At 39.3% G+C, this 72,089-nt stretch overlaps 2 protein-coding genes and 1 long non-coding RNA gene across 11 annotated transcripts; 2 read left to right on the forward strand and 1 right to left on the reverse strand.

The window, feature by feature from the left end:
- The first annotated feature begins 9,292 nt into the window (after positions 1-9,292).
- Positions 9,293-28,163, forward strand: LOC131249211 (uncharacterized). 2 transcript variants are annotated; one of them, XM_058249838.1, is made up of 11 exons: positions 9,331-9,463; positions 13,443-13,657; positions 14,467-14,686; positions 14,784-14,941; positions 15,031-15,176; positions 18,574-18,636; positions 18,770-18,862; positions 24,404-24,565; positions 25,866-25,963; positions 26,048-26,217; positions 27,398-28,163. In XM_058249838.1, exons 4-11 carry the CDS (start codon positions 14,860-14,862, stop codon positions 27,709-27,711), a joined length of 1,128 nt encoding a protein of 375 aa, XP_058105821.1. In that variant the 5' UTR covers positions 9,331-9,463; positions 13,443-13,657; positions 14,467-14,686; positions 14,784-14,859; the 3' UTR covers positions 27,712-28,163. The 2 variants fall into 2 exon arrangements, with proteins under 2 accessions (XP_058105820.1, XP_058105821.1); XM_058249837.1 differs by lacking the exon at positions 13,443-13,657 and having other exon boundaries at positions 9,293-9,463.
- Positions 28,164-40,425: 12,262 nt separating this feature from the next.
- LOC131249212 (BTB/POZ and MATH domain-containing protein 4-like) lies at positions 40,426-66,720 on the forward strand. 8 transcript variants are annotated; one of them, XR_009172731.1, is made up of 6 exons: positions 40,426-41,137; positions 42,958-43,303; positions 43,528-43,801; positions 65,983-66,037; positions 66,172-66,282; positions 66,470-66,583. XR_009172731.1 is itself a non-coding variant. In XM_058249839.1 (5 exons), the coding sequence occupies exons 1-5, from the start codon at positions 40,740-40,742 to the stop codon at positions 66,485-66,487; spliced, it is 1,203 nt and encodes a 400-aa protein (XP_058105822.1). In that variant the 5' UTR covers positions 40,426-40,739; the 3' UTR covers positions 66,488-66,720. The 8 variants fall into 8 exon arrangements, 5 of the variants coding, with proteins under 5 accessions (XP_058105822.1, XP_058105826.1, XP_058105825.1 ...); XR_009172729.1 differs by lacking the exon at positions 65,983-66,037 and having other exon boundaries at positions 66,470-66,720; XR_009172728.1 differs by lacking the exon at positions 66,470-66,583 and having other exon boundaries at positions 65,885-66,037; positions 66,172-66,378.
- Positions 47,736-48,159, reverse strand: LOC131249213 (uncharacterized). Its single transcript, XR_009172732.1, has 2 exons — positions 48,034-48,159; positions 47,736-47,902 (listed from the first exon to the last, which is right to left on the reverse strand). It is a non-coding gene; the product is annotated as an uncharacterized LOC131249213 (long non-coding RNA).
- Positions 66,721-72,089: the final 5,369 nt, after the last annotated feature.

Consider the following 72,089-nt stretch of genomic DNA (forward strand, 5'->3'; position numbering starts at 1 on the left):
GCAAATAGTAGTTTTTGCAATCAACATTATTTTATGATTCATGTTTGGATCGATTTACTGTTCTAAACTGTGGACCCGTATTGGTTCCAGGCGAGAGAATGCCGCATTGTTGCAAGAGACCCGTAATTGAACAATTTAGTCTCTAAACATTATCATAAATAGTGGAATGATGGATAAGCTATTTCGCAATAATAACAATATCTCACGTACATTAGAAGCAAGTTCTTCCTTTATATTAGATGATAATATAATAAATAGTTCTCAAACAAATTATGAAAATATAGATAAAAATTTGACATATTGAAAACTACAAAAACTACCAAAGAAAGAAAGATAGAAGATAGGAATATTTGAATTTATGTCCAATTATGCTATTAAAATTAGAGAACAAATTATATAGTTAAATAATGAATATGAAACAATAAAATTATTTTCTTAATAAGTAATCATAGAACATATAAAAAAAAATATAGTTATCTCTATCTTGGATTAGTACAAGTAGCAGTTAGACCATTAATTAAAGAATGATAAATATTAATACTTTAATATGTTTAAGAGACTGTAGACATTTAAATTTTCATGATTATGTATTAGGAAATATAAAATCTAGTTTATGTAATAGACCAATTTATATCAACTATTTCAACTGTTATTCAAATTTTTCTTTAAGTTTAAGAAATCTTAATATTTTACATGCACTAATACTTAATATTAAAATAAGAGGATATCAATTAATAGATGAAAGTCTACCGTTAGTATTAGTATATTAAATTCACTATAAAGTTATGAATACCAGTATGGTACCAAAAGGTATTAAAGAAAGTCATAAAGGTCAGACTATAGTATTATAAATAGATATAAATAAAGTCAATACAGAAGTCTTAAAAGCAATAACATGGAATCAAATTCAACTACCATGAAGTTGGAATTTAACACAATTACAACATTCTCAACAAGTATACAATAGAAATTTATAACAAATAATCAAACATTCAGATAGATCAACAGAAATTAGATTTAACCCTATTAGATATGTTATATTAAACATACAAAATATTGACAGTAGCAGACAATCATCATTTTCTGAAATAGAAATACCACAAATTCAACTAGAAATCATAACAAGAAGTAGACGATTAGATGATGAAACAAAAACTAATATTACAGAAGGACCTAAAATATAAGAGACTAGAACATAATATAACATCACTCGACCATATTATATAATACAACAGGAAGATCAAGATCTTTATCATCAACACAATAACAAATAGATACAGGAATATTTGTAATGATAAAAAATTTATTATATATAAGCAATTTATAAGTAATGAGTTTAACCAATACTATAATAAACAAATTAGAGAAAAAATTTATAAAATATTCTCACAATAATGTAAATAAGATTATATGAAAGAATTACATTTTAAAAATTATAAATAATATAAAGAAAATATCTTATTCTTCCATTGGTTTAATAATTTGCGTAATAACTCATATTCTACACCATTAAGGTAGAAACAGGTAAATATAACTATAAAAACAACTCATGAATGGAAGATATTAGAAAATAAAACTACTACTTTCATACATCCGCCTCCAAATGCAATTTAATTAAATATAAAAAATATCAAAATTCAAGCTACACTCTTTAGAAGTATACAGAACAGTGAATTAATCAGTCCAACTAACTTTACTATTATGAAAGGAGTAAATAATATAATAAATTAAAATAATTATTCCAATCAATACTTGCAAACAATAGGAAACTAATAAAATCAAAAATGTTACAAATAAGATATAACACCTAACCGAAAAATTATATAATGTTTTATTAGATTATATTACTATACAATTTTCATCTGACATTAATAATCAAGCACATCTATTTAAAGCACATGAATTTCAAAAAAATCATGCAATTTGCTCTTAAAGATTCAACAGAAGAAATGCTAGAAGAATTTACAAAAAAAAAAATTAGCTAATATATCTATTCCTAAATCCATCAATAATACTGATAAACATATATCCCATTTAGAAAGAACTCACTCTGATATAGAATTTAATGAAATTAAATGTACTACCGCTTTCTCTATATAACTATAAATTATTATTTCATACTCACTCCAATTGATGTACAATTGGAAGAATGTAACCAAATAACTCAAAGTCCTTATTCTAGTACATCCATATACGAGTGAAACATTGATGGTATGTCCGAGTATAATATTATTAACTTAGTTCATGAAATGATAATAGTACCTACCGTTTACAAATGAAATAGAGGTGTCGATGATTTTACCGACGCTCAATTATTAATTTTAGGTTTTACTAGCACATGTTTAAAATGCTCAACAAAATCTATATATACATTAATAAAAGAACAAAGAACTTTATTGGACTTTGCAAAACATATACTAGACCCAAATTTAAAACGAATGTACTTACAAAATATATAAGAATATATATCTAAACCAGTAGAAATAAATAATCAATTAAATCCATATAATATAATAGAGATTTTAAACAAATTCTAACAAACCTTACAGAAAACATTAAATTTAAATGATTTATATATAGAAGTAAAAGAAAATAAAAGATAAATACAAGATTTAAAAAGATAAGTTAAATACTTACTAGAAAATCATAATAGTTTAAAAGTATGAGTATATTTCTTAGAATCCAATAAAAAACACCATAAAGAAAGTAATGTCGAAAAAATTGATAATCAACTAGATACATTAAATATAATTAAACATAGAGCTTTAACAGGGCAAAATGTTACACAAACACTATGGTGGTCCCAATACATCAACTAGTTCTATATACAAGTAGTGGTGTGAGCATTTCTAAAGAGAGATAGAGAGAGAGAGAGTGTGTGTGTGTGTCTAAAACAATATTTTGAGAACTACTCTCCACTCAACTATGCTCAGTGATCCCGTCTGGCATGAGTTTCCTAACCAACCCACACAGCATCGTCTCCAAAACACGGATAATTCAATTGTCATAATATTAGATAATTAAATGGACTGAATATATTAAAATAATTGTTTGATTGGTCATCACAATTAAATAAAAGAGTAATTGGCAGTCTGAGCACCTGGATGATGGTCTTTGCTTGTAGAGGTGGCAATGGGTCAGGTCAGCTAATGGGTGAACTTGACCGGGTGCCAGGCCAAATGGTAGTGGGTTAGGCTAGGGCAACATCATCTCCAAAACACAGATGATTCAATTGTCATAATATTAGATAATTAAATGGATTAAACATATTAAAATAATTGTTTGATTGGTCATCACAATTAAATAGAAGAGTACTTGGTAGTCTGAGCACCTGGACGATGGTCCTTGCTTGTAGAGGTGGCAATGGGTCAGGTCAGCTAGTGGGTGAACTTGACCGGGTGCCAGGCTAAATGGTAGTGGGTTAAGCTAGGGCTAACAAAATGTATCTCATTTACTTAAATGGGCTTCACTTATGTTAAACACTTCCCAACCCTACCCCCTTATATAAAATGTTAATGGGCTAGCCCAAATGACCCTGCTTGACTTGAAACTCGAAATACAATCACAAAAGATAAGTGTGGGAAATCCGAAATTCAAAGAGGGTCCGGTCTATAGTTTTGTCTCTCAAATTGGTTCAGACTCAATGTGGAAAATTAACTGCTCCAGAAATCTGCATGATTGGGAGTTGGAGGAATATGCTGCTCTCCTCAACTGCCTCTCCATGGCGCCATCAATCAGGGACGAACCAGATAAGTCTTCTGGAAGGGGGACAAATCCGGCCATTTTTCGGTCAGATCGCTTTACGCTCTGCTCTCCCCCTCCTCTACTACCGTTTCCTCGGCGCACCCTTTCATTTTGAAGTATCCTGCCCCTCCTAAGTTTATATGTTTTACTTGGTTGGCGGTGAGAAAGCGAATCCTTACGGTCGATATCCTGCAAAAGAGAGGCATGCAACTTCCCAACATCTGTGTATGTTGTATGAATGCTGAAGAGTCTGCGGACCATTTGCTGGTTCACTGTGCGCTCATCTCCCCCATCATGTCAGATTTTTTTCAATGCTTCAGTGTCACTGGTTGTCTCCCGGAAACTGCGTCTGCCCTTCTATTTATTAGCACGGGTTCTCTTTCGGGAAGACTAAATTGAGTATCTGAAGAATGATAATTCTAGCCATTTGGTGGGCTGTTTAGACGGAGAGGAATGGCTGCTACTTTAACAATTCTCACTCTTCGATGCAGGTAGTCAGATTTAGGGCCAAAAGTCTTCTCATCGAATGAGCCGCTAATACCCCTTCCCTTAAGGGTTGTAATCTGTTTTTTTTGGGAGTGTAATCTGGGTCTGCTGCCTCAGCAGATCCTTTTGTTTCCTTGTTCTCTTTTTAATAAAATCGTTGCTTTCAAAAAAAAAAAAATCACAAAAGATAAGTACAGAGAGACATACAAATAATGTATATATCCACTAAATAGGCTGGGGATTATTTCATTCTTAAAATGAAGTTGTCGGGATGGGTTCACAAATCTACCATGACACCTCTTTTACGCAACCCGTGAAACACCAATTTCTGTGAGGCCACGACCTTGTGTATGTAAGGACTACTCTATTAGGTTCTATCCTCGATTATAAGCCCCAAAAAAATCAGCCAGATTTGCAATGACCACACCATAGAAAAACGACGGGGACTGAATGCCAGCCATAGGTTTATGTGTGGGGCCATAAGACACATTATCTTTCATCAATTTAATTAGGTGTTAATTAATTAAGATGAAGCGGATATAAGAAGTCATCTTGATCCAAAACTCAATAGTGCACCACATGAAATTATAAATTTTAGGAGCAATTTTACAATGTTATCATGGGTGGATCTTTTGCATGTGTGGTTCCCAATGTTCAAAAACACGGTAACTCAACTCAACCCAATGTTTGGTTGGATCAGGTAAACTTGAAGGCTCGGTTGAGACTTTAATTATATTGATTCGATATTTTAATAATGCACTTAAAATTTATTAATAAAGTATTAGTTAAAAAACTCAAAACAATATGCAACTAATAGATTGATGTAATTGTATAATGCTGTGAGTTTGCATTAAGTGGGCCAATGACTTGGTCAAGTCATGCCGAGTTACCCAAGTTTATAAGGTATAGTTCAATAAGTATTAAGACTCAGTGATTCATGGTAGTCCTCGAGTTTTGATAAGACTCGGCTTGAAATTTTGTTGGAGAAGAGTTTATATGATTGAGTTTTGAGTCCACCAGCTAAGTTTTAGAACTAAAATAGGAGCCTCTTTGGGAGATTATATTTGTAATGCATTGAATTTTAAATCATAAATTAAGGTGATTATAATTTCTTAATTGTGTTTGGCAGCTTGTAATTAACATATGTTTGAATCCAAAAATAGAAATGCATTGAAATTTTATAATATATTTATAAGAATGCAAATTTGATTACTAAATCAATTTTAACATCTCTAATAGTGTATGTATACGATATTTGATAGAATGATTGTAATAAGCCCATTGAAACACATACTTTAATAAAATAACAAAATTAGGTGGACCATGGGTATGGAATTACAAATTAACGACTCGCCAATGTTTTTTAATAGTGAATTTAAATGGCCAATGTTTGAACTGTTTGAATTATTCCATTAATGTAATTTTAGAGATATAACTAATAATTTAATTGTTTTTTAGTATAATCAACATGTCACATTTATATAGATTTGCAAGCTAGCTATACTTTTGTTACGCATGCGACTCTCCTACCTCTTAAATAGAACAGAAATGCTATTGATTACAAACATAGTAAAAGTGAGATATTACAACCATATCTCCAAACGATATATATTTGGATTCTAAATACATTCGTACACACTCAAATCCAATACTGCCAAAATACCCTTAGAATTTTCACCTCGTGCACAGAGTAATATTATATTTACACATCATTTAGCAAACGGGCAGTGCATGGGAACCCTACACGTCCATTTTGCGTGGTGCGCACGCACAAGACCAAGAAAGGAGCAACGACAGTGCTAGGCCCATCATCCGCGTGTAGGAACCCTACACATCCACGCATAGGAACCCTACACATCCACGCAGTTACACGTGCAAATACAGAACAAGAGTGCAATATACAAACTTTTCATAACGTGGTTTGCATGTTTTAGTTCTTACTAATTAAAATGGAGGACATTCCTTATTTGAGGTGGGCCGAAACATATGAAACAAATGGACGGACAAGGAAAATTATTTCAACCCTCAGTTCACTTTGTCAAATATAGCTCACGAGAGGATTTGAAGATCTTATTTTTCATTCATAATATCAAAATTTTGTTTCAAACCGGATGAAAGGATCAGATCTTCCATGAACCTTTAAATTCACACGTGTGACCGCGTGTGAATGTGCAGGGCCCACACGCGTGTTAAGTTAGTTAACCTCGTAAACAATGTAGGAGAAGGAAGCCACTGGGCGAACGCGGATTTCCTGCGAAAGCCTTTTTCAGGAACGCAAGGATGTTGATGGGCCCACCACGATGTTTCTGAAAAATACATGCTGTTCATCCGTTTTAAGGACTTATTTTAGGATGTTCTCCCAAATTGAGGCCGATCCAAAACTCTAAGTGGGCCACACAAGAGCAAATAATGGGAATTTAATGAGCATCGTTGAAACATTTTTATAGCCATGAAATTTTTGTATCAAGCTTCTTCCTTTTTTTTTTTTTTTTTTTGGTTTTTCACTTCATCCCAATGATAATGAACTTATAAACAGTTTGGATGCAATATACAGGTCAAGGTGGATCTCAAGAAGGTTTTAATGATATGAATTTCTTTCACTAATTCTCCCTCTCGTGTTACCCACTTTGGCTTTGGATTCGTATCATTTTATTTATCTTTCCCTAAATTGATCTTGAAAAACGTTTGGACGAGGTAGATTTTTCACAAACATTAGGATGGGCACGACCCAGCATCCTCGTGTGGGACGCGGATTGCATCATTCCAGGGCTCTGTGGGGCCGACAGTTATGTAAGTGTTTTATCGAGCCATTAATCGCTTTTTACATATCATTTTAATATATGAACCAAAAAATTAGGTAACTCCACATCTCCAGTGAACCACACCGGAGAAAGCTGTAGTGATAATAAAACCCACCATTAAAACCTTTATAAGGGCCACCGTGGTTTTTTTTTTTTTACCATCCGAGCTGTTCAAAACGTCATGCAGATGTGGATGAAGTGCAAAAACAAATACCCGCTTGATCCGAAACTTCTTCATCTCCCAAGAAGTTTTTAATGGTGGAAGTTCAATCCCCACTTTGTGGTCCACGGGAGATGTGGACCTATCTCATTTTTGGTTCATATAATAAAATGATCGGTAAAAATTGATTAACGGCGTGGATAAAACACTTACATAAGTATAGGCCCCACATACCGTCCGGGCGGGGATAGGACGCAATCCGCGCCCCCTTGCGAAGGAACTTCCTGCCGAACGGGGGTAGGACGCAATCCACGCCCCCTTGCGTTTGCGTCCCCTTGCGTAGGAACTCCTTCCCCGAAGTGCGAATACGCGCTTTCCTGGCATTCTCCACGCGGGGAACTTCCTGCCCCGATGAGCGAATCCGCGCTTTCCTGGTATTCTCCACGCGGGAGTTATATGATAGTCAGCCAAGGCAAGACAGTTGATACACAGCACCCATAAACTGTCTAGGTGGCATATATGAAAATTAAATTAAACCCACTAATTTGTGGATTTCATTGTCCACAAGTCTCTGATCCAAAATCAGACCGATTCAATAAGCATAACCTCCGATTCATGGGTACTTAATTTTTTTAAACAGGACCGTTAGATATTTTCATTTTCAACCATCTAATAAATGTCACGTATCTGGTAATCAGATAATAAAAATAATTGTGTAAGGTTTGGTTATTAAACCATCTAAAATTTTAAACATGATTTGAACAGTTTAATTTAATGAGAAATGCTTCAATTCTCACCAACCACAGTATATTACATTGCACTTAGTTGCATTTTGGATACTAAGACAATACTGCTAATTTATCTAGAATATATTGGTTAGGTCTAGCAAGGCTGCAGCTTCCTAGGATTTCCATCCCTCACTGTGGGGCCCACCATGATATTTTCCTTACATCAATGCCGTCCACCCGTTTTGAGAGGTCATTTTATGGTACTGTTTAAAAAATGAAGTAGATCAAAATTTCTAGTGGCCAAGGTACACCAAGCAGATGTGATTAAATACCCAATATTAAAAGTTATTCCAGCCATTGAAATGTTTATTTGCCATCCAACCTGTTGATAAGGTCACAAAGAGCTAGATATAGGGACCACACAAATATGGGAATGATCCAAAACTTCTGTGACCCACAAGAATTTTTAAATGATAAATCACTACACTTTTATATGATGTGGTCCACCTGAAATATGGATCTAATTCATTTTTAGAATCATGCCTTAAAATGAGATGTTAAAATGGATGAATGGCATAGATGTAAGTTATACAAATCAAACAAGTCCACCAAAGGTGTTCCATTGGATGGATGCTTGGATGGCACGTGGCAGGATTTGACTAGATAATAAACAAATATTATAATTATAATTTTAAAATATGCTTGACGTGGGATGTTATCTCAAATACCCTTTATCTGTCGAATCAAATTCTACCACATAGGAATGAACAAAGCTTTTTTTTTTATTTTTTATTTTAACACACGCACACACGCCGTGGGATTTTACCACTGGTGGGTACTCGAACCCCTTGACCAGGTGTTGAAACTCCTGGGAGTCTACCACCCGGGTAAAAGTAAGGACCCATGAATGAACAAAGCTTAGTTAAGGTGAAAACCAACACTTTATCCAATGTTAAGAGCAAATACTAGCCATTTGATTAATAATATTTAATATGGATTTACTCATATTAAAGGATATTAATACTAACCATGTCATTAATGGTATTTAACATGGACTTATCATATCCACAAATATTAACCATATGATAAATGGTATTTAATATGGACCGTGAGTTTATTTACACAAAATTAGGACTATTGGGCAATTTGATCCTAGGTCCCATCAGTAATTGGTTTTGCATGGTGCCCATGAAATGTATTATGGATATAGTGGACAGTTCAGATCTATCCATTGGATTGTATAAGGGTCCCAATGAAACTAGGAGGACTATAACTTACAGTGCTCTTGAGAGCACTGAAGCATTTATCTAATTTCACATACTTGTACGCCACGCAATCAAGTTATAATTCCCTACTGCCCACGTATCATCCGCGCTAATCTTCCAGACTATTTAAGTTTCTCTCTTCCCCCGTATTTCCGAGTTTTCCGAAGAAAGAGAGAGAGAAGAAGAAGAAGAAGATGGCCTCTTCCTTTTCTTTTCCTTCTCTCATTCTCTTTCTCTCCCTTCTCTTCTCCTCCTCATCCGCGCAAACGCCATTCAGAGGTATTCCCTCCACATCTCTCTCTCCCTCTCCATATCTCTACTGTCGTTGGATCTTTCAGGGTCAAGGTTCTTGAGTTTTCTCAAAATTTACGGATTTTGTTTTTGAAGATTTTTCGTCATAATTCATGGAATACGAGCTGATTTGGTTAGGGTTAGGGTTTTATTTTCTTTTTCGCTTCCCTTTTTCTTTTCACGAGTTAGTTTGAGTAGATTCGAGTCTTAAGCCATTATGTTCAAGAATCGATCGACAATGCAGGGGTTCCACGTTGTCTTCATAGAATATGAATTGATATTTGCACCCCCTATTTTTGGAATCCACACCACCCTATGCACATGCATCTCAATGGCTGGCGTGCGTTTATCGGGTGAGATTAAGGGTGGTGTTGTAGAAAAGAGGGTGGTATGAGATTCTGTTGGATAGTGATGATCCAAAGAAGAGTGATTATAGTAGTTTGATTAAATGATCAATCGATCCAATGGTGAATCATCCACCAAAAAGATCCAACAGTGAATCAAACTGGAGAGTAAAAATGAATGTTGGCAATGATCAATATCTGTTACGAGAAAGCCCACAACTGACTAGGAATGTCCTGTCCATTGGATTTCTAAGACAGGTGGCAATGGGCCGGCCGGGCCAGGGTTAATGATGAACCACTCGGCCCATTGGTCCGGTCTAATCATCAAGTGGCCCACCATATAAAATAAGAATGGACAGTTTAAAGACACCAGCGAGCAACTCCATTTGCCATATGCACAATGCTTGTTGGATCCAGTCATGTTTTAGTGATCCATCTATTTACTTGATGGTTCTTAGGGATGTCAACCGGTCGGGTTCTATTGTACCCCTACCCTGGCTAACTGGGTTTGGGTCTACCTCTTGAAGACCCAGGACCGGGATTTGATTAGGTTCGGGTACCTGTGGGGTGTTCATTGGGTCTTTGGATCTAGGTTTCAAGTTGGGTCTGGGACAAGTAAGATCCATGGTTGGGCCCACTCGATCCGATAGATAGATTAGATCGCAACGCATGTGCCACTTTGATATGTGCATTGTATAAATATGCTTTTCTACATGTGTGTGGCTTAGGGGTTGTTTGGATGATTGTAAAATCCTTAAATTGTAATCGGATTATGGGTAACCAGGTTACAAGTGTAAAGTGTTTATGACCTGTCTTCTTTGGCTTTAAGCAGTAATCCATTTACAAGTAAACAGATGTCCGTGTTTGGATAACCTATAAATTATTTACAACTTGTAATTGGGTATTCACACATGTTAGAGCTTGGAGCGGTAAATCCTTTAAAAGTCATCAAATGACATGCAAAGTCTTCATTTAAGATGAATCACTGGGATAAACCCAACTCAATAAAGCATATAGTTGGTCCTTATGCTAAACCAATCATTTGGTGGGCCACAGAAGTGTGCCCACTAATTCAAATTCCCTTCTGTGATGAGAAACTATTGAATATAGACAATTAACTATTAATTCACGCGTACATGCAGTGTACTAGCAACGTGTATAGTGTGCTTCACATGTACAGTGGCCCCCACATATGCTGGCCATGTGTACATGGCCATACATACATGAGCAACCCAGATGCACAACGAGCCATACATGATACAAAGAGAGGTACAAAGATGGATTACAAAGCGGGCCATATATCATACATGAGTACGTGTACAACGGTATCATAGATGGATGCTGTGTTCGAAATATTGGTATCGTGTTACGTATCTCATCATTGGGATACAGATATATATTGGTTATCGCACGGGATATATCGTTTGTATCGGGTAATTTATCACACGTTTTGGGGAACATGGGGAAACATTGGGATACATAACCTCTGATTCATGGGTACTTATTTTTTTTTAAAAATAAATTTTAATTAAAAATGATTTTTATTTTTCGAAAATTGACAAGGACTTAACAAATCAGTAGAGTAAACCTCATACATGCTTAAATTCATGTTTGGAGTGCAACGTTGTTGGCAATTTGGGAGAAATTGGAAAATTTTTGAAAATTTCCCAAATCAGACCACCTACACTTAAATTTCAAAATTAGTGCGTATGTGATGATCATTTCATCAAATACTCCTAAATACTTTGAATTAGTCTCAATTGACAGCTAGTTGAAACTTGAAGAAAAATTCCGAAAAAAACATGGAAAGCATGAAGAACCAATGGATATCGAAATCAAATCTCCAACTCCATGATTTTTCATGAAAAACCAATGGATTTATAACCATTTGACGCTGATTTAACATAATTTAAACAAAAAAAGGATAAAAAATGCTCACTGAATCGAACATGTAGGATATATCGGCACTGCCTATGTGTTTCGTATCGCATAGGCAGGATACAAGATATATCACACGTGTATTGTGGGCGTTGTGTACAATCGTCAATGGCCCATAAATGCTCGATGGTCTATATCACTGAATCATGGGTCTGGCCGTTGGAAGAAGGGGTGGGTGGGAATGCCGAAGCCACAATTCTCCCTGCATCGGAAAAGTTCAAAAAATAGATCCATTGCCTGTAATCTGAAACATGCCATTCTATCATGTTTCAAATTACAACTAAAAGCTGTAATCTGATTACAACTTGTAATCCCATTATAGGCTAGTGTACCCATCCAAATGACACACGTAATCTGATTACTACTTAAGGATATTATAGGCATCCAAATGACCCCTTAGGAAACCTCATTTTGTTGCTAGTTGGATATACAATTGTACTGCTAAAATTTTGGACCGAAGATGGATCCGACTAGACTTGACCTGGCACGACTTTAACAGGGTCCATCACACGAACCCAACTAGACTTCTTTCTTTCTTTCTTTCTTTCTTTTTTTCAATGGGCCATAAATGCTCGATGGTTTATATCATTGAATAATGGGTCTAGCCATTGGAAGAAGGGGTGGGTGGGAATGCCGAAGCCACAATTATCCCTGCATCGAAAAAGTTCAAAAAATAGATCCATTGCCTGTAATCTGAAACATGCCATTTTATCATGTTTCAAATTACAACTAAAAGTTGTAATCCGATTACAACCTGTAATCCTATTATAGGCTAGTGTACCCATCCAAATGACCCATGTAATCTGATTACTACTCAAGGATATTATAGGCATCCAAACGACCCCTTAGGAAACCTCATTTTGTTGCTAGTTGGATATATAATTGTACTGCTAAAATTTTGGACCGAAGATGGATCCGACTAGACCTGACCCGGCCGACTTTAACAGGGTCCATCACATGAACCCAACTAGACTTTTTTTTTTTCAAAGGGCCATAAATGCTCAATGCTCTATATCATTGAATCATGGGTCTGACCGTTGGAAGAAGGGGTGGGTGGGAATGCCGAAGCCACAATTATCCCTGCATCGAAAAAGTTCCAAAAAATAGATCCATTGCCTGTAATCTGAAACATGCCATTTTATCATGTTTCAAATTACAACTAAAAGCTGTAATCCGACTTGTAATCCCATTATAGGCTAGTGTACCCATCCAAATGACCCATATAATTTGATTACTACTTAAGGATATTATAGGCATCCAAACAACCCCTTAGGAAACCTCATTTTGTTGCTAGTTGGATATATAATTGTATTGCTAAAATTTTGGACCGAATATGGACTAGACTTGACCCAGCAACTTTAACGGGGTCCATTACACGAACCCAACTACACTTTTACTCCCTCCCTCCCCCTCTCTCTCTCTCTCTCTCTCTCTCTCTCTCTCTCTCTCTCTCCCCTTTTCTTTTCTTTTTTCTAAGCAGGTCCAAAAGAGAGACCTGAACCTGACCCAAACTGGTCTGAAAAATTGGACCTGGACCTGTTAAAATTAGGTCAGGTCTATTGGGTACCTGTGGGTCCAGGTACCCATTAACAGCCCTAATGGTACTCGTCATAGATGGAGAACACTGAAAAAAAAAATCGTGGATTACTTCAACGAGTTGATCATTTAAATCTTTTTCTTTACAGGGCTATGGTTATGGTCGGTACCTTTTCGGCCCGATTACTGCTAGGTACAGGCCTTAGGGAATTAGGGCTGGACTAGGTTGAATACTTGGCCCGATCCATTGTTACCCCCATTTTGGATTCGTGGCCTATCCGTGTGGAGTGGTTGAAAATGCCGGCTTGTAGTAGGAATGGTCATTTGTAATGGTGAATCTTCTTTGTACAGACATTCCACCCGGGTGCTGCTCTTGCTTTGGGTCATGCTTTCAGATTCATGCTCCTGGTTTCGCCACATAGCTGTTTGTACTTGCTAACGTTTTGCAACATGGTTCTAAATATCATCCAAAACTGAGTTGCATTGGTTTCAATGAACAATGAAATGAGTCACCAGACCAAAATGGCACTAAAATGTAGTGAATTGGGTTTAGTCATATCGGTTTCGTTTCCAAGCAAGCCACACTCTGAAACCATCATTTAAATCCATGTTCTAAAACAAAAGCTTGTTCACTCATGTAGGTAGCTAGTTGCCACTTTCCATCATGCTTCGTGCAACCTTATATGGTGAACCCCACCTGAAGCAATGTGTTAACCAGGCCCAAGCCTGTTAAAGTAGGAGGGTTGACTGTTGATGTGAGGTGGGCAACTCATTGAGAAACTTTTGCCAAGCAATCATAACAACTCCTTTCATTAGTAAAATGGGATCTGTATAGCCAATCTCAAGTAGCTGGGGCAAGGCTATGATGACGACAACGACAACGATTTAAGTTATGGAGATGTTACCAGTCATGAATCTTCTGGGAAACAGACCTATGATGTGCTGATCGTTGTTTGTTTTCACTTTCTGCTAATGTGTCTTCGTTTTTTTACTAGTAGCTCTATTGGCATTTCCTTATTTCTGTCCTTTCTCATTGAATTATGCATGGGCAGAGAAAAATGACTATGCACATTTGCAAATGGAAGAAGCATCAAATTTTCTTTTACTTGGTTTTATTGCTGTTTTGTGAACTCTTGAGCTCCATCTAACATCTTAAATATTATGAAATTGCAGTTATTAAAGTGGGCAATCCTGTACTACACTTCCTTCCACCCCCCCTTGTTGGACATTCATCTCAAGGTTCTAAAGATATTGTATCATGTGAGCGTGTGCATGTTGTTGGTTTCTCAAGGTTTAATATTATTAGCTATGCCAATTCATTTCGGGTTACTTTGAAGCCTTCGGATGGAATACCGGAAATACTTCGTAGCAAAATTGAGGTTTGCTTTCACCGGTAAGCAAAATATCTTATATTCCATATGCATAGATGCAACAGTGCCCTTCAATTGTCTTTCTTATTTTCCGTTTTTGATCGACAAAGCTCTTTGCAGGAATGCTTCTTTAGGATTATGTCAATGTGCAAAGGATGATTGGAAGAATATACAAAAGGGGCCATGGAGCAGTGTCATGTCACCTTATGAGGATGGATATGTTGATGTTAAGTTTAAGGATGGACTATCTGGTTCTGTTACCATTCTTCTTGAAGAAGGTTGGAACCCAAATGCCAGTTTCCTATTTCTTTTCGCTCCAATTAGTTTTCTTTTATGCTCTAACTTTGGGTGTTAACTATGCGTGCAGAGTTTCAACAATGGCGCCTCTTTTGCCTTGGTTTTGGGTTTGCTTTGCTGCTACTTGCACCACATGTCAGCAGTTGGGTTCCATTTTATTATAGCAGTTCCATGGCTCTTGGAGTGTTGCTCGTTGTCTTGATCATTTTGTTTCAGGTATTGTTTCTATGATAGGTGGACGACCTCTATAACACATTTGGAGTGTTTGGGAATGCATTGATAAGCTACTTATTTGACTGACAACAGCAAAACATTAGCTTATGTGACAAAAGTTAGTTTAGTAAAATGCCTATAAAAGTTGTTAAGATGACTTATCGCCTCAAACAAAAAATCCTTTTTTTTTTTTGTTTGGAGAGAGAGAGAGAGAGAGAGAGAGAGAGAGAGAGAGAGAGAGAGAAGGTGGGCTCCACACGCTGGACAACCAACGTCGTGGATGTCCATGTCAATGGTGGCCTTGCATGATGGATGGTTCACATCAAATATGGGCTGCACATGATGGTGGTGGACATTGAAGGTGGGCCCCACATTATGGATGACCCGCATCAAGGTGGGCCCCACATAATGAATGGTCCACATCGAAGGTTGGCCCTAATGATGGATGGCCCACTTCCAAGGCGGGCCCCACATGATGGATGGTCCACATTAAAGGTGGGCTCCGCATGATGGCGATCCAACATCCAATGTTTCACATTATGGAAGACCCACATTCAAGGTGGGCCCCTCATGAGGGATGACCCGCATTGGAGGTGGGCCTTGTAAGTTGGATGGCCCACATTGAAGGTAGGCCCTCCACGATGGATGGTTCACATTGAAGACAGGCCCTCCACAATGAATGGTTCACATTGAAGATAGGGCCAAGATGGGTCCTACTCAGTGAACGAGCGGTCCACATCAAAGGTTAACCCCGCATGATGTATGGTGGATATTAAAGGTGGAACCCGCATGATGGATGTCCCCACACCAAAGGTGGATGTGGATGATGGATGGTCTGCATCAAAACTCAAAAGTGATGTTGCAAAAGTACTGATGTTGTAATTTATGGATTCTTTTCAGGATTATGTATGCTGTTTACTAAACATACTTATTCGTTGAATTAGGAGAACCGAGATCAACAACTTAAGGCATAAGTAGCAAAATGACTTATCCAAACACGGCCTTATGCCTATACATAACTCTTGCAATTTGTAACATATGCTTACACTCTTTAACTTTTACAAGTTTTAATATAAGCTTCTTGTATTCAGGACATAATCTGTTTTTGATTTAGACCTTTCATGTAACACGCTATATCATTTGCAACATAGACAATTTGAATGTTCCATTCTCATTAATAAGAACGGTATAATAATGATCACAATAATTAATAGTTAATAGCGGTTATAATAGCAATGAACATGGGAGTAAATTCTAGATCTTTGTTTTTTGATGACCTTTATATATCATTCATTTTAGTATGTTCGATACTTACAGAAGGCTTTGTGGATGTTTTGGATGAGCGAAATGAATTCAGGGTAGTTTGTTAATGGAGGAAGAATAGTGTTGTTATTATTATTATTATTAAAATCTTAAGAAAGAAAAGAGAATCAAGTTTAGGGAGAAAAAGTTTTTTTAAGGGAATTCATTGTTGATAGTATTAAGCACTCCGTTGCCACTCATATGGTAGATGATATCATCGATTCATCATCACCTTCATCTTAGCCCTCTCCCAGCAATCAGAGTTTAGGTTTCAAAAGGTAAGTTGGTAGAAGATCTACGATATGCCGCCATTGGATATCAACCTTCTTCTTTTACCTGTTCTTGCACTGACAACACACATGCCAACATGCTCCCACCCAGCAATCGGAATATGATCTGCTGCCATTGGACACCAACCTTCTTCCTTTACCTGTGCTCGCACTGACAACACTCACATGCCAACATGGTCCCACACTGTACTAACCCTAACCCAACTGTTATACGCTCACCCTAAAGGACAAGCAAACAAAGTTGGATCATGGAGGAGAATACCTCTGCAAACATGCCACACACACATGGAGGGTTATGCTCTGCACAAAGTAGCAAGGAAACCACCAATCTGTGTTTATCGAATACCACTCGCATGCGTACATGGTCAAACCCCGTGCATCAGGTCCAATGGAATTTGCAAATGGTTAGGGTCTTGATCATGCAGTCATCTACATTAGGGAAGGTTGTTGGGCACTGTGGCACACGGTTGTACCATTACCTCGCCCCCCATTGGACCAAAATTGAAAGGGCATGTTTGGGTGGTTAACCACAAAGGAGACATGTTCACATCTCTATCTTCTTATCCTCGACACCCTGATGGAATCTCAGGGACCAGACCACCTTCCCTGCGACTGTTAAAAAAATAGAAGCAACTAAGCACTCTTTATCCAACGGTAAGGTCATATAAAGGAGCAAACGTAACGAGAGAGCAATATCTATGCACCATTTATCTTCCCAAAACCGCATTTCATCCCCACATGTGGCTTTGAATCTGGAGAATTCTGAAAAAATTGGGTATACAGCTGAGATACCACTCTATATTACAGTCCTCTTGGAGAATTTAATAAAGGAAGTCAACCATTAATGGCTCATGACTTTACCTCTCTGTATCAGTCCTCGAGAAGAGTATGCTTCATCCCTGCGGCTCGTCATAACAGCTTCTTGCCCCTTTCCATTTCCCTCGGGTACCCTGTCAAAGAAAGTCTTCTCCCGTTCTCTCGATTTCCATGATTGGCTCCAGTAGACCTCCTTCGATGGCCCCTTCCACTGCCCCAACGTTGATTCAATGACCTCCCTCTCCACGCTCTGCCTTATAGTTGATGATCCATCGTGACCCATAGCCCGAATTTCAGCTGAAAGAGGCACTTTGCAAGGATCAATTGCCTCCATGACTAAATTTGCAATCATCCATGGGCAGAGGCCTGATTTAAACCATATAAATGCATTTTCTGGAGTCCCTTTCTACAATAACAGGCCGAGATTATGATCAACAGCCAATCTGATGCCCTGGAGAATAGGAGATGCTTCTGCAGAATTGGAGTTGCACACTCCCAATGTACCGGAGAACTCTAACAGAGCATCGCTCCAATGGTTTCTTACGATTCCTCCAATTCCAGCTGGGCCTCAAATCAGGGATCTTTTTCAAGTTGTGTAGACATCCAACTCGAGGATGAACTTTGATGTATTCCTTTGGAGAGTATTTTGAAAATGTGTGGTGTGTTTTCAGTTTGATGGACTACTGTTGGATGTTCATTGGGCCATGTGGTGTGCCTGGTTCCAATGATATGGAGGCCCTACTCTTCATGAGGGCTTGCGAATTTTTGCTAATTCATTTTCTGGGGCCTTAGTGATAAAGGAGACTCTAGACTTGTTATTCTATGGGCTCTGTCATCAGCTGTGGCATGGAAATTAGTGTTTGTTATCTCTGGAATTTGAGTTCTTCCCTCTCAATGTTAATGTTTGCTTTCCTTTGTTTGTTTTTTTAGTCCATACCTCTTACTTTAATATTATTGTTTCCAACCTCGTATTTTTCTATGTTGTGATGCAGGGAATGAAGTTATTACCGACTGGCAGGAAGAATGTCTTTTACCTTACTATATATGGATCAGTGGTAAGTTCTATGCTCCATTATTATGTAGAATGTTAATCTTTCGAAAAAAAAAATATTATGTAGAATGTTGTACTTTTGTTTTACTTGTCTCCTGAAGTTGACACTGACCCTAACATGCCCCTAATTCTTTCAGATTGGGGTTGGGTCTTTTCTTGTACACTACTTCTCAGTGCTGGTCAATTCGATTCTTACAAATTTTGGGATCAGTGAAGATATGCATAACGCTGTAAGTCCTGTTTCCTCTATCTTTATTTACCATAAAAAAAATTTCATGGAACCTTTTTAGCTCTTATATGTAGCTTCCTACATGTTAATTGCATACTAAGCCCTTTTAGTAAGTATTTTTAGATCCAAATTTTCATCACTTTAGAGTTTAGTTCCTCTTCAGATCGAGGCAGATGCATGGTAAGAACACGGAACACCTGATGAATGGCCTGGCTTTTGCAAAAAAAAAAAGTACTATACATTCTGTTTTTCTTTTCTCCCAGTCTCTCTGTGTTTTTTGTTTTTTGTTTTTTTGTTTTTTTATTTTTTTTATTTTTTTTATTTTTTTTTATTTTTTTAAATTCTCCTCCTTTTCTTTGTTGGAACTCAAACATGAAATGCTTGAACATTGTGGCTTCATGCTTCTCACATGTTCCTGCAAGTATAGATAAAGGATCTATGTTTTGTATAACCTGAAATGTAGGAGAATGAAGGTATTGGCAATTTGAGTTTTACATGATCGTTGTGTACCACTCAAATTGAGAGGGAAATTTTATAAGATATAGGACCAAACCATGCTTTATGGAAGAGAATGTTGGGCAGTTAAGGAATAACATGTTCATTGGATGACTGTAGCTGAAACAAGGATGTTGAGATGGATGGGTGGCAAGAATCGTGCTTTTTAGGAGTGAAAGTAGACTTGGATGGTTTGGTCATGTGCAACGGAGACCAAGAATCGTGCTTTTTAGGAGTGAGTTGGTACAAGTTGAAGGCTCTAAAAGGGCAAGGGGAAGGCCCAAAAGGATGCAGATGGAGGTAGTAAGAAAAGATGATGACCTATGGTCTAATGTAAATTTTGGCCCTTGATAGAGCAAAATGGCGGAACAAGGTTCATGTAGCCGGCCCCAATTAATTGAGATAAGGCTTAGAAGATGATGATGAAACTTTGATTTACACCTCCATAGGGATATGTGATGCATAGTTAAGTGCTTGTCATACTTCTTAGTCATTGCTGATTCTAAGAGTTTATTCATGCAGATCGTTATGAAATCACCTTTCAGTTGCACAGTTTAGTTAACAGTGGCAGGACCTGTGGTTTTGCACTCTTAAGCTTTCAACACAATTAATGTTTCTTTTGTAATTAATTTAGGTTGAGCATGGCCTAGTTATGTTCTCATGTGTAATCAGCTTGTTCTTATGGCATGTTGGCCCATGTTAATATTCCGAGAGTAGAAGGACGTGGTTTCCTAGGAGGGTCAAGCCAAGGGTCCAAAAGACAAACTCCCATAAAAATGGGGATCTTCAATCTGATGCAGGTTTAGCCTGAAAACAAGTGAACCAATATCTATTCACAACATTTAGAAGAACATGAACAATGAAACTCATGCTTTCTTAGTAGAAGTCTTTTATACCGATTTTGATATTCAAAATATCAGTATGAAAGCATGTAGCAGCTGGCCCAAAGCTGATATGTATTGGCCAATTCGCACCACAAATCGGCCGTATCATCTGTGTGAATTTTGACATGTTTAATGCTGTATTGCCAATAAAAGGCATCAGAAGTGTTTTTTTTTCTAAAATACTGATATGTTTTGGCTGATATTTTGAACCTCAAGCCTTATGGCCCACATGGTGTTTGCTTCTAGGAAGTGTAGAATTGATTTACAGTAACTAATTGTGTGGAGTTGTTGATGGAGAACTGCTTATGCTAAGAGGACCTGTTTGGTAAACATTTATGACAAAAGAATTTCTTTTTTGTTGGAAAACATCTTTATAGTTTCTTGAAATGATTTCTTAGTTTAAGCCATCCAGTTGTTTCTAACATCATGGCCTATCAGATGAGTGCATCAGCCTGATTTTTTGGGTGAGAACATCTTGACAGCTGGACCAACCTGATGGATGGCTTTGATATTTGCATTATCTGCCATGGTGGCACATGTGATGCCATTAGAAGGTATGCCTTGTACATGGGCTTAGCAAACCTCTAACAGACCTTATTTCATCGTACATGAAATTGGATTTGGAAAATCCAATGATGAATGTCTGCTAGAATACATCCAGATGCATTGCAATACGATATGTTGGGACTTTAACTTTTTTCTTTGTTTTTGAAAGATAATAATTTTATTCAAGGCCAAAAACCAAAAAGAGAAAAAAACAAAGAAAGAAAAGAAAGACAGTAGAAGCAAACAGAGATACAATACAACAGCCCTTAAGGCAACTAAACTCTCAAACAGCCATCAAGGAGCCAATCCCTCAAACACAAGTTCACCCTACAAGCAACCCCAGAGGTCAAGCTGCTCTTATTTTAAGCAACAATCATTTCTTTCTGCCCACACACGCCAAAGAACAGCCACCAGCAAGAGGCACCACTTGGATCTCAACTTGCCCTTCCATCCTTCTGCAAATCAGGATTGAAAATGCCATCGATTGAAGCCGGCATCACCCAGGGAGTGCTGAAGGAGTAGAGCACGCTGCCCCAAATTTCCCTGGTAAAAAGGCAGTGGATGAAAAGGTGGTCCACCGACTCTACGTCCTTGTAAGAAAGCAGGTGGACATTGGGGAGGACCATAGACCTCTTGCAAAGGTTGTCAATAGTCACGATGCAGTTTCTACCAGCTAACCAGGCGAAGGCGGCCACTTTGGGAGGAGCGCCGATGGACCAAAGTGGAAGAGTATGACAAACGGACGACTAGTTAGGAGAGTGAGAGATTTGGGAGTGCAGAGATTTCACCAAGAAATTCCCCGTGGGATGATGCTTACAAAACACAGAATCAGCTCAGTCCGAAACGGGCCTGAACCCCTTCAGGCAGGAAAGGAGGGAAACCAAATCCTCAATGGATTTTAGCATTTTTATCACGGGTTAAAACTGGACTTTACCTTTTCATCGAGGGGCATCTTTCAATGATCCAAACTGTTCATATGGTGGGCCATACCTTGGATGTGGGATAGGTAGAAATAAATACTCCCTAGATTAGAATATTTTTCAACCCTTTGGTCATTAACTCTTCTCATTTGAATATGGATGGCCTCCTTTACCTTTGAATAATCAAAGGCTCGAACTATTTCAATAAGAGAGTTTTTGGGGTATAACCCATGTGAGACCCATCACTGAAAAGGATCCAACCCAGTGGCTAAAGTCCTAGCAGATTTGATTGCAATATGTTGGGATGCATTCTAGCACATCTCCCTGCAAAACAAGCAACGTGAGTTCTAAGGGTCCATGAGTCAATAAGCACACCTTGTGTGAGTGGCTGAAACGAAAGACATGTCAGAGATTCACAAAGATACACTGTGAACAAGCCATAAACCAAAAATAATGTTGGATTGCTTATCAGGCAGGTATAATTTCTTGCATGAGAAAAATGTGCAGTCAGACAAAAATCCAACAGTCTAGACAAAAAAATACGTGTGGCTCACTCAATGAGTGTGCTACCATGCGTTTTGGTATATGGCATGTTCTCAGTGTGTCTACCTGATGAGTGGCCTAGATCTCTTATGCATGTTCTGTTCAAACAGAGATCTGGCATGTGTTCTACCCCCTCAAATTCAATCCATGTACAGTGATCTGACATGTGTCCTACCCTTCTGAAATGAGGGTCCATCCATGTACAGCGATCTGACATGTGTTCTACCGCCTCAAATGAGAGTCTGCCCATTTAGCGGGAAAATACATCTCTCAAACGTCTCCAAGTCACCTAGCGGCTAGTGGAAAGGCACTCGTTTCATTTATTGTTTTTTGATAAGCAATTAATGAAAGCCCCTAACGAGACATTTTTATTGTTTAATTAAATGCTTTTGGAAATTGCAGTAGCTCATAAGCAATGCCAAACAGGCCCGTATTCTCTAAATTCTAGTGTCAATGAGTGGCTGCTGTAGAGGTTGTGGTCTGTACTTCTATAGAGTGTGGATGTTTTCTTTTTTCCATGTTTCTGTTGTGGGAGTGAGCTCTATGAATCATGTATTACTATAGATTCAACTTTTAAGGCAACAAGGAGGAAAGATAAAAACAAATCAAGCTGCTAGCCCCCAATATTACCTAGCCATTAGCCCCCAGCATATCTGGATGGTGTGATCCAGTTTGTTGGTTTATATTAGATTGCTGATTTAGTGCCAAACTTATGGTTCTCTACATGTTTTTTGTTGATTAAGTTGTAGTTTGAACTTTGATTTATATGTAGAAATTTATACTTCAGTTAATGCAGCAGTAGGCATTATATAATACTGTGCATGTATTATTTATTATAAATGATATTCATCACTCCATGTAGGGATTACAACATAGATTTTGACATGTAAACATATTCCGTCTGCTGAATAACTTTATTGGAGTGATCTGAAGGGAGCCTACCCCCAATGTACAATGTGTTGGAGGTACTTCATGCGTTCACATACTATGCAGTGGAGCAACCTGTATTTAAGGGAACCTCTGGTAACCTCACCACACCCCCATGTCACCACTAGAACACAGCACATTTATGGCAAATAAAAAAATTGTAAACTTATAACCAAATTTAGAAACTATAGTTATACAATAACAAGGAGCATATCCTTTTTTAAAATCAAAGCGATGAGATTACTGCAACAATCTGAAACAAACTTAGCTAACTCCATCATAGTCAGTTCATTCCACTAGTAGCAATGATGAAATCATACCAGTGAACCCGGCAAATATTCGGAGGAAAGGAGCAATTATATGATGGTAACTCAGGCCTCAGAGATTCAAGGTTCCACAAGTGCTCTTTATCTATGCATTCATCAATGTATCTATCTATCTAATGGTGAAGGTTCTGATTATAAAGCTGATGAAGAGCAGAAGAACAAAACATGTGGGGATTGATCTATTGGACTGCTTGTATCTTAGGCCAAAAGTTTAACTAGTTGCACTGGATGCATGAACACTCAAATCGTTGTTCTGGACTGTTCAGTCCTTGGCCCACTTTGTGGTGGCCACCGAGCAGAAGAACACATCAATCAGTGATCCAGACCAACTGAAGATTAGTAGTTTACGTTATAGCTGTCCTTCCTAACCATGTTCATATTTTTGGCGTCATCTGGTCAAGTGATTCTTCAGAATCCTAGAAAATCCTAGATTGGGCCCTCTAAGTGGATGATTAAGTTGATGATTGGACCTATTTTTCTTTGAATGACCGTAACTATCTATTTGCATGCTATTGATTGGATTGTTTGGATTCTCTGATCAATGTGGTCTCTGCAATGGGTAGCCTGCCAACTGTGATTGGAATGAATGAACAGTCTATATATTTGATTGGACTGTCCATGTGTCCAACACAACTAGATGTACCATAGGCCTCAGGTACAATTAGTTTTACATAATCTCTCATCAACTTATCTTTGTTGTTTTATTTCTGACCAGTGAACAATCATTTGTAAGTATGTTGTGTGTGTGTGTGTACATATTCTTCTTTTTTCATGCCATTTAATGAATATGCATATATGTATGAAGTTACTATCTTTTTTTTAAAAAAAATTCATTTAGCCAACTTTGTGTGTTTACTAGATTACTAATTGCGATATTTTTTTACTGTGCCGTCGGGCACAGGTTTCTGTATTTGTTATATTAGGTATTTTTCTTGCAGGAGCAGCACTAGGGTACTGGATTGTGCGGAAATTTGTCCTTTTAGAAGATGGTAGTGTGGATGCGGGTACAGCGCAATTTGTGAAGTGGTCACTGCGTGTTGTTGCTGCTGTTTCAATTTCTCAGGTAAACTCTTGGTTTTCAGTTTTGTATTGGTAAAAGTTAGACACGTGTATTTACTCTATTTTTCTTGTTTTATCTAGTATGCCCGTCCTTGCAATGTCTTCTGTAGCTTATGTATTATTTGCCCGGAACATTGCTAAGCGGCTAAGGCCCCAGTACATGCAGCCATGCTTTTCAACATTATATGTGTGTGGGTTGTCTGAGGCATGCAAGCGGCTAAATAATGCCACTCACACCCGTGCATGTGGCCAAGTGTGCCAAACTTATACGTGTGTGGCTGGTCTGAGGCATGCATCAGGCGGGTGCTATCTTGTAGATGACCCGTCTAAGAATCAGCTCAGTCAACTCATCAATTGGGCTTTGCTTCAAAATAAAAATAAAAATCATCAGTTGGGCTGTACTATGAAAGAGATGGACATCTTAGAAGAATTTGCCAAATGTCCATATTCAACTTTCTTGTGTGGCCCGCCTCTGCCTGATCTGGCCTAAATTTTGGTCTACCTCATCTGTGCAGGGGTCCACCTGATGCATGGCTCAGATGTCCCTCACATGTGCCAGTTTGTCATTGGTCTCTGCATGTAGAGGTTGCTGTTACTGGGCATACTCTTTTTTCCCGATGTATATCTTAAATTCAAAACACAAAGGATTTTTTTTTTTTTATGAACTTGGTTATGTTAAATTTGCTTCATGTATACTTTGCTGTTCATGTTTTTGTGTCAAAAGAAGTTCTTTTTAGTTCATTTTATAAGAGAAGTTGCTCCTAGGGTAGATTGAGGCAGTGAATTCAGCTGAGAGATCCAATGTAAGAAAATTTGCTCTAGAGCTTGAGAGATCCTAAGACATTGGAGTAGCCTACCTTTAAAACAACTTCCTTATTTCATCTTTTTAAGTTTCCTATCATTTACTCTTTATTCCTATTTGCCTTAGCTAGACTTCGGTGTGCATTTGCTGCAAATTGCTAGTGCGTGTGGCATACCCATCCTTGAGGAGTCTTTGGATGCATGAAACTCTCTACTAGGAACTTGGGTTCATGAAACTTGGGCAATGTTCTATCCACAATTGGACTGTCTAGCACTCACAGCGGATGAGTTGCCAAATTTTAGTATATCATGGTCGTGACATATCCACACTGAAGTCTTACTTTGCTTAAATAAAGTTTTTCTTAATTATGGAAATGGATAGTTAATGTTGTTCCTTTATGCTCCACTTCAAAAAGTAAAAGTAAAAAAGAAAAGATAAATGACCAAGTTTATAGAAGAGCATGGTACTAATTCATTGCTTTCTGATTTGCATTCTCTACCAGAGCACCCTTGATCCTCTTTTGGGCATGGCTGCATTGTGTACTTGTTGGGGTAACTCCTTTCTTCTCACTTCCAAGAAGTGGCGAGGCCAAACGTCGAAGTAAGTCTACACAGATCCGAAGTTACCAATTCTTTCCCTTTTTCTTCATCTCTGTCAAGTTACACAAGCATTTGGTTCTTGCAGGCAGCTGGCACATCCTGTGGAAGGAAATATGTGGCAATGGAAGGCTAATCAGGCACATGTGAATAATATCCGTGCTGAATTCCTGAGCAGATCACCTAAGATGGGCAACGGGAGGACTGCTTGGGACAACCCAAAAAGTCCATATGCTTGGTCTGATTCTCCCACCAAAGGCATGCACTTTACTTTTATCCATCTGACTTTCTAGGCATGACCCTTAGGGAGCTAAGGACATGTGTCCATATGCGGATCATTCTCTTGCTATAACTGACTCAAGCCCAAGCTGGCCCTGAAGTGTTATAATGTTGGGCTCGATGGGCCTTCCTCTTTGGCCTTTTTGGGGAGCATGGTCATTCCTGGCAAAGAATAATACCTTAGCTCAATTTGTTGTTAGGCCTGGATACTCAGGAACATTCCAGATTGTGTGCCTCTAGGCTCCAGCCCATACCCAGCCCAGCACAGACTGGCCTTGCACATTCCGGCCCGTTTGCTTTCCTAGTCTGCGGTGTAGCTTGCATGGTAGATCACTTCATCTTTATCATGTGGCTTGACAAACTCTGCTTTTCATGAATATTTCAAACCTTTTCAATTCAATCAGAGTTTTGCTTAATCCACATGTACATGTGGTAAAGAGGTGCCATGCATGGGGCACCCCTAGATTGGTTCACAGTCTGTTGGACACACAACCAACAATGGAGGCCTTATCTACTGGGTTGACTCTTATGTTTGTGCACAGTGCGCTTTTTCCATGTGCATATTTGAACGACATTGCTCCCTTTCCACGGACTGTCAAATGACTCAAAATTAGCTCTATCCCTTTAGTTGCATGAACCTTCTGCCCAAGGTGTCTCTCCTACTCCCTTTTTGTAATCTAATCCTTCACAAAATTTTGAGAACCACCTCTTCCCTGCCCATGCTCAGGCTTCCTATGCAACTAAGGTTCTAAACAATGACATTTACTTCAGGGCTTTCAAATATCTAGGTCCTTTGAAACACAGACCTTGAAATCCATGGAGTTGGGATTTCTTTGGATGTAGAAAGAAGGTGATTCCTTTCCCCAAAATTGTTTGGTTAGCTAGTGGAAATCTCGCATTCATGAGCCAATGGTCACCTCATGTGTCAGAAATTTTGACTATAGAAAACGTAATAATTGCAATGTGGAGCTAACCAAATATAGTGAAACGTCCCATAATGAGAGAAGTGCTTCATTTTCTTTCTTTTCCTTTCTTTTCTCGATTATCAAACAGGCCCCAGAAGTCTGTTAGTTATCCGTATTCTCGTAATATCCACCGATCTAAACACAAGCTCTGTAAAATTGTAATTATTTGGGTTAATATTGTTTATTTATTGCAGGGTTGATCACATCATCGCCCAGTAAGGTTAAGATAGATCAGCAGGACTTCTACTCGACCTTCCATAAGACACCCACACGAAAGCAGTTCTCAAAGAAAGAGTGGGAGGACTTCACTCACGAATCAACGAGGCAAGCTATGGCCCAATGGGCCTCCAGTCCAGAGTTTGCTGAATGGATGATCGAGCATGCAGGCCGTATCAAAGTCCTTCCCGATGAAAGCTCGGACGATAGCATGGCAAGTGGGTCAGATTCATCAGAAGAGACCGTTGCGGAGGAGACGGTTAGTGGGCTTAGCTTCTTCAAGTGGTCCTAGACAATGTTGTTGTGGGCACACCCTTGTGGAAAGATTATAACATGAAAGGAAATGAGCATTAGTGTAGTTTGGTCTTTATCTTTTTTCATATTGAAGAGCATATTCTTAAAGTGCCGTAGAATTCGGCAATTTTGTTAAATCTAGTTTCTAATACTGGTCTTTTAGGCTCTGTTTGTGTAGGGATTCTGCAAATTTGTAATTAGCGGCCTTTAAAAAAAAAAAAAACTTTCAAAATTGCATTTATGCGGAGGAAAGTGCCGTTTTAGTGTGGCAGATCTGACGTTGACGGCATGGGGCCTGCCACAATCAGGATTAAGCTTAACCCAGATTTCTTAGGATGCCAAGAGGATTTTACTTTTCAGTGGAAGTTTGAAAGGTTGTTTGTGTACTATATCTGTTGTGAAAGAATACTGGAAACTTTTCAGTGGAAGTTTGAAATGTTGTTTATGTAATGTATCTGTTATTGAGTGAGCTGAGAGAAGAAATATGTGATTTTTATCACAGAATGTGGTGTCCATCTTCATGTCATCCGTACTGTTGATCTGATGGGCCCCATTGACATCTGCATATTCTAAAACACTCCTAGATTGAAAGATCCTGCGTAACCATTTTCCGGCATTCACATTGTTATATGTTGTTCTCTAGACCAAAGCGGATTAGGCGTGGCCCTTACCATGGGACTGCCTTGATGTATTTATTTTATATCTGTTTCTCCGGATCATTTCAGATATGAGCCCAAAAAATGAAGCAGATCCCGTTCTCAGGTGGACAATAGAAAAGGTGATGATTGACCATTAATGGGCCGCAAAAGTTTCCACAATTCATGGAGGTTTATTTGACCTTATTAACAGGTTGGATGGCAAATAAACGTTAAAATGGGCCCTAGGAAGTTTTTAATGGTAGGGTGTTCAATCGCCACTGTTTCCAATGATATGGTCCACCTGAGATTTGGATCTTCATTTTCTGGACTCATGCTATAAAATGATATGGAAAAACAGATGGACGGTGCAGATATAAAATATATACATTAAGGTGGGCCCCACTGTCTTGGGTGAGGCCTGGCCGCGCCTAATTGGCTTGGCCTGAGTTTTTATTTTATTTATTTCTGATGTGGTCCTTATATCGTTGGTCCGTTGGACTAACGGTTCTGTTGTTATCGTGGGACCCACTTGTAAGTGCTCAGGGCCAGGGATGCTACACATGCCCTGGTTGAGGATCATACCCGACTTGGGAAGGTCTAATGTAAATTCTGGCCCTTGATATAGCAAAATGGCGGAACAAGATTCATGTAGCCGGCCCCAATTAATTGACAAAAGGCTTAGAAGATGATGATGAAACTTTGATTTACACCTCCATAGGGATGTGTGATGCATAGTTTAGTTAACAGTGGCAGGACCTGTGGTTTTGCACTCTAAGCTTTCAGCACAATTAATGTTTCTTTTGTAATTAATTTAGGAGCATGGCCTAGTTATGTTCTCAAGTGTAATCAGCTTATTCTCATGGCATGTTGGCCCATGTTAATATTCCGAGAGTAGAAGTACATGGTTTCCTAGGAGGGTCAAGCCAAGTGTCCAAAAGAGAAACTCCCATAAAAATGAGGATCTTCAATCTGATGCAGGTTTAGCCTGAAAACAAGTGAACCAATATCTATTCACAACATTTAGAACATGAACAATGAAACTCATGCTTTCTTAGTATAAGTCTTTTATACTTATTTTGATATTCAAAATATCAATATGAGAGCATGTAGCAGCTGGCCCAAAGCTGATATGTATTGACCAATTCGCACCACAAATCGGCTGTATCATCTGTGTGAATTTTGACATGTTTAATGCTGTATTGCCAATAAAAGGCATCAGAAGTGTTTTTTGCAAAATACTGATATGTATTGGCTAATATTTTGAACCTCATGGCTTATGGCCCACATGGTGTTTGCTTCTAGGAAGTGTAGAATTGATTTACAATAACTAATTGTGTGGAGTTGTTGATTGAGAATTGCTTATGCTAAGAGGACCTGTTTGATAAACATTTGAGACAAAAGAATTTCTTTTTCGTTGGAAAACATCTTTATAGTTTCTTGAAATGTTTTCTTAGTTTAAGCCATCCAGTTGTTTCTAACATCATGGCCTATCAGATGAGCGCATCAGCCTGATTTTTTGGGTGAGAACATCTTGACAGCTGGACCAACCTAATGGATGGCTTTGATATTGCATTGTCAGCCATGGTGGCACATGTGATGCCATTAGAAGGTATGCCTTGTACATGGGCATAGCAAACCTCTAACAGACCTTATTTCATCGTACATGAGATTGGATTTGGAAAATCCAATGATGAATGTTTGCTAGAATACATCCAGATGCATTGCAATACGATACGTTGGGACTTAACTTTTTTCTTTGTTTTTGAAAGATATAATTTCATTCAAAGCCAAAAACCAAAAAGAGAAAAAAAACAAAGAAAGAAAAGAAAGACAGTAGAAGAACACATCAATCAGGATTGAAAATGCCATGGATTGAAGCCGGCATCACCCAGGGAGTGCCGAAGGAGTAGAGCACGCTGCCCCACTTTGTCGGTGGTCACCGAGCAGAAGAACACATCAATCAGTGATCCAGACCAACTGAAGATTAGTAGTTTATGTTATAGCTGTCCATTTCCTAACCATGATCATATTTTTAGCATCATCTGGTCAAGTGATTCTTCAGAATCCTTGAAAATCCTAGATTGGGCCCTCTAAGTGGATGATTAAGTTGATGATTGAACCTATTTTTCTTTGAATGACCATAACTATCCATTTGCATGCTATTGATTGGATTGTTTGAATTCTCTGATCAGTGTGGTCTCTGCAATGGGTAGCCTGCCAATTGGAATGAATGAACAGTATATATTTGATTGGACTGTCCATGTGTCCAACACAACTAGATGTACCATAGGCCTCAGGTACAATTAGTTTTACATAATCTCTCATCAACTTATCTTTGTTGTTTTATTTCTGACCAGTGAACAATCATTTGTAAGTATATTGTGTGTGTGTGTACATATTCTTTCTTTTTTCATGCCATTTAATGAATATGCATATATGTATGAAGTAACTTTTTTTTTAAAGAAAAAAATTCATTTAGCCAACTTTCTGTGTTTACTAGATTACTAATTGCGATATTTTTTTCTGTGCCGTCGGGCACAGGTTTCTGTATTTGTTATATTAGGTATTTTTCTTGCTGGAGAAGCAATAGGGTACTGGATTGTGCGGAAATTTGTCCTTTCAGAAGATGGTAGTGTGGATGCGGGTATAACGCAATCAGCCATGCTTTTCAACATCATATGTGTGTGGGTTGTCTGAGGCAAAGGCCACTCACACCCGTGCATGTGGCCAAGTGTGCCAACCTTATACGTGTGTGGCTGGACTGAGGCATGCATCAGGCGTGCCCTATCTTGTAGATGACCCATCTAAGAATCAGCTCAGTCAACTCATCAATTGGACTTTGCTTCAAAAAAAAAAAAAAAAAAAAAAACATCAGTTGGGCTGTACTATGAAAGAGATGGACATCTTAGAAGAATTTGCCAAATGTCCATATTCAACTTTCTTGTGTGGCCCGCCTCTGCCTGATCTGGCCTAAATTTTGGTCCACCTTATCTGTGCAGGGGTCCACCTGACGCATGGGTTAGATGTCCCTCACATGTGCCAGTTTGTCATTGGTCTCTGCATGTAGAGGTTGCTATCACTGGGCATACTCTTTTTTTTTTTTTTTTTAATGTATATCTTAAATTCAAAATACAAAGGAATTTTTTTTATTAAATTGGTTATGTTAAATTTGCTTAATGTATACTTTGCTGTTCATGTTTTCATTGTCAAAAGTTCTTCTTTTTAGTTCATTTTATAAGAGAAGTTGCTCCTAGAGTAGATTGAGGCCGTGATTTCAGCTGAGAGATCCAATGTAAGAAAATTTGCTCTAGAGCTTGAGAGTTCCTAAGACATTGGAGTAGCCTACAAAGTTTCCTATCATTTACTCTTTATTCCTATTTACCTTAGCCAGACTTCAGTGTGCATTTGCTGCAAATTGCTAGTGCGTGTGGCATACCCATCCTTAAGGAGACTTTGGATGCATGAAACTCTCTACTAGGAACTTTGGGTTCATGAAACTTGGGCAATGTTCTATCCACAATTGGACTTTTTTTTTTGTTAGCTTGTTAGTACACCCCACTGTTAGTTCACACTTCACTGTTAGCCACCCCCACTAGGGAATCGATACCAAGACCTCAGCATTGAAATGAGGTATCTTTCACTCAGTCTACCACTTGAGCTATGGATCAAGGTGTTATACACAATTGGACTGTCTAATTAGCATACATGTATGTTGTGCTCATAGTGGATGAGTTGCCAAATTTTAGTATATCACGGTCGTGACATATCCACACTGAAGTCTTACTTTGCTTAAATAAAGTTTTTCTTAATTATGGAAATGGATAGTTAATGTTGTTCCTTTATGCTCCACTTCAAAAAGTAAAAGTAAAAAAGAAAAGATAAATAACCAAGTTCATAGAAGAGCGTGGTACTAATTCATTGCTTTCTGATTATGCATTCTCTACCAGAGCACCCTTAATCCTCTTTTGGGCATGGCTGCATTGTGTACTTGTTGAGGTATCTCCTTTCTTCTCGCTTCCAAGAAGCGAACGTAGAAGTAGGTCTACATAGATCATGGTGGATCTTCGGAAGGTTTCAATCGGTGGGCGTCACTCTCTTCACTATTTTCTGTGGTGGGTCCACTGGAGATTTGGATCTGAATCATTCTTTGGATCATGCCTTAAAATGATCTCTCCAAATGGATAGATGGTGTGGATACAGAACATATATACATCATGGTGGGGCCCACATAACTTGGTGATGTCACTTCAGTAGCGAGTCTGGCTGCTCAACCTGTCCGTAGCTAATCCGCGTCCCTACAATGGACGTAGTGTTGCAGTAAGCTCTTGTCAACCGTCATTTTGTCCACGTGATGATGTCCCCAACTGCTTGATTTTAAAGTCTATTTACCTATGCGGATTGCCAATGAAATTAGGTGGGGGCATGTTGTGATATATGTGAGAAATCCACATTCATCTAATTTGTCGGCTAATGTTAGCTTATGAGCCTAGAAAAACTTAAGGGCATATTTCGTTTCAGTGTATTAGGTGGTATTAGATGTGATTGAATTAAAAATATTACTAAACTGCTCCTGTATATCCGTTTGTTTTTTGCATTAGCTATAAGCCTGGTATGCTTTGGAAAACGAGCTATACATATCCAACGAGTGTTTTGACGTCCGTAAGATCTATGAGTCCTACCATGATGTATGGGCTATATTCATACCATCCATTCATTATTCAATATCATTTTAAGGCATCGTTCGAAAATCCAGGCAAATCCGAAGCTAAAATGGATCACACCACGAAAAGAAGTGGGGATTGAATGCCTATAATTGAAAATTTCCTAGGGGCCATGGAACTTTTTGATCAAGTTGATATTTGTGTTTCCTTTCATCTGGGTCCGTCTGACCTTTTGAATAGGTTTGATGTAAAATAGACATCAGGGTGGGCCCTAGGAAGGTTTCAATGGTGGGTGTTATGTGGTGTGGTCCACGTAAGCTCTGGATCTATTTCATTTTTGGGCCCATCTTATAAAATGATGTCACAAAATGTATGAATGGTGCGGATATAACACATACCTTGAAGGTTGTGGCATTTCTAAACACACTACCGAGGGTTGGATGAATCACCACAGCTTCCACAATTTAATCCAAATACATTTTAAGGGCATGTTTGATTTTCTAAACCTTTGGTAAATACACTGTAACAGGGTAATAATTATTTCACCCAGTAATTATGGCATGGAAGCTTAATTTGACGTTTTTTTAAACTCTAAAACTGAGGATATTGCCAAATATACATGGGGCCCACTGTGGTATTTGTGGCTTATCCACACCGTCCATCCTTTATGCCAACTGCATTTAGGACTTAGATTAGAAAAATGAGGTTGATACAAAGCTCAAGTGGATCACACCACATGATTTAGGGATTGAATATTTACCATTAAAATATATCGGTGCCCTGTTTCATTTGGTGTGGGCCACTTGAGTGTTGGATAATACTCATTTTTCAGCTTATGCCCCAAAATGTTACGCTAAAATGGATGGATGGCACATATATATCATATATATCATGGTAGGGTTCACAAATTCAAACCTGCCATTTTAACCTGGTTTTCAAAATAGAAATACTGTGCATTTTCAAACAGGGTGGATGAGTAATAATTAGGCTTGTTTGGTTTTTCAAATTCATTGTAAATGCCTTGTAAATACTAACTTATTACAATTTCACCCTGTTTGGAAATAAGCAGGTACTTTTGCTTGGGAAAACGGTCCAAAATGATTAACTTAAATTTGTGGGCCCCACCATGATGTATATGACATATCCGCATTGTCCATCTGCTTTACCATGACATTTTGAGGCATAGGCCGAAAAATAAGGGAGATCCAACATTGAAATGACCCACACCAAGGTAAACAATGACCTCGAGAAGTTTTTAATGGTGGGTGTTCAATTCCTTTTTTCTTGTGGTGTGTTACACTTGAAATTTAAATCTGGTTCATTTTTCGGGTTATGCCCTAATTTCAGTTGGCATAATGGATGGACGATGTGGATAATCCACATACATCACAGTGGGCCCCACAAATATTTGGTAGCACTCTCAATTTTGGCGTTGAAAAAAGTAAAAGTAAGAGTCAAATCAAGTAAGAGACAAATCAATCCTCGAAAACAATGCGCCAATTACCTATGGACCCTTAATAATTCATAATACATTTAAATGGAATTTAGAAAATCAAACAAGCCCTAAGATTAAAATAGGAATCTACATTTTCATGGCTTCTCTTCCAAACATGAAATAGGATAGTCTTCAAGATAGGGTTTCCACAACAAAAACCTAACACATCGCAAATTCCATCCCACCTAACCCCATCTAATCACATTACCAAACACACCTTACCATTAAAGACTTCTTAGGGTGTATCTTAATGTTTGCGTGGTGTTTATTTATCAACTAATCCATCGATAAGATCACATAAGCCTAAAAGAAGGGATAAAATTTATGAGTTTTTTTTCTCGCCCCACACACTCATGCGTAGTGGAATTTCACCACCTATGGGTACTCAAACGCTTGATCTGGTGTTGAAACTCCTAAGAGTCTACATCGAAATTATCAACTTGATTCAAAACTTTTGTATCTTATTAGTATTCAGTTAACACTATTTCCTATGGTATGGTCCTACATTTTTTTTGGGATAATACCATAAAATAATATTAAAAAAAAAACCAATAGCGTAGATACATAATACATAATACATACATCAAGGTGGGCCCCATAATACATAGTACATACATCAATGTGGGCCCCATGGTAACCCCACCGCAAGGACCGCACCCTCTTGCACCAGGTCGGGGTCATGTGTTGCGGGCCTGACTACCTAATTCACGTCCGTCTGTGTCCTCTCTGCACATGATTGGTGTGGCCCACCTTATGTTGCATGCACCTGCAAAAAACGTGATGAGTAAAAATTCGGATAGTTAGCGTTCGCAGACGCCCTTTGTACGGCCAAGATAACGTAATAGGTCACCCAAGGACTCACGTCATGCGCCGTGCGTGTTGCATTACAGCCAAACAAAGGTTGAAAAAAGTAAAAGTAAGAGTCAAATCAATCCTCAAAAATAATACGGTAATTACCTATGGACCCTAAATAATTCATAATACATTTACATGGAATTTGGAAAATCAAACAAGCCCTAAGATTAAAATAGGAATCTACATTTTCATGGCTTCTCTTCCCGGCATGAAATAGGATGGTCTTCAGGATAGGGTTTCCAAAAAAAAAACCTAACACATCGTCATTACATTGTGCAAATTCCATTCCACCTAACCCCATCTAATCACATTACCAAACACACCCTAGGTACCATTAAAGACTTCTTAGGGTGTATCTTATTGTTTGCGTGGTATTCATTTATCATCTAATCCATCGATAAGATCACATAAGCCTAGATGAAGGGATAAAATTTATCAGTTTTATTTTTATTTTACCCCCACACACTCAAGGGTAGTGGAATTTCACCACCTATGGGTACTCAAACACTTGATCTGGTGTTGAAACTCCTAAGAGTCTACATCGAAATTATCACCTTGATTCAAAACTTTTGTATTTTATTAGTGGTCAGTTAACACTATTTCCTATGGTATGGTCCTACCATTTTTTTTGAGATAATACCGTAAAATGATAAAAAAAAAAAAACCAATAGCGTAGATACATAATGCATGATACATCAAGGTGGGCCCCATAATACATAATACATACATCAATGTGGGCCCCATGGTAACCCCACACCCTCTTGCAACAGGCCAGGGTCATGTGTTGCGGGCCCGACTACCTAATTCACGTCCGTCCGTGTCCTCTCTGCACATGATTGGTGTGCCCCACCTTATGTTGCATGGGACGTGGATTACCTGCGAAAGCCTTTCGCAGGAAGTTCCTGCGCAAGGATTCTGCATGGGGCCCACTGTGATGTTTGTTAGAAATCCAACCTGTCCATCCGTTTTTTGAGATCATTTTAGGACATGAGACCTAAAATGATTAGGATCCAAAACACAAGTGGGCCATACCAGATGAAACAGTGGGGAAAGGAATTCCTACCGCTGAAACCTTCCCAGGATCTATCTTGATGTTTATATTTCATCCAAACCGTTTACAAGGTCATTTTCACTGAGATGAAGTGAAAAATCTAAGAAATTAAACCAATACAAAACTTTTGTAGCCATGTAAATGTTTCAACGGTGGTCACTAAATCCCCACTACTTCCTCTCGTGTGGCTCACATAAGTTTTTGATCATCCCCAGTTTTGGTCACATGTCCTGAAATGAACTCGAAAAACGGATGGACGGAGTGGCTTTCTCACAAACATCGTAGTGGGCCCCACACAGAATCTTGCGCAGGAACTTCCTGCGAAAGCCCGCGTCCCAAGATTACGTAATAGGTCACCCAAGGACTCACGTCAGGCACCGTGCGTGTTGCACTGCAACCAAACAGAGGTCCTTTACTTTTCAGATAAAAAGTTTAGTACTCTAGCAGAGTGAGAAGCTTCATACGCATGAATTCTGTAATTGTACACGTGGACAAAACATTAACCAAAATAAACCGTAGAAATTGTGAATCCTATTTCAGATAAGTCAATTGCAAAATAATAATACCAAATGACATCTTGACTGTCCGATTGTTTGGCCTGTAATGGGCGGACAAGATTAAAAATATTCCATGGTCCTATTTCGGAAAATAAAAGCTGGTTAGTCAGAGTTTAGGATGATGCAGCAGATATGGTTTTGGGCTTATTACCTGTAGACACAGGATCCCATGATTTGGATGGTTCGATTTGAGTTTCGTGCCACGTGTACGATTTTGAGCTCCCGTCCATGAACCGTCACGCTCAGCTAGAGTATCAAATAGCATTTGTTTTGTTTTTTCTTTGGTTGGTGAGCGTTGAGGAATCGAAATTTCGGGCTTGTTCACAACGGAAACGGATTCGCTACTCCCCCTGACACCAGCCCCGGAGCTGAGGGTCGGTGCTATATGGGCCCCACCATGATGTTTGTGTTTCATCCATTCCGTTCATCTATTTTTAAATATCATTTTACATCTTTGTTCCAAAAATGAGAGGGATATAAATCTCAAGTGGATCACACCACAGGAACAAATAGTGATTGGATATCCATCATTTAAATCCTCGTAAGGCCTCATGTACTGTTTATTTGACATCCAATCCGTTGATAGGTCATAAAGACCCAGATTAAGGGAGAAAACAAAGATCAACTTGATCCAATACTTTTATGGCCCCCAAAAAGTTTTTAACAGTCGAAGTTCATTCAACACTGTTTCCTTGTAATGTGGTCCACAGATTGGGATATACCTCATGTTTTGTGTATCACCATAAATTGATCTAGAAAAGTAGATGGACGGAATGGATGAAACACATACATCATGATGGGCCCACAGAGCATCGACCACGAGCTCCGGGGCTGGTGTAAGGGGGGAGTAGCCAATCTGCTTCGTTCACATCGGGATGGATGTCAATAAGATACATCGGGATTATAGCAGTTGGATTTCGGTTTTTTAATTCAACGATCCAACCGTTTGATTCTCTAAATGTATTGTGACCGTTTATGTTCAAAGCAAAAGAGCTAAATTAATTATTGAATTGTTGAAACAAGCTCATTAAGAACTTTTATTTATTGAATTTCCCTATGATAAGATAGATTCGTCATATAAACGGTTTGGATCATTGAAATATGGTCCAGATTCAAAGGTTAGATCCTCGACGTATCGTGCTTAGTACGTTGGGATGTATTCAAATTCGACGTCTCCTCCCTTCGTTTGGGACGCGAGTTGCCTATGTCCCCAACAGGAAGTTCCGGTACGCGTAACCTATGTGGGGCCAACCTTGATTATCCTTATCCAATCGAATCCGTCCATGTGATTTTTTATATCTAAATGAAATATAATATAAAAAATGAAGAATATCCAAAACTTAAGTGGGCCACACGACAGGAAACAGTGAGAATGGACACTTTGAACTTTGAAACCTTCCTAGAGCCCATCACGATGTTTATATGTCATCCAAACCATTAATAAGATTATTTTCACGGATATTAACCGTAAAAAAATATTACCCAGATCCAAAACTTTTGTAGCCACGTAAAAGTTTCAACGGTAAGTGTTTCCATCATCAGTTTTCTCTTTGTGGTCCACATGAATTTTAGATATGGCTAATTTTCTATATAATATACTATTTTTATCTTTAGGATATGACGTACGGATTTGATTTCTCACGGACATCACGGTGGGCCCCATATGGGAGGCGGGGGCACAGGCAATTCGTGTCCCCTCGGTTGTTACTTGTTACCACGCGGATCCTAATCTCCATGCATGTGCCAATGTCGCACGTGTGAGAGCTATACACGTTTTTGATAGAGTTGAGCCCCTACATATGCCATGGCCCAAAATCAGGCCGATCTGGTCAATGGACTGACGTGCACGTTTATCCAAACATGGTTGGTTATTTCAAAAAAATCATACGGTCCAACTTAGTGATGTGGCCCACCTGACAGCGATGGCACAAAATAAGAGACGGGCCACGTGATGAGTGGCCCAGATCTCTCATACACATTCAACATTGAAACGTACGGTGAGATCAGCCATAGATCGAAATATCTACTTGCGCGAGTAGCAGTAACACTGCTCTCCGGGAATCGCCGCGTCACCGACTGGTGAACGTACACCTAGGCAACGCGACCGCCCTTGCGCATTTTAGCACTAGTATGTTCGTCACATAACAGTGGATCCGCGCATGCGCATCTGGACTCCACGAGGGAACTCCCCCGATCTTGCCAACGTAGCACTCACTTGAGATCCTGTACGTCCATTAAGTGGGCCCAGATTTCTATATACAATGGCCTAAAACTATCAGGTAGACCCAATTTATCTGTCCAAATAAGAGTTGTCTGAGCATTTTCCGTTTCATCATATGCATTTTGTCTATTTAATAAGTTAAAATCTATTTTTAAAGGATAAGTATTGTATTAAAGTTGGGCTTGATTCGATGATCGGATTGGATGGTTTACACGTATAAAAATTAGGCACGTGCAAGCAAGGTATGTAGCAAACCTATACAAAAGCTCAAGCTCTGTTCGCGTTTCTCTATAAAATGATTGGTGTTCGGCCAGACCGGACCAGAGCGTCCTGTACAGTCTAGTTGTAGACAGCGTGTAAAACACCCAAGCTCTGTGGGCCCACCATATTTTTCTGTATGACATCTAATCCGTCCATCCGGTGTGTTAATTAATCCAAGTTATCAATATACAAAATCATCTAGATATACAGCTCATCTGAGTCACACCATGGGAATTGAAGCTAACCGTAGGTTTCATTTTTGGCCCACCATGGTTATTATCTTACGTCAAAACCGTTCATCATGTGTGAATCATCATTATGAAATTAATTTACTAAAATATATCTGATCCAAAACTCATATGGGCCACATCGTTCGAACTTATAGATTTTAAGTGAAAATTTACTTTATTCACATTGATTTTCCAGATAAGATATTTTATTGGTCTGATATTTTGAATATACGGTGAATGTGAACTTTATTACCTGATTAACGGACTGGATTTTACATATACAATATAGTGGGCCCCCAGAGTTTGAGTGTTAGACATTGTATACGATTTAGGCCTAACCAGATCGTTACTTTCCTGTCTCTCCGTCGTACATGATATGAAAGGGAATTAATCGGAACCGTTAATCCTGCATAAATCACCATGAATGGTCCATGATAAAAAAAATATAGATTAATCAAAGTATCATGTGACTCACACCTAAAACATCAAAAGAAGCGTTGAAAATGAAAAGTCCGACAGTTTATGTTCAACGTGAAGAAAAATCCTTAAAAAATATATATCATTTATAGATCGTATTATTTATACCATATAGAGAAATTTACTAACCTGATGAACGGTTAAGATCGCTAAGGTGAGCCCTATATATAGTGACAGCACCGAGGATGACAGTTTGAAAGTGGTCCCGCGGACTACTGAAATGTACCGCCTTCTCTATATTAGAGTAGTATAAAACCTGGATTAATCTCATTGCCTTGTTCATTCGTTTTGAAGAACGAAAACCCTTTCCCTTTTCCATCTCTTGTTTGAAAATCAGAGAGGGGGAGAGACCTAATTCTTATTTCAGTTCAATTTCTGTTGAAATCTTGGGCAAAATCATTAATCGGACGGTCTTTCTGCCTCAATTTCCTGCAATCGGTGGGCCTGAACTCATTGCGCCGTCCATTCGTGGGCACCGCCGCGCTCCGATTGATTCTTGGCCGTCGATTTCCCTTTCCTAGGGTTCCGCCTCAGATGCTCGTCGACCTTCCATGAAATTTACGGATCGGCAGCCAAAAATATGCCGGAGATCACGGAAGCGCCGGAAAAGAACCTCTCCATCTCCCCGACGAGCTCCCGGTCGGTGACGGAGACGGTGAATGGGTCCCACAAGTTCGTCATCCAGGGCTACTCCCTGGCCAAAGGGATGGGGATTGGCAAGCACATCGCGAGCGAAAACTTCACCGTTGGAGGCTACCAGTGGGCCATTTATTTCTACCCTGACGGCAAAAACCCCGAGGACAACTCGACCTACGTTTCAGTGTTCATCGCGCTGGCTAGCGAGGGAACGGATGTGCGGGCTCTGTTTGAGCTGACGCTTGTCGATCAGAGTGGGAAAGAGAAGCATAAGGTCCACAGCCATTTCGATCGGTCGTTGGAGAGCGGGCCGTACACGCTGAAGTATCGAGGGAGCATGTGGTAAGACTTCACAATTTCGTTATTTTTCTGCCAAAGAATGGAATTTTGTTTCATAATATTAGGGTTCTTAGGCTTTTTGACTGTGCAATGGAAAAATTGGAAGTGGAATGTATTTTCTTGGGTGCAATTATATGTGGGTTGAACGTGCATTCTTCCTTCCGTAAAGTTGAAGTCTTTCTTTGTGTCTGTCAAATGAATTGCATGAATTAAAGATTGAAAAAAAAAGAAGAAAAAAGAAATCTTTTTGCCCGGTTAGCATGGGAGTGTGGATAGAATCAGGTAAATCGGCAAATAGCAAGTTCCATATGGTATTGCATGTGATATTTCTGAATGAGGAGTGTTAAGCAGAGTTACAGAACCAGGGAAACATCACCAGTTGTGAGATAGTGGTCAGACGCCTGGTCATGTTCCTGCACGGCCCCGGCACATGGGTCCTCAACAGATAATCATTTTAACCAATTGATGTTTACTAGCTATGAGACTTGGTTTTGGATTGCACTCTCTGAAACCTAAACTAATTTGAGGATGGAACTTTGTCATTACATGTGAGGGATATTAGCATGTGTGGTTCCAATGAGAAATCAAGTGCCTTCATTCTTCACTAGGACAGTCTGAAAGTCTTGTCTCACAATCAGTTGCATGAAGTGGGAAATAGGTTTTTAGGAACCAAGAAAAAAAAGGAAAGAAAAAAGATAAAAGAAAGAAAAAGGAACCGGGATGATGCAACCAAATGGCCACACAAGCCGATTGATCAAGATTTAAAGAAAAGGCCCACATTTCATGCATGCACACTCTGCACGTGTGCACAAGAAAAATGGCACACTTTCCATTTTTAAGCAAATCTCTACATTAGGAAGTATCCTTAGTTTCTATTTCTTTTAAATCTCTACATTAGGTAGTTTTCTTTGATATCTTTATATTAGGCAAGAAGTAAAATTAGATTCTTCTTATTTAAGTGGTTTCTTATTTAGGTAGTTTCCTATTTTCTCAGATCTTAGCTAGTTAGGAATTCTAATTTTAGATTCCATAGCTTTTATTATAGATTGTAAGGACTGATTATAAATAAGGCCTATGGCCTATGGAATAAGATAAGTGGTGCAGCCAGCTGATGGGAAGGATCCACTTAAGTTTATGGAATAAGATATGGCCTATGGCCATTTTCACGGAGCTTCCTTTTGTTGAACTCAGCCTCTATGGAATTTAAGTGGGAGAATTCATCACATCTAAACAACTTTTGAGATTAAAGAAGAGCCTGACAATTGTTTAAAAATTATCGTCATGGCTGTGATGGAGCTAGTATGCATTGGTCTTACCAGCTGTGCCAGTGTGATTTTTTCAGCAGACCAGTGGTACCCTTGTACAGTATCCACCTTGGAAAAAAAGTACATATCAGCATATATTTGGTAACCTGGTTTCAGTTCAATTCAAGTTCTGTTTGATATGGGCAACATTGCTAATATTCCATCTTTAGCAATTCGCATCTCGACCAAGCACCTAAGCTACAAGATTTGTGTAGCTGAAGCCCGTTGTTTGGTATAAAGATTAGATGATGATGATCTTGACCAGGCATCTAAGTTGTCCAGGGACTTGGGATCAACTTACCTTTTTTAGGGTGCAATAGCAATAAGGGATCTGCAACTCTTTGTCATATGTAGTCCAAATTATTTTGGTCATATCTTTTCACCTGGATTGACTATTATGATTTTGGAAGTGTTTGTGAGAAGCAGATGCCTGCTTATGCACTTTATATCTTATTCTGAGTCAACATTTTTATAATGTAAATTTGGGTTTATAGTTTACTCATTTCTCTTGCTTTATAGGGGCTACAAGCGTTTTTTCAGACGAGCTATGCTTGAAACATCAGATTACCTCAAAGATGATTGCTTGAGGATCAATTGCACAGTTGGCGTTGTGGTTTCAGCTATGGATTGCTCCAGATTACACTCTATACATGTTCCTGATTCTGATATAGGAACGCACTTTGGTATGCTGCTGGAGAATCAGGAAGGTTCTGATGTTGTCTTTGAAGTGTGTGGAGAAAAGTTTCATGCTCATAAATTGGTATTGGCTGCTCGATCCCCCGTCTTTCGTGCTGAATTTTTTGATGGGTTGGAGGGAGACAACCATGAGATTGTTATTACAGATTTGGAACCCAAGGTTTTTAAGGTGTGTTTTTTTTTTTTTTTTTCCTGATTTCTTGTCCATTATTTGGATTTCATTACAAGTGAAATTATATCATGCTGCTTTATGTGATACAATACGACAGCAGCATGCTTCACGGTTTCTGTTCTCTCTCTCTCTCTCTCTCTCTCTCTCTCTCTTCCCCCTTTTTAATGGTTACAGTTCCTTGTTTTCTTTCTCTGAACTATTTCTTTTTATGTCCTGAGCAGGCCATGCTGCATTTCATATACAGAGACACTCTTATAGAAGATGAGGAACTGAGTGTGTCAGGTTCATCATCGTCTATATCTGACACATTGGTTGCAAAATTGTTAGCTGTGGCAGACAAGTATGGTTTGGACAGACTCAGGTTGATGTGTGAGTCTTATCTGTGTAAGGATATATCCGTGAACTCAGTTGCTTACACTCTTGCCTTGGCTGATGCGTATCATGCCACGGAACTGAAAGCCGTTTGCCTCAAATTTGCTGCTGAAAATCTTGCAGGTATATATATGTATTTTTAATCTTTAATCTACAGTTTCCTTTACCTCTGCAAGAAATTGAGAACTGTGGATTGGCGGTTGCTTATTCTTCTGTGAAAACTCCTAATTTGTATCTCGCTTTCTCAGATTCCCCCCCCCCCGAATCTTTTGGTTTATTTCTTAATATTCAGTTGAGGTTTCCAATGCTATAAGGAAATGGTGGTAATAAAAACATGGATTGTGCATTTTGATCAGCATCACATGATCCACACCCAATCATCTTAGTCTTATTCTTTTGCAGTTAGTCTCTGTGGGTGCAAGATATAGTTTTCCAAATTGACATGATCTTATATTTATTCATAGGGATGGCATCCTAAATTATGTCATTTGATTTCCTCACATTTCATGTAAGTAGTAATTTTTGTATTTGGTTTTGGTTTTAACTCATTCATTGATAGTGGTCTGAACTAGACGACTTGGACAAGGAAACATGTCCATGTCAGACATTGATATGAGGTGGCGGCGTGGTGGCTTTTGAAAGTTGGATTTGCTGAATGTCTATATGGACATATTAAATACTAAATAATACAATTTGATGGCATTTTTTTTTTTTTTTGAACGAGCATAATTTAATACTATAATATATGTTATTTGTTTTTCCAAAAATACTAGAAATAAGAAAAGTAGTTTTCCTAAAAATTAGTTAATAAAATGTAAAAAAGTATCCAAAAAGCAAAACATAATGAGTTCTAAAACTAAAATATTACTTGTTAATGTGAGTTGTGTCAAAGAGTGTTTTTGATGTGAACATAGACACATCTAAGTGGCATAATTCAAAATAGTGCACTGTTTAGAAAAAAGGGAAAGGATAAATAAAGTGGTGAGTCACCCCATAACCAACTTCATTGAAGGGAAGGGCTCCCCAATAAAAGGCAACAAATGCAACATTTTATTAGGTGCTATAGAAATTGCCCTAAGATCATTTCAATACAATGAAAGCATGTGTACTCAAAGCCATATCAACAAGCTCATTGTAAAGAATGGTAGTCTTTGTGCTTATGTTTTTTGTTTCCGATGTTTACAAACTAGGACTTGGCTGTGCCTCAATATATCACTTGGTCCGGTCGACTAGGTGGATCAAGAAAACATTTTTAGTTTCTAATTATAAAATATGAAATTATTACAAGGCATTTTCTAATTATAAAATATGAAGTTATTATAAGACATTCTTTATTCTACTATGCTTTCGTTGCTCCTTTTCCACTGAGAGCTGAAAGTATGAATTCATCTAACATGATGGGTATTTATTCTAGGGTTCTTTCTTGTGTATTCTTTAAGGAATATTGCTATAAAGGATCCTTTCTAATCTACATGGAAGACTGGGTGGATGCTTTAGAAGAAATAAAACATTGGTCATCGTGGTGGATTGGGTGACTCACCTGGCCTGGAGACTGTAACTTGTCTTTAGACCAAGCTTGGACCTATTAGCCTAGCCTGTGGGTGGGCATGACCAAGTCTGCCTTGCTCAATCAATTTTTAGGGCAGTCTTGGGCTCAAGTCATTTTAGCTTTACTTCAAGGGCATTTAGCTAATTTCAATGTGTATTTTAACACTAAGTTCCTAACCCTAGCTTCAAACCCATCCCTTGCTCATATGCCACTCCAACCCTTGTCATGTTCTTCTCCCTCATTGGTGAATTCATCGCTGCCAATACTCTGGTGCTGGCTTTTACTCTCGTTGACATTGCCCCATTTGCTTTTCGCCATCCACCCCTCTCATACGCCTCTTCATTGTTTTTTTTGGATTGCATTGATTAGCTCAGCCATGCTGAACTGGGGCCCAACCAATTTTTTGGGCTCGGGCTTGCATGTGTTACTCTAGTCCCATCCTAAGCTTGAGTTTTGAGTCCAAAGTGTTGGCTAGGCTCGTCCTACCAAGGCCTGACCCAAACGCTACCCATTGCCGCCCTAAGAAATCATACCGGCCCCGCATGCATTGTAAAATTGAATGATTCGTAGCATATGTGACAAATTCCAAGTAAAGAAAGGTCATGCGTGAATCACTATCCTTTAGACGTCTCTGCTTGTTCCAGTCATGCGATGGGTGGATATTTCCATGGACGTTATTCTAGGTCTTCCTAGGATTCAGAGGGGAGTAGATTTGACTTTTTTGTGGTAGGATTGCCTCACAAAATTGGCCCATTTCATTCCAAGCAAAGGCGATGGATGTCGCACATTGCTAACATATTCTTTAAGGAAATTATCTGATTTGATAGGCTACCAAAAGCAATAGCTTCGGACCGCAATGTGAGGTTTGTGGAGCACTCACACTTTATGAAAGCATTTGGGTATTTAACTTCAGTGTCTAGTGAACATCACCCTCAAACAAACAACCAAAGGTGGTTAATATGAGTCATGGTAATCTCTTGAGGAGTGTTGTAGGCAACAACATGTCTTCGTGAGACTTGGCTTTACCCTAAGGGGGTGTTTGGCTGGTGGGAATAGATGAGAGTAGGTGGGAATGGCTTTGTGGAACCCATGGATTTTAGCTTGGGCCTGTTTGGGATTGACGTTGGAAGTGGGTTTGCAGGGTCTTCTTGGAAGCAGCGCCGGCCTACTTTGGGTTTCTCTGTGGCTAGTGGTCAGTGCTAGGTGGACCCCACCATAATGTGTTTTATCTACGCTGTCCATCCATTTTGAAATATAATTTTAGGGCTTGATCCAAAAAATGAGGTAGATACAAATCTTAGGTGGACCACACTATGGGAAAACAGTAGTGATTGAATTACACCATCAAAAACCTCCTAAGGCCAATTGTGTGGTCCACTTGAGATTTGGATCAAACTCATTTTTGGGCTCATACCATAAAATGACATGGAAGAATGGGTGGACGGCATGGATGAAACACATACATCATGGTGGGGCCCACAAAGCACCAACTGAGAGTTGTTGAAACCCTTCCATCGCATGCCATCCAAACATCATGGCACAAGATCCCATAGACTTACAAAACCCATGACATTGTAAGACAATTCCCTGACAAAACCCATCATTACATTTTTTAAAACCCATCCCACCTAATGCCATCTATTCCCACCGTCCAAACACCCCCTAATATGAGTTTGCCTATAACAACTCAATGAATTGTACCAAGGGAAAATATCTTTTGAGATCGTAGTCAAGAAAAGTTCACACCTTGTGCATGACTTGGTACCATAACCGGTATAAGATTAAGTGAACAACTATGTTGTTGCTTTCGTAGAATGCAACTAAGACTCATGAGCGTAGATGATGAAGAAGATTGAGGAGAGCAACGCTAAGTACTGAGAAGCTGGGATTGAATGTTGCTAGGGGAAAATATATAAAATAAGTAACTTAGTTATGGTTTATCTCTTCAAGAAGGATTTTCGAGGGGAACTTAAAATAAGCTCAAGTTTATAAAGATTAAACCATGTTGGATTGAGAGGAAGTTGGCTGATGACTCTATGATATGCTGAATTGCCCGATGACTTGGATATCTCTCCGTCTTTCAATGTGATCAACTTGTTTGATACCTTGGCGAAGTACTTGATGCAAGACAAATTATTGCTGATATGCGCAAACAACTCCCAATTGAAAACAAGTTGAGATGAACTTATTGCTAACTTGGAAGATGGGTTGTTGATTTTGAAGATTCTCTAAAGATTTTCTAGATTTACTTTTAATATTTCATTGTAAATAAGCTAAATCTTTGTAGGTGGAGTTGTTGCTATCTTAGATAGATTATATGGATTTGAAATTATTCTAGTAATTGGGAAATCTTGATTAAAGATTCATAAGGATTTTGGGGTGTGTTTTAGGGTTAGGAATTGGGGCTTGACATTTTTTTGGGTTGTTGGAGGTTTTATTTAAGTATTTGTAAGAAGCAAAGAAGTTTCGACTTCAATAAATTTGTTTTTTTTTTTTAAACAAAAAAAATTCTTCTCTCTATTCCATTTTTTTCCCTCCTTGCAATTTGGATGTCGAGATTCATGAATTCAATAATCGAATTAGATCAATCAAAGTGGGTTTCCCCGCTTTGCTTTTTGGAAAGGGAGCTCCTATTGGTTGTATCGATGTCTTCCTGCCATATAAGCAGTAGGGATCTCTACGATTCTCAACATCTTATGATTGGAAGCCTAGGGCACCATTGTGTCCCTTTTTCATTGGAGTTTGCGAGACATGCAATTGCGGTTTGGTGTGTCGTTATAGGGTGTCATAGTCATGTTGTTGTGACTAGTTGTTCTACTTCTTGTTTGTCAAATATCATGGAACGGGGTGTAAGGATGGATTGTGGCACATGTGGGGAGTTTATTATGGATGGTGGAACATTGCCACATGTTGGGTACTTGAAGATTGATGGTGGCATATGCACACATGCGGGGTGCTTGAACTTGAATGGTCACACACTTGACACATTTGGAACATGTGATGCATGTGTATGGAAGAAGTGTTGCCATGCATCAAACTAGGGACAAGTAGTTTCACCATAAAATTCTTGCTTAAGTATCATATGTTGGGACTAGTTGTCCGTTTGCCGAGGGTCCTTGCATAAATTGGGTTGATAAACCATGTGCAAGTACTTTGTGTCAGGACAACTTGTCTCAACACAACTTTGATTGAATTGACATGGCCCTTTAGAGAGGAATTTCAATATTTACTTCAATAATGATGATTTTATTAGTGAAAAGTAAAAAAAGAAATTACAAGAGAGGAGTGGAGTCTCCAACAGAAAGTCATTGGAGATAGAACCCTTCTTAGCCACTTTTTTGCTATACATCATTACTACCCCTATTTACATGAGTTAAGGATACTAGGATGGTCCCTTTCGCACCTCGTATTCTTCCATCCAGCAAGAAAACTGCCAAGGGTAATTGGTCAAAGCCAAAGTCCGTCAAGTAACGTTAATTGGATCTTCTTTGATGATTGAAGGAGCTTGCAAATGAATAAGCTTACATAATCCCCTTGCCAGAAGTCCCAGACTTTTGCCTCATTGGAATTTGACCTGTGATAAGATAACAAAATCACTTCGGGTTTGTTAGGATTCAAGAAAAGTTGTGTCAATAAAAGTTATCTTGACATAAAGTACTTGTCTATGGTTTGTCAACTGTATTTATAAATGAGAATATAGGCAAATGAAGACAATTAGTCTCGACATATGACCATTAAGCAATGATTTGTTGTCTTTGCTAAAATGATGGAACTACTTAGTTCACTGCTCATGTGGAAGACTTTTTTCCATGTATACGTGTTACATGTTTCAAATGTGCTATGTGTGCTACGATCCACGTTCAAGCACCCCACATGAGCATATGCCACCATCTATCTTCAAGTACCCCGCATGTGTCAATGTATCGTAATTCAGATTAAGCTTCTCGCATGTGCCACCATTCATCCTTATTCCCTATTCTGGGATGTTTGGCAAACAAGTAACGGAACAACTATCCATGATAGCATGACTTGGATAGGCTATGCTGACACAGCTGGGCCTTACTAGACGCGACACAACTTTGTTTGAATCCTAATGACCCCATTGGTTATCTATAATGACATCACCATGTTTAAGCAAACCTAGTTGCCTGTAGAACTTCCATCAAATTCACATACCAATTGGTGGCAGACACCAAGAACTACAAGTAACAGACTTGTTACTTTTATCATGAATAACCTCCAAGTTCCAACTAACCCCTTCTCAGGCCGTCCCTAGATATACCTTTGACTTTGTTAAAATCACAGCCCATGAGGTGGTCCTCTCGCTGATGTTGGTAACTATCTGAGGAATACTATGAATTTAATCCTTGAGGCCTGATTTTTGTTCTCTCCAAATAGACCATTGAACTATTGGATGAGACAAAAGTCATAAGATTCTTCCTCTTCATTCCTAAGACCAAAATTCCACACTTTTGGTTACTTTTTCAACTTATTCTGGCACTAGCTAGAATATCTAAAAGACTTAAAAATAGAATTCCATACGCCTTGAGCCAAAGGGCAATGGATCAAGAGATGATTCACAGATTCTCCAGCTTGTTTACACACGAAGCAACTGTTGACAATGGTGGGGGTTCTTATTTTGTGGATGATCAAGTGTGCTGATTTTATAAACACCTGTCAACCAACAAAAACCCACACTGTCAAGGGCATTTAAAATTACCGAATCAAACCAATAGGAACTTTAACAATAGCTAGTCGAGACCATTGTTTTAAATATTGACGATATCAGCCGATATATCCCACGATATTTCTTGTATCCCACCTGTGCGATACGAAACGCATTAGTAGTGGGATATATCCCACAGGTTCGATCCGGTGAGCATTTTTTTATTTTCGATCCTTTTTTCTGTAAATCATGTTAAATCAGTGTCGAATTGTTACAAATCCATGTTTTTTCATGTTTTTGTATGAAAAATCATGGATTGGGAGCTTCGATTTGGAGATTTGGAGGAGAAGGGCCAAGTTGCGGAAAATTGAAAAAGTAAAATAAAATTTTCTCAATTTCTCACAATCGATTGTAATCTTTGTGTCCAAACATAAAATCAAACATGTATGTAACCTGATTTAGTGATTCTTCTTTTGCTTTTGAATGTATTGCTTGTGTTTCCACACTCTTTTTATATTTATAAATTATATGAATAAACTTTGAATATACTTGCATCAATTTAGTTAGACAACGCACAGTTAGGACCCCATACAAAGAAAACTTATTATGTGCACTTGTTTTTTGTAATGTTTTGATTCGTAAGTGTGTATTGATGTCTTTTTTAACAATCACTGAAATTTCATTGAAAAATTCGACTGATTTCCAAAGTTTCGCATGTTTCCAACAACAACGATACATTACGCGATACAACCGATATATCCCATGCGATAATCGATATGTATCTATATCCCAAGGGCGCAATATGTAACGTGATACCGATATTTTGAACACTGGTCAAGACAAAACATCATCACATGAGTGAATTTTAAACGAACCTAGATGATTCAGTTTCAGATTCTTGTATCACTTCCATTAGCCAATATAAATGTGTCTTCTGAACAGAAGTGTGCTGAATGAAGCAATACCCTCACTAGTGAGCTTCCTTTTGGAATGCATATTCCATACCACATACCCTCCTTACCTTGAATAACGCTAGTCTAGCATAATTCCCTTGTTAATTTTCACGTTATAGAGGCTCCGTTGATGGACAAAAAAAGGCTGGTTCACACCCCAAATTTCTTCCTAGAAGCAAATTCTAGCACTGCTATCAATACAAGATCCTATACATCTTCAAACAAGGGCATCACTTTTTGTACTGCCTTTAAATGCACTGGACACTCTGCTAGGAGGCTTGTGTTGAGGATTCCAGCCTTGTTCACACTCCACATTTTTGCTTTAGTGACCTTCTTACAAAGAGGCTGTTTTCCTCTAGATCGTAACTCTTGAGGCACTTACCAAACAAAGCCTGATTGCAATCCACGTTGTTTTAATATGCAAACCCTCTTTATCTTTTGGTTTACAAACTTCCCATTTTACGAAATGATACTTTTATCTTTTTTTCTCTCTACCTAGTACCTAGCCAAAGGAAATCCCTCAGAAATTTCTCCAATCTTACCTTCATACTCGTCAAGCGCTGAAATAGGGATATGCGATTCTGCATCCAAAAGATAGACATTTACTTGTCCCATATAGATAACTCCCCCCCTACAATAAAGAGAAAAAAGGGCCAAGGCCAAAAAGGAAAAAAAAACTATACAACGAGGGGAAAGAAAAACAAGTAAAGACGCGGGAAAAAATACATAGCCCCAAACCCAAACACTAGGAAATCAATGAGTTCACTAGTCCAAAGACTCCAAAACCATATTGATGACCCCTCCTGGAGAGTTGTGGAGATTTTGAAAACACGGTTGGTCCTCTCCAACCACATAGACCAAAGTAAAGCCAACAACGCTAGCCTCCATTTCTAAGAAGGGAAACTACCATCCGAATTGCCATGCCAATACCAAAAAAGGGAGTCGATCGAAGTAGGCATAACCCAGGAGCCTCCTGCAGATCAAAGAATGCCTAAACAAAACAATCCTAGAGAAGGAACAATGAATAAAAAATGATCCACTAATTCCTCCGCTTCGAGACAAAGAATACATGCATTAGGAAGCACCATGCCTCTCTTTTGAAGATTGTCAACCGTAAGAATCCTCTTTCTCCCCACTAACCAAGCACATACGACAACTTTCGGGTGAGCGCCAAGGGACTAGACAAGAGGCGTAATAACTCTCTCCCAACATCTGAAGAAGAAGGACTAGGTAGAGTGAATGGACAGAGAACCTCCCTGTCTTCCTAAGCTTCCAAACTAGTGAATCCTTAGCACCTTGCAGGATAGAGAAACCCTGCAAACGAGTCAGAAGGATAAGCAAAGCTATTGAATTCAGAGTTGAGGAGATTCCCATGACAAGAAGGAGCCCATACACCAGAGCCTTTCTCTGTAGAGAAGCATTGAACAATGGATATATTTGCTGAGGGAGAGGGCTACCAGGTTTGGGAAAACTAAACGGAGAGGGGAATCCCTGCAACAAATGTCCTCCTAGAACCTGACCTTAGAACCATCCCCAATAACAAACCTGGCCCCATTAAACACCTTAGGGGCAATTCAATAAATTGCTTTCCAAACAAAAGAAGGGTGGCAGATAGAAATCTTTAATCCACCATCTCATTGGGAACAACGCATATTTTGCAACAATAACGTTACACCACAGACTACTCCTCAGTACCAAATCTCCAAACTTGTTTACCCAAAAGGGCAAAATTAACAAGGTCATGCCTTTCAAGTTTCAACCCAACACCCCTTAACTTTTACGGGCGACAAATATCTTTTCAACTTAGGAGGTGGAATTTACCATTTTGGGCTCCACGTTGCCAAAGGAAATCTCTCCTGAGTCTATTAATGTGCTCAAGCATAGCCTTGGGGTATCTAGAAAGGGACATAAAATAGAGGGTCATACTTGAAGGCCAAGATTTGCTAAGGGTGAGCCTGCCCTTAAAGAGAGAAGTTTACTCTTCTAGGGCTAAGCTTATGCCCCATTCTCTTGACAACTTTTTCCCAAAGATGACCCACAAGTTTGCCCAAACACAAAGGAAGACCAAGATAAGATGAAGGGAAGGCCCCTGGTGAACAACCAAAGATTTCAACAAGAGAGGGGAGATCTTCTTGAGAAGTGTGAATGCTGAGGAATTCAGACTTGGATAAGTTGACTTTCAGCCCAAAAATCAACTCAAACCAACAGATTGAGACTCTCAGGTTTGCCACCATAGAGGCACCAGCCTTGCAAAATAGAATCATATCATTTGCAATTGCAAATGAGAGAGCTGATTCAAGAAGTTGGCCATAGTGAAGCCTTTGAAAAGATCCACAGATTGCTTTCTAGAAAGCAACTTGCTAAGTGCTTTGGATACAATCACAAAAAGAAAGGGGGAGAGGGGATCCCCTTGATGTATTCTACGGGAAGATTCAAAGAAACCAAAGGGACACCCATTGATAAGCATTGAAATGAGGTTGAGGAAATGCAACAACAGATCCACTGTCTCCATTTGGGTCCAAAACCCATCCTTCTTAACACGTAGTTAAGAAAATCCCAGCTAACATGGTCATAAGCCTTTTTCCATATCGAATCAGACCACACCTTAGTTCCCAATTTATGGCCAGAGTCTAAACACTCATGAGCAATTAAGGCATTGTCAAGAATCTGCCAACCCGGGATAAAAGCACTATGGATAGAGTTGGGCATGTCTGACCCGATCCGGTGGATCCTACCCGTTCCGAATTGAACCGACGACCTGGATCGGTGCGGATCGAGTGGGGCCATCTAGATCCAATGGTTTTTCGGGTCAGGTTCGGATAGTGGTCTATCCAGACCGAACCGATTCGAAAACCTGATCCGAATGGATCCGGACCGATCTGACCCAATCCGGAGTGGATAAACCACATGCATTCACGGTGGGCCCCAACAAAGTTTACTCAGTACCACACACCAGCTATATTGGCAATTTTGAATTTTTCTTATCTCAATATTAACGAAATTTGAAGTCTCCTTCATATCCGAGATTTGTCACCACGTGTACAGCCCCTTCGGATCTGCCATTCCTCAACATGTCAATAAATAAATAAATAAGAGGTTGTTTCCTGGTACAACCTTTGTCAAATAAGCTTATCCTACATCGTTGTGTGTGGGGCCCAACATGAGATAGGTCCTAAATCCACTCCGTTCATAAGGTGCATCCTTCAAGTTTAGCCCATACCCAAAAGTCAAATCGATACGAAACACACAGGTGAGTCACACATCAGGGAACAGATAGGATGGATAGGTCTACCAATAAAATCTTTCAAATTGCGTGTGAGGCCTGTAAATTTTCTATTTTCCATCCAATCTAACCAGAAGATGCAACACACCAATATCAATGGACAGACTAAAAAACTAGTCCATTTAAAAATCGGGTGGGACACACGACGACATGTTTTATCCATGATGTTGTGTGAAGATGAGTATTGACGCTCCTCGAGCTCCGAGTTGTACTTGTACGAATGGTTCAAAGGAGATCAAAGTTATATGGGCCCCACTGTGATGTATTTATTACATCTACACCGTTCTTATATTTTAGAGATCATTATAGAGCATTATCCAAAAAATGAATAATATCCAAAGATCATCTGGACCACACCACAAATAGCAGCAGAGATAATGATTTTCACCATTAAACAATTCGTGTGGTCCACTTGATAGTTAGATCTGTCTTATTTTTCGTCTCAAGCCTTAAGACGAGCTCGCAAAATGGATGGACGGTTTGGATATAACACATACCTCATGATCAGACCCACGGAACTTGCTAACGTCAATACAACAATGCAAACTCAACACAACTGCCTTTCGTGCACAGCACGTCAACACAGCTACGTGCCTTGAGCTCCGAGTTGTACGAATGACTCAAATGAGATCAAAATTACATGGGCCCCACAATGATGTATTTATTATATCCATACAGTTGAATCATATCTAAAGCTCAAATGGACCACACAGATAATGATTTTCACCATTAAAAAATTCGATCCGAATCGTACCCAACCCGATCCGAGTCGGTTTCCCTGACCGAGTCGGACTCGGTTCGGGTCAGCCCAACCGTGCATCGGATCGGTTCGAGTTAGATGTCCTGGACTCGGTCCCGGATCGGATTGAGTTCGGGTCAGCCTGTATAGATTTCGGATTAGATCGAGTTGGACCCAATCCGATCCAACTTGGTCCGATGCTCAGCTCTAACTATGGAAAACCAAAATCACCTTAAGGCAAGACGAACTTGATCCTTTGACTTAAGATTTTGGAAACAATCATATAAGGACCCCACCCAATCAAGCTAATAGACCTAAAATTCTTTAAACTATCAATAGCACTAGAGTATTTGGCAATTAAGACGAGAAATGTGCAACCTAACTCAGCAGAAAGCCGGTTCGAATCTAAAAATTTAACCACAAAATTGAATAATTCTTTATGAATCAAGGCACAAAAGGATTGGAAAAAAGCTAGGGGAAACCTATCTAGACCCAGGGGTTAAATAACGCCCTAATTCCCAAACGACCTCTTTGATTTCCTCTAAACAAACATGAGTTTCAAGGATATAAGCCTCCTTAGGGGATAACGAATCAAAATCTAGGTTGTTGATAGAAGGCCTAACCTTTCCTTCATCGGAAGACAAATTAAAATAAAAATAAACTATGGCTTTGTAAATGGAATCTTTATCGGAAACTCTCTTGTCATTGATAACAAGAGAAGAGATGCAATTGGCCTTCGCTCAAGCACTAGCTATACGATGGAAATATTTGGTATTCCTGTTACCTTCCTTTAGCCAAAGTGCTCTCTTGCGTTGGTGCCATTTGGTCTCTTCCTCTCCATTCTCTCCATGATAGGGTCCCAAAGAGGCTTATGTGGCTTACCAATACAAAGAGGATGACCAAATTAGTTGGGAATGATCCCATGGTACATACCAAGATCAACACTACATAGCCCATGATACATCCCAAGAGCAACACCATATAGCTAAGTCCCTCTCTTCCATTCTTATGCCAAACAATATTTACCAGTGCCAATAAAACCACCTTAAAATAATTTTCAGCCCCTTGACCTCCTTTAAAGCATCACATAACAAAAGCTTCACCTTTGAATTGAAGATGAGATATTATTATTATTTTTTATTTTTGAAAATTGAAGGTGAGAATTTTTAGAACTTGGATTTTCCCATCTTGAACCCTTCAATGATTCCTTCCTTGGTACCTTTAGCTAGCATTCTGTGTAGAGACTGCCACTACCAAGATTTGTAAGGGTGATAGAGGATTCCCTTGTCTTAATCCTCTAGAACTATGGAAAAAAAATGTTCAGGAGCATTTATCAGAATTGAAAATGATGCTGAAGCAATACATTCGTTAATGCACCCTCTTCGTCATAAACTGAAACGGTGTCTTCTTGTATATTCAAGAAAAGCCCAATCAACACGGTCAAAAGCCTTTCTAGATCTAGGTTGTAAATGATTCCCTCTCTCCTTGATTTGTGCTGAAGGTTGAATGGTTGATGCAATCTTGGGTCATCAATGCATTGTCTAGAATCTATCTTCACCCATGAAGGCCCCTTGAAAAGAGATTGCCTCCAGAGGCACACTTTGAAGCAAGAACTTTATCTAGGATCTTACACGGACCAACAACAAGATTTATCGGGTGAAAATGCTTGATTGCCTTTGCCCTCCTCCTTTTGGAATAATAGCAATGAAGAAAGAAAAATCTCATAAGATGCCGAGCCTGTTTGGATTTGTGGAAAAGAAAAGTGGAAATGGTGATTTCCTGGAAATATCATTTCTCCAGGAAATGATATTTTTGCTGTTTGTTTTGATAGAAAAATTTTCATGGAAATTGGTCTTAAATGGGTTGATTGATGGAGATGGGAGGAACGGTAGTTGCAGAGTATGGGAGATGGGGGCCTGTCTCCTTTCCTCCAAAATTTTGACACCACGTTTCACGAGTATGAGTAGGAAATGAAGTAGGCACATTTTGGAGGAAATTTGGGAGTATGGAAATGTCGTTTCCAGGAAATTGACAAAAACAAACAACAGAAACAGTATTCCCCAATATTTGCTTCAGCAAATTCAAACAACCCCTAAACTGAGGAGAACCATCTGGACCAAACACGGTATCTTGTACTAAAGTGCCGCTTTAAAGATCATTCTAATGAATCCACTTCAGTGTCTGAAATCTGATCAGTCGGATGATTCCAATCTTCACAGCCTTGTAGAATTCCTTATAAAACTCCATGTTTGCTGCACAAATTTCCTCGACCATCTGATGTCCCTCCACCAAAATAATCGGAATTTGGTTTTACCTTCTTCTAGCTGATGCTTCCCATTTGTTGCCTCCCAGCCATTGTTCTTTAAATTGATGTTTCCATGTATTTCTTCTAAAGTCCAAATGTTGAGCCTTTCCCCTCCCAAAAACTCTTGCATCTACTCAGTAACATGAAACTTTGGATATCTTCAAATACCCAAAGCCTTTGCAACGTCAGCATTTCCAATTGATTTTTCCTCCATTCTTTGATTTTTCAACAGTTCCAATTTTTAAGTGTCATTTACTTGCATTGCCTGCGTGAGTAAAGGAGCAGCAGCAGCACCACCATTCCTTAACTCTTCCCTTGAACTTTTTTCCCTCCATCTACATAAGCTCAAATAAAAAAGGCTTATGATCGACAACGTTTCCACATTCGAGTCAAGAATAAGAGGCCAGGGATTAAAATCAGTGTGTGGAGCTGCACTTTGGAAACCTCATGAAAATCGGATATTCATTCGCACAACACAAGGAAACGATTGATTGTAGACATGAAGGGGTTAACATGATGATTGGACTAGGTAAAATGTGCTCCTCCCTATGGCAACTCCTTCATCTTATTCCTCACCACCCAATCTGAGAATCTCGACATAGCGCTAGTAATTGTACTCTCCTGAATTTACCAGCTGGGAGCCTAACTGATAGATCCGGGGCAAGAGTAGCTTATGTTCTCCATTTGGGCTTAGAGACGAAAGTTAGTGCTTTCATCATAAACAGCTCATGGCAACTGCTTCAGCCCACTTCTTTTGCCCTCCAAAAATATTCTGAGAGATCCAAAATATCCAACTCTTGAATGCCAATGATGAAGTTGTGTGGATGCCTGATCCACAAGGAAATTTCTCTCTAGCCTCAGCTTGTGAAGCAGCCAAACCTCACTTCCTGGTAGTGCTGTTGGCTGACCTGATTTGGTTTAAAGGATGTGTCCCTAAGCATTCCTAAACAGCATGGATGGCATTGCTTGGGAACCTTGAGACTGAGGATGTGCTGAAAGATAAGCATATTAAGATGATCTATACTCGCTTTGTAATTCGGGCATTGAATCAGCGCTCCTTGTCTTTGACTGCCTGGTGACAAAGCAGCTGAGTCGCATTCTTGCAAAATTTAGGATCAGAAGCACCTTTAATGAAAATGCCATTTCTATAGTCTGTAGTTTAGTTGAAACTGTCATCTTCGGAGGCCGGTAATCTGCTGAGTAAATTACGTTTCCAGCTTTGGTTTGGCACATCTAGAGAGAGAGAGCTTAGCTTCTTCCAAAGGAGAATCTTGCATGCTGTTACTGAATTGGTAAGAGCCAAAGCCATCTAGTGTCCCTGTGCACATTATGCAGCCCTACCCTGCTTTTGGTTGATTGGAATCTGCCTACCATCTACTCTAAACGCTGTGTGTCTTGGGTTCTTCCGCTGGCTGTGAATGTACCTCTCTGGCGTTTAGCTATCTGTTCAGTTGGTAACTCAAGGTTTGTTATCCTTGTTATCCTCTGCTGCTGGTCATGGGATCAGATCATGAAGCAGGCTGCTTTGTTTGCTCATTGTCAAGGAATTGGTGACCACCGCCAAGTGGGCTGCTGCTTCTCCCCCAACCTCGATATGTTTGGTCCTCTCATGAAAGACTGAATCAGATGCAATGTGGATAGCCACTTAGTTGTCACAATAGAGAGGAATAGCCAAAGTGATAGAGAAACCAAGCTCCACCATATTGGATCTCAACCGCATAAGTTCACATGCCCTATGGGCCATAGCTCGATACTTTGCCTTTGCACTGGATCGAGATACTATGGATTGTTTTATACTTCTTTGTGTCACCAAGTTGCCTCCAACAAAGGTGCAATAACCAGATGTAGACTTTCTGTTCATTGAGCATCTTGCCCAGTCAGCATCAGAATATCCGACAATATGAACATGTCCATGATTTGCATAAAGGATACCACTTCCTGGGCATGACTTTAGATATCTCAGTATACGATACACAACATCTGGAAGGGATATCATGGCGAGTGCATAAACTGGCTTATAATGCTAACAACTTGAGTAATGTTTGGTCTCGTAATCATCAAATAGATTAGCTTTCCAACCAATCTTTGGTACATACTTGGGTTTGTCAGACAATCACCTTCAGACGCACGTAATGAGTGCTTTTGATCCATAGGAGATAAAGCAATGCGAGCACCAAGTTTACCAACTTCATTCAATAGGTCAAGGGTGTATTTTCTCTGGGATATGAAGATGCCTTTAAACGAACGAACAACTTCAATCCTCAAGAAGTATCGTAGAGAGCCAAGTTCTTTAATGTCAAACTCCTTGCTCATCATGTGTTTGACATGGTCAACAAACTCCAAATCATCCCCAGTCATAACAGTATCATCCACATACAAGTATAATGGTTCGACCCTCTTGTCGAGTATGGATGAAGACTATATGTTCTGCCTGGCACCACCTGAATCCAAAGGAAAGAGTAGCATCACTGAACCTGGCAAACCAAGCTCTCGGAGATTGTTTAAGGCCATAAAAAGCCCTTTTCAGCTTGTAAACTTTCCCGGTCTCCCCCTTAAGCTGAAATCTAGGAGGAAGATCCACATAGACTTCTTCTGCCAGATCCCCGTGAAGAAACACATTCTTAACATCCAAATGAAACAGAGGCCAATCAAGATTGGCTGCTAGTGAAATAATCAGACGTATAGAGTTTAATTTCGCCACAGGAGAGAACGTTTCATTATAATCAACCCCATAATGTTGTGTGTAGCCTTTAGCCACCAGACAGGCTTTGTATTGTTTAATGGAACAATCAACCCTATATTTAATAGAGAACACCCATTTGCACCCAACAGTACTCTTACCAGCAGGTAAGGAAACAAGGTCCCATCTGTCATTTTTATCAAGGGCCACCATTTTTGCCTCCATTGCTTGCTTCCATTCAAGAACTACAAGGGCCTCAAGAATTGATTTAGGAATAGATGAAGAGGAAATTGCAGCCAAGAACGCACACGATATGAAGGTGAGACGAACTCATAGGAAAGAAAATTAGTAATAGGATTTAAGGTTGGATGATGACTATGACTGCGAGAAGCAACGGGTGAAGATGGACTAGTAGTGGAAGTAGGGTGGGAAGATGTACTTGTTACAGGAAGAGGAGCCATGGATGTGGAAGCCACTGGAGGTCCTGGTGGTCTCATCCGTCTGCTAACATAAGTGATGAGTTGCTTGGGTGCCGTAGAGGAAGAAGTGGAAATAGGATTAATGGTTGGCATGGGCAAAGAGTGATGCATATCATCATTGATCGATGGATCAGACGAAGAGGAGAAAAATGGTCTATCTTCAAAGAACGACATAGCCATGGATATCAATTTATTTTATTTTATTTTATTTTTTTTGCAGATGGGTCATAACACTTATAGCCCTTGTGCTGAAGAGAATATCCAATGAATATACGCTTAACCGACCGATGATCAAATTTGCCCCTCAAGGTACTTAGTGAACAAAACAAGTGCATTCGAACACCTTAGGGGGAACAACAAACAAGGGATAGTCATGTTTAAGGGTATGAATCAGAATTTTGCCATTTAGAACACGTGTAGGCATACAGTTAATTAAGTAACAAGGCGTCAACAAAGTTGCAGACTAGTATGATTTAGGAACCTTCATTCCGATCAAGAGTGAGCGAGCAACTTCTAGGAGATGATGATTCTTCCGTTCCGCCACTCCATTTTGTTGTGGAGTGCAGGCACAAGAAAGTCGGTGATGGATGCCATTCTCCTGGAGATAAGATTTGAAGATTTTTGAGATATACTCACCAACATTATCGAAACGAATGGTCAAATGTTACATTCATATTGGGTTTGGATCATTTCATGGAATGATCGAAACAAGTGAAATAATTCATCACTCATTTTCATCAAATACACCCAAGTAACATGAGAAAAATCATCAATGAGAGTAACAAACTAATAAAATCCATCAAGAGACTTAACAAGACTAGTGACAAACTAATAAAATCCATCAAGAGACTTAATAGGACTAGGACCCCATACATCAGAATGTCTTAAAGAAAATCTTTTAGTAGCACGATGGTCAACAACAAGAAATGAGTATCTAACATGCTTACTAAATTGACACGTTTCACATCTGAAAACAAGTTGTCCAACTTATTAAAATGAGGAACAAAAAACTGTAAAGTTCTGGTAGACACATGACCCAGTAATGCATGCCAGTGGGCAACAAATCCTTTATTAGACTCTAAATTGATCCCTGTAGAAACAAAGGATCGAGATGGAGCGGAAGTACCATCAACAGAGAGCTCCCCTGATGGAGAAAGTAGAGACCACCATGCTCATAGCCCACACCAATAGTCTTCTTTGTACTCGAGTCCTGAAAGACACAGTGAGAAGGAAAGAAAATCACATAACAATTTAATGCTATTGTACGACAACTAACAGAGATCAAATTGACATTAATCTTAGGAATGTACAAGACGTTAGATAAGGCGAGGGAAGGAGAAAAAGATACAGAACCAATACATTCTACTGGAGTGGAAGTCCCATCAGCAAGACAAACTAAACGACTATAAGTAGAGGTGGAGGAAAGAAGACAATTGTGCGTACCAATCATATGGTTAGAGGCCCCTGAATCTGTAATCCTAGTTGCAGGAGTGGAGGAAGCATGGAGTGCAGTACCTGTTGTAGCAACGAATGAGGAGGCAAACTGCTATGACGAAGAGGAGACAGAGGAGGCAGAGGGGCCTAACTGGGCTTAAAGTAATCGGAGATGCTGAAGTTCCATAGCATCGGCCTGAGACATAGTGACCGAATTAGCCTGATCTGAAGCATCCACGGGGAGACTGCCAAGAGTATCTGATGCATTCCTAGTCTCATCACAAGTTGCAATATGAGCAGTAGGATGACCATGTAGCTTGAAGCATCGTTCCCGAGTATGTCCTGAACGATTACAAAAGGAGGACATAAATCTTCCACGACCTTAGCCACGTCCTCTAACTGAGGCCCCTCTTCAATTATCTGAACCACCATTGCTATCTCTAGATGGAACGGTAGTGGAGTTAAAGGCAATCCGTTCCTGTGTCAAGGCTGGGGTTGACATAACTTGCCTGCGGGCTTCCTCCATATGGACAATAGAGTAAGCTGCTTGAAGTGAAGGAAAAGGACTTGTAGCAACAAGTTGTGTCCTTAACACCTCATATTCATTGTTCAACCCAAGCTAGAAACTTGTAAGTCTTGGCCTCATCTTCTCGTGACATCACAATTTCGGCACTACAATTGTCTGGTAATTCACTAAGGGGTTGGCAAATGACTCAACTCTTCCCAGTGGCTTTTCAAAGCTCCAAAGTATTCAGTAATGGACATGCTCTCCTGTGTAAGTGAATACAACTTTGTGGTTAATTGGAAAATATGTGGCATGTTCGATAAGTGTCATTTAGGGACCTCCATGGGTCAACAACAATATCATAAAAGAAGTATCCAGGAGCAATGCTTGGTTCCATAGAGTTGAGTAACCAGCCTATGACAATAGCATTAGATGAATCCCATGCATCATGTTTCGATGAGTCTCCAGATGATGGAGGTCTCTTTGCGATCCTAGTAAGAAATCCAAGTTTCTCCTTCCCAATGACATACATTCGTACAACCCAAGACCATAGAAGAAAGTTACTTCCATTAAACTTGGTAGAAGTAATCGAGAGTTGTCCCTCACGGCCATGTTCCTATGACTATAGCATTAGATGAATCCCATGCATCATGTTTTGATGAGTCTCCAGATGATGGAGGTCTCTTTGCGGTCCCAGTAAGAAATCCAAGTTTCTCCTTCCCAATGATATACATTCGGACAACCCAAGACCATAGAAGAAAGTTACTTCCATTAAACTTGGTAGAAGTAATCGAGAGTCGTCCCTCACGGCCATGTTCAACTGCCTTAGTCCATAAATATTGAAGAAAGATGGAGATAAGAGGAAGGAAAGCCACACAATAAATCAAACAAGTACCAATGATTGCTGGAATATATACTGAACATCTAATGTATATGCTGGACCCAAAAAAGGCCCAAAAACAGCACAACAAGCCTATTTTTGGGTGAAAATTAGCATCGACCAGCTCTGATCCTCCACAAAAGTACTTTCCCTATGTAGGGTACTTAAATGTGGTCCATATATGCAAAGGGTTTTCCAGATTGAAGAGTACAAATTTAAGAGATTTGGAAAATGGACCGATTTGGGAATTTTTCTGAAAAATCCTAGAAGAATCTCAAACCAATCCAAAAAAAAATCATCATTAACCTCCTTACATGAATCTGCACCTAGGGGTTTGGTTTTGATGCGATTTGATCCGTATGATTGTGGGGTTGCTGAAGTCAGCCGTACGGATGCCGGCGTTAGCAAGTTCCTTCGTCAGAAACTGCTTTAATCTTCTTGTTTCAACCTGAACTTGATCTTCTTGTTGGGAAAAAAAAAAAAGAAAAAAGGATTTCTATTGGTTTTACATGGTCTTGATCGAACTTCTCTCTAATACCATGTAATTTTTGTGAAGAATAAATGGGTGAGAGAACTTGTAGAAAGAAGAAGTTTGAGAGAGAGAGGGAGGAAAAAACGGTTCCCTGTCCTTTCCTTTAAATATGTAGGGTTTTGACCGTGATGAAAGCATGATTTGATTGGCAAGATGACGGAGTGCATAAACACAAAGCTAGATCCATGGAGGGGTGCTTTAGAATCTAAAGGATTTAAAGTTAGTTGGACTAAAACAGTATATGGAATGCAATTTTAGTAACAATAGTAGTGGAAAGAAGGAATTAGTTAAGATTGTAGAATGAGAAGTATCTCAAAATGAACACTTCGGGTCAATAATTCATGAGAGTGGAGAGATTTTGAAGGATGTTGCCCACAGAATTCAAGTTGGGTGGAAGAAATGGAGATGTGCTTCTGAAGTTTGTGATTGTTTTGTAGCAATCAAACTGAAGCGTAAATTTTATTCGATAATTATAAGACCAACCGTGCTTTATGAGACAATGTTGGGCAGTAAGGAACGTGTTCATAGGATGTGTAGATGAAATGAGGATGTTGAGATGGATGAGTGGCAAGTCAAGGATAGAATCATAAATGACTGCATTTGAGCCAATTGGTAATAAGATCAGGGAAAGTAGAGTTAGATGGTTGGGTCATGTGCAACCAAGACTAGAGTTGTGCTGGTTAGGAGTGAGATGGTACAAGTTGAAGGCTCTAAATGGGCATGGTAAGGCCTAAAGGACGTGGATGGAGGTATTAAGAAAAGACTTGCTGACCTATGGTCTAACTGCAGTTATAGCCCTTGATAGAGTGGAATGGCAAAACAGGATTCATGCAGTCAATGCCAATTAATTGGGATAAGGCTTAGATGGTGATGACGAAGCATGACATTGTTAGTTCTTAGTGTAGCTGCATGCTGCCTGTGCGGCCCTGTCCCTTCTGTGCTCTTCTCTGAAGCAACCGGTTCTCCATTGATGCACCTTCGTGCATCCAAGTCCCACTAGTTTGTAAGCCGCTCAAGCCTTGAGTACCCATTTATTGTCTTAGTGTGAGTATCGACTGAATGCTCTTTTATAGTATGTGGTTTTATCAAATGCTGCCACAAACTTTCTCATCCTTGTGAATGAATGGTTCATTAGATGAACTACGGTAGTCCACCACTGGGGCAACCAATATATCGTGATCATTTCAATCAACCCTAATACACCTGTCACAGTTCGCGCACAATCATTAACACTACTAAACATAGTTACAATTCTAGTGCGTAGTATATGCTTTTGTTTTCCTTTTTGATTGAGGGTTCTCTGATCAGATGCAAACCAATAGCTTGTGATATGTCAAGGCTGGGAATATGATGTCCCATACTTATCAATAGAACCACTCTAAGGCAATCTTTGGATACACATATCACAAAGGGAAAGAAAAGAAAAAGTAACGGGTATTTCCATGAGCACCATTCAGACATGGATTCCATTTTTAGGGGTTTTGTTTGGATAGCAAGTGAAAATCTCATATTTGTGAGACAACGGTTACTTAGTTTTGTGTGCCAGAGAATCTAAACTATGGAAAAATGCAATAATAATTGCTTTGTGAAATTCTCTTTTTTCTTTGCTATCCAAACATCTCTAACTGCTACGTCAATGGAAATCCTTCTCTTTTCTATTGATGAACCGGTGATATCCAAACATGCCCTAAAGGGAAGCTTGCAATTCTTTCTTTTGTTTGCTTTTATTGCAAATGCCTAATTCCATAGGGCAGATCAAAACACAGATATTTGGTTACTCGACGCTGAAATCTATCAGGCATTAGCTGGAGATTTGGTTTGATGTCATTTCCTTGCAACCTCTGGAGTTTAGGTTTTGATCCATGTGATATCGCCCTTACCCAAAGGAAGAAAGAGAATAATATTTGAGAGTGAGTGCACTTTGGAGGTAATTAAAGAGAACTAGAAACTTGTTGCCTCATCCACGTAAGAGCGACATTTCTGGAGAACCCAATGGCCTGGATTTTAGGTCATCTTTCAAAAAAAAAAAAAAAAAGGCCAGGATTTTATGTATTAGATGGAGGTGGCATGAAGCAACCTGCACAGCCCTGTTTGCTTGGTCATTCATGATTTTTGCCTCTGAACATGGGTCTTTAGAACGTAGTCAATGGAAAAGCCATTTCCCCCATGCTTAATACAAGTGTCTCTCGCAATTGTTTCAGGTTTCATGTGTCATTTTGCTCGATTTGATTGTATGAATGCATAGATCATGTCTGCTGCCTGTAGCTTGCATCTGTTTATAAAGTTTTTCATTCTTCAGGGACTCCCCCAAAGTAATTGAAAATTTCGAAATGGAGTTGAGAACGGAGCCTAAGGTTTCAATGTTTCGCCTTGTTTTTCTCTCGTCTTACATTTTTTGTTCTTCATGATCCATGTTTTGCCACCCGTTGCAGCTGTTATGCGCTCAAATGGATTCGAGCATCTGAAAGACCATTGCCCGTCTCTGCAGTCGGAACTCCTGAAGACGGTGGCCGGTTGTGAGGAGGAATGCAGCAGCGGTGGAAAGAGCCGGAGCGTGTGGGCCCAGCTCTCGGATGACGATGATACTAACGGGCGGAGGGTAAGGCAACGGACTTGACATGAAAGAAGCGGAAAGAGAAAAGAGCAAAAAAACGGAAATGGTCACCAATTTGTACAATGGCTGTAAAAAAAAGAAGCATTGCCTTTGTTGTGTCGATCCCTTGTCATGTGTTTCTTTGGATGATGGTGTGATGGCAATGAGTTTGGATGTTGTTCTTAAATTGTAGGTTTTTAGTAGCAGCTGACAACTCGAAAAGGTGCAAACCATTGAGAACTAAGAAGAACGCTTCCAAATGTCTGCTGATCGAATGCCCAATGCCTGTAGACAAGGTAATCCTTTTTCGGATCGTGTAGTTATGAATGTTTTGATCTTTTCTATCACTGCTGGAAGTAATTTTAGGTTTCTGCCAAACAGTGTAAAAATTGGATTGAATTCGGTTGTGTTTCTTCATATGTTATTACAGCATAATTACCAGTTGATGGCCTTTGGAATTACATGAGAACTGTGACTGGCCCATGTAAGCTGTGGCCCGACTCTTCCCAGCTGTAATGGTCCCCGACTTTTTATCTTTAAAATGCAATTTTTAGCTTTTTAATGTGTAAAAAAGCATGGAATGTGAAGGGTCCACAGCTTAGGTGATGGACCAGTTATGGAGCAAGCTTCCTCTGCAATTTGTTATATGAGACGAGACCTTTTTCTGCCTTGTTCCATTATGATGTTGGGCTTTATTGTCTTAGCGGATATCTAGAATGTTGCAATGATTGTTGGTTACACACTGCTTTTATGGTGCATTAGAACTGTTGGATGGTTGTAGGACTAGGTTTAGGATTTAAGGACCTGTTTAGATTGGTGGAATCTGTTATGAGTATAAGATACTATAGATAGCCATTTAGATGGATTCATGTATATCTATTAAGATCTCTGCCGATCTCTCGCCGCCTCTTTATGTTTTTGTTATTTCTCAGTGAAATAAACTAGTTACAGTTTGCACAATATAGTCTCTTGTAGTTTAACATGGTATCAGAGTGGTACCGTTCCTGGAGCCGATTTATCACTGCCGTCACTATGCATCATCCCACGACCGTTACTAGATCCAACTGTTGTTGCCACCTGATCTATCGTATATCACGGCCAGTGCCCTGAGCCACCATTGTTTCCAGCACCCTGCTCTCTCTTGCTGTCTTTTGCGACGAAACCCACCACCGGTTTTTGTCTCCTCCTTTGGACTTTGGCGCCATCGATGATTATAAACCCACCATCTGCACTAGATCTACATCCAATCCCACAAAGTGAAATCCCATCTCTGAAAACCCATCCTGAAATCAGCGAAATCCGGCCTCACCCACTGCTGTTGGCACCACTGCTGGATCTGTATGCACCCTGCCAATCAGCTCGCACCATCTTTGCTGGTGATCTTGCCATGTTTGCCCACCCCACCCATCTGTTGTTGCACACTGCTCTGCCCATTGCTATTGCACCAACATCGTCTCTGCATTCTATCTAATCGCTGTGATGGGTGTGACCGACTGCGGCAACCACGTTGTTCACATCAGATCTCCATCCTCTCTATCTAATCGGCCCATTGGGGAGAACCCATATTGGAGAATACTTGAGAAGAAGAAGAGGCCATTCAAACCCTTCTTGTTTTACTCTCCTTTGGTGCTTCTTGGGTGCATCACTTTTGGTATTCAGTAAGAGCATTTTTAGTAGTGCACTTGCCTCATCTCCTTAGCCTCATTGATCTTTGATCAATCATATTTTTCCGTTCACCTTTGACAATGTATCTTCCTCATATCAGGCCGTTTGACAAAATATGTTTTTTGTTTGTATCCAGCTTTTAGATCGGACTTGTTACTATGTTGATCTTATGGTCGGCTATTTTTTCCTTTTGCTGTCGGAATATCTAGAGCCACCAGACGGGCAATTTTGAAATTCGGGCACTGGAAGAGCAAATATATCATTTGTCAATCATTGGAAGTGCCAATGCTTCACATTCCAGATGTCATCAGAAGTGCCTGCTCACATCATGCTACTTGTCATGTCGTTGCCACATTACAATTGAATTTTTCTTTTGCTTTTGAAGAAATGTTCACCATACATTTCAAACTCAAGTTACTCCTTTCAGAGTGCTTGAGTTTGGGAGGAATGTTAGAGTATAGGATACTTTAGATACCAATTTAGATGGTCCTCTATATTTAGATCTCTACATCTCTCATATATATATATATATATATTATATTCTTATTATTCTCATTGAAATAAGTTACCATTTCCACAATGTAGTATCTTGTGTGTGTTTTTTTAACACACCCCACACCCACCCACCCTCGCACACACACCAACACTCACACTATAGTGGGATTTCACTACCTATGGGTACTCAAACCCTATACCTCGTGTTGAAACTCCTAAGAGTCTACCACCGAGGCAAGGATAAGGACCCAAAACATGAATATTGAAAAACCAAACCTCACATATGGAGAAGAGGAAATGCGTGGAAAAGAAACCATGATAACTTGTTTTAGCAAATGTGATTTTGATGAGAATGTTAAAAGTTAAAAAGGTCAAACAGCTAATTCTTGTAACCATGGAAATGAAATCTAGATTTTTATATATATATATATATATATATATATATATATATATATATATATATATATATATACACTTTTTTCCTCTCTCTTTTGTTTTTTGAAATTGTTTTTAAAGGAAAACCTTGGAAGTGAAAATAAAAAATTACTCCTATTTTTGTTATTGCTAACAGGTAAAAATCAATTTCATTTCCATGGTTTTCTAGCTTTGGCTCCGGCCAGAGGTAGAACAGTTATAGCTTTCACTGCTCATTACTGTTGTGGGATGGCAATGCAAAGGGTGTTTCGGGGACCGTCACAAAGAAACCCCCTGGCAAGCTCGACTTGCTTACTACCTGGCAAGACTCAACGAGTTAGCTTGCTGGCGTGGCTGACTCAACGCGTGACTCGAACTGAGTCACTCGTTGGGTTAAATGTCTGTTGGAAGAAAAAAAAAGGATATTGGAAAATTCTTCCTGATGATCTTGACTGAGAGAAGGCAATGCTTTTCCATCATGCTATGCACTTCTATTTATGGGTATGCCATTGTTTATAACTGTAACATGTTAAATATCTATTATTACTCGAATATTCCTATTAATAATTATCAAGTTGAATCGAGTTGACTTGACCTGGCCGGACATCGAATCTGAGTTTTGGGTTTATGAACTATTGTTTGCATTAGGCAGCTCATGACTGAGCTGACCAAGACTGAGACAGAAACTGGCATGCGCACCATCATATCCTTGCAGGAGCTTGAGTGCTGTTCAATGTGGGGTTCTTACGGATCCCATTTGGATGAGGAAGGTGTTCTTGTACTAGACATGGTGCTCTACTTGTGTTTTGGTGTGTTTTCATTTATAGACTATTCGATTTCAATTTAGGTGTTTTTATTATTCTTGGTGAAACAAAATAGCGTTTCCTGGCTAGCCCATGGAATGAATGTACTGATGGGGCCAGCCTTTTTTGCGATTGACACTAATCCACTAGCAGTGGCTGGTCCAGGATGCAGCCCACCATGTCAGATTAATTAGAAGTGCCATTCATCTGTTTTGGCTGAGTAGTAATTGCTTTCCTTTTGAGCTTTAATTTTGGTGAACTCTCTTGCAGGTGGGTGCCAACGGGTCAGGTTTGGAGCAGGTGGGGGTAAATGGGCCAATGATCCACCTGGACATAACCATTCCGATGGCCTAATCCCAACTGACCTGACCCAACGGTCACAAGGTATGCAAGCCCTGCCCAAAGTGGATGCATACATACATACGTTCACACAAAGCATATACGTATCTGTATTTCTGCATTTTTGGTGGGGTAGGCTGTGATAAACCTATGTTTGCAAGTTGGGTTGGGATGGGTTTTGATCCAAGCCATTCAAGTTATATGGACTGCGTTTTTCATCCCAAGTCCAGGCCATTAATCATTTAGCTTTGGCTGGAAACTGCCTTGGAAGGGGATTTGGTCACATGACCTGCAAGCCAAGCTGACCCACTGTAGAGAGTATAGCTAATTCTCATGTTGAATTTAATGGAAATCAAGTGGTTTGAACTACCTAAACTCCGGGTTCTAAGAAATGAGATCCTGCGCTATGGGACATGAGAAGGAACTGCCTGTGTTCCATTTCATCACTCCGTCCAAGTCACGAGATAAAATGATGAGGGTAAATGCCAAACAGGATGATGATGATGAAAGAACTAGAAGAGACTTATAACGGACACCACTTTTCCTTGACCCTGGCCCCCAGAAGCTGTGGGGCTCACTGCAATATCCGTTAGACATCCACTTCTGCCAGCTCAAGTTAGTACAAGAGTCTAAGACTTAGTGAGTTGCACCATATAAAACAGTGGGGGATAAAACCCCCACCGAGTGAAGCCTTGCAGGGACCACTGTGATGTTTATATGCCACCAAACTTCTCTGGATAAATGGAAAACATTTAAGGGCCCATTTGGTGCGCATCAGAATGCTATATTCTTGGCATAGGCTAACTTTGCATTTGGCGCACAAACCGCTCATGCAAATAGCTAAAAGTGTTTAAAATAGTGTTATTTTGGCACGATTTTTGGCAAAGAAAAACCCTGAGAAAAACTTGGAACATTGCTATCTGAAGGCAGGATCTGTTGGAACATTCTTTTTTCTACCAATGCTGTTTTCTGAGCATAGGCTAACTTGGACCGAATGCTATGTATGCATGGTGTTTACCTGTTCATAAGGGTTGCCCTACCATGAAAATGGTTAAAAATCAGACTAATTCAACCATCATGCTGGCCACCATTTGAATGAGGAGGTTTTAGGATGGTTGTCCATCGTTTTCTAAGGTTTTGCCTACCTGATGATTGTACAGGCCTGGTTTTTGGAAAATCCAATAATCCTGGTGGGTTTCACTTGATGAGCTGGTTGGATCATGTAAAGACGATCCACATCTTAGAAAACAACAAACACCCACATGAAAACCTCATATTCACATTCTGGCGCACATGATGGTTGGATTGGCCTAATTTTTTTGCCCTGCCGATTTCATGATTGGGAGGACCTTTTGCATAGGTTGGATGCCATGAAATCAAAACAGTGATCCCTGAGGTTATCAGCTGTAGAATGAGATTTTAAAGGCAGTAGAGGATCTTGAAAAAAAGAAAAGAAAAGGGAGGAGAGAATTTAGGTAGATTTTGTTTTGCGTCTGTAGTGGAGGCTCATGTCAAAACCATCGGTGTTGTGGAGTCCATGCAAAATAGCTCTTACAAGGATACCTATATTGAATGGATGATTGTGATCACCAATGTATCTAGATTTACTTGGAACAATGAGAAAAATCCGAAATCTAAAAATTAATGATTTAGATCAGCAATTAATTGTGAATGTGGAAAAATCTCTTTACTTATATTGGTGTTGAGAATGGACGGTTCATATTTTTGGACCATCTCAGAATGTGTGACCCATTGGGTGGTGATGCATCCTACACTACGTGCCTATTGGGCTAGGAGTAAAAGTGTAAATGTCAAAAAATAGGCCAACTTTAAAAATTTTATTAATTAAATTACTTGGAATGTGTAATCAGTTGTTTTCTTCACTGTATGGAAATAAGCACAAGGTTAGGGAAAACACAACAAAGGTTTTGATTTTTAATTAGAAGAGGGAAAAGAACACCATACACATTGTGGGATATTTAAATATGATGTGAAGAATGGAAAATTTTCTAAAGTTAGTATTTGAGAGGACAGAGAAGTATTTCAAACCAAAATCCTACCCTTATATTTATAAGGCTCTGTCCCACATTACGAGGT

The sequence above is a fragment of the Magnolia sinica genome, chromosome 6 (assembly GCF_029962835.1).
Source record: "Magnolia sinica isolate HGM2019 chromosome 6, MsV1, whole genome shotgun sequence".
Classification (NCBI taxonomy): domain Eukaryota; kingdom Viridiplantae; phylum Streptophyta; class Magnoliopsida; order Magnoliales; family Magnoliaceae; genus Magnolia; species Magnolia sinica.

Bases quoted from the DNA above. Each gene is read 5' to 3' on its own strand.
- LOC131249211 (XM_058249837.1), top strand. From the start codon at position 9,379: ATGGCCTCTTCCTTTTCTTTTCCTTCTCTCATTCTCTTTCTCTCCCTT. The intron at 14,687-14,783 runs GTAAGCAAAATA...AGCTCTTTGCAG, and splicing joins ATTGAGGTTTGCTTTCACCG to GAATGCTTCTTTAGGATTAT. The intron at 25,964-26,047 runs GTAAGTCTACAC...TGGTTCTTGCAG, and splicing joins TGGCGAGGCCAAACGTCGAA to GCAGCTGGCACATCCTGTGG.
- LOC131249212 (XM_058249839.1), top strand. From the start codon at position 40,740: ATGCCGGAGATCACGGAAGCGCCGGAAAAGAACCTCTCCATCTCCCCG. The intron at 43,304-43,527 runs GTGTGTTTTTTT...TGTCCTGAGCAG, and splicing joins TGGAACCCAAGGTTTTTAAG to GCCATGCTGCATTTCATATA. The intron at 43,802-66,115 runs GTATATATATGT...CACCCGTTGCAG, and splicing joins TGCTGCTGAAAATCTTGCAG to CTGTTATGCGCTCAAATGGA.